Source organism: Schistocerca cancellata, chromosome 2 (assembly GCF_023864275.1).
Source record: "Schistocerca cancellata isolate TAMUIC-IGC-003103 chromosome 2, iqSchCanc2.1, whole genome shotgun sequence".
Lineage (NCBI taxonomy): Eukaryota > Metazoa > Arthropoda > Insecta > Orthoptera > Acrididae > Schistocerca > Schistocerca cancellata.
The window spans coordinates 726,318,501-726,374,888 of NC_064627.1; the positions used below are offsets into that span (position 1 = coordinate 726,318,501).

The window sequence follows — 56,388 nt, forward strand, 5'->3', positions numbered from 1 at the left end:
ATACGGCCGAGTCCTCGCGCCGAAAATTTTACGCGCTTTTCCGGATGACATAAGCCGCCGCTGGATAATTCACGCCAAGCGTACGGGAATATCCGAAGGGGACATTTTGCAACTGATGGAGTTTCTGAACGAGGAAGTCGACGGGGCGCTTACCACGCAGAAGATACGCGGTGAATTTTCCAGCACTTCTGGTAACCTTCCCACAGCGTCCACCCTTCACGTACACGCGAAATCTAAAAGATCGACTCCGAAGTATACCAGCGCAAAGGAACCATTCTGCGTCTTTTCCGAATCTTGCGGTCATTGGGCGCAATACTGTAAGAAGATCGTATGCGTTAATGATCGAATAGATAAATTGAAACAAGCAAACAGATGTTTTCTTTGTCTTCAACGTGGGCACAAAGTGTCAAATTGCAAAAAGAAAGAAAAGGCTCGGTGTGTTAACTGTAAAAGACTGCATCATAAGTCAATTTGTGAGGAACGAAAGGATATTAGGGGTCCTGCGGGTAAGACAAACGTTACTTCCGTGGAAAAGGTATCTGTCGCTCCCCACGGATATACGTACCTTCAGACAGCTCAAGTATGCGTCTCAGGACCTACAGGATTGAGCAGGACAACGCGATGTCTACTGTACGCAGGTAGTCAGTCCAGCTTCATAGCAAAATCGCTGATTGATGATCTCAAACTGCAAACGGTAGACCGACAAGAACTAACTGTTTGTTCCTTTGAATCAAACCCTACACGCCCACGCCACCGCAGGCTTGTACAGTTTAACATGAAGGGGCTTTGGCAGAATTCTTCAGTGCCACTTACTGCCTTCGAAAGTACTCAGGTTATTTCTCACCAGCCTTCGGTTCCACAACATATAAAGAGTTTACCAGATGCCCGTAAGATTACGCCAGCAAATCCGAAAACCGATTCAACAGAAGATCTTTCCCTGGAGATTCTTGTAGGAGGCTATTTTTATTGGAAGATAGTGAAGCACAATCCGCCCATACGCATCTCTGAAACCTTAGTGTTAGTTCCTTCTCTGTTTGGCTGGGTACTTAGTGGTAACAGGTCACAAGCCTGTGTGCATGCAACCGTGGTAAATTTTGCTCAGACTGACCGATCTCCTCTGCACTTGGACAATGACTTCAGACGCTTTTGGGACTTGGAAACTATAGGGATTACTGCCGATCAGGATCTACCTGTGAACAACAAGGATACGAGATTTCTTGAAGAGTTTAGAACATCTTTCTCTATAAAGGATCATCGAGCAGTGGTTACCCTTCCCAAAAGAAAACATACAGTGCTTTCGAGTAACAGACCGATCGCGGAAAAACGATTCAAGCACCTTAGGGAAAGATTTCAACGTCAAGAGACCTTTAAGCAAATGTATCTCGATCTTATGCTAGACTACATTACGAAGGGGCAAGTAGAGGTCGCTCCCACCCCACTCTCAGGAAAGGAGCTATTTTATCTCCCTCATCATGCAGTGAGGAAGGAGAAATACGGAACCACTAAGTGGAGAATAGTCTTTGACGCCTCATCTCACGAAAACAATGCACCTTCTCTGAATGAGGTATTAGAAGTTGGACCGAACCTATTACCAGAGATTCTGGAAATTTTACTGCGTTTCAGACTATATTCTACGGCTATCGTCGCGGATATCACACAAGCTTTCCTTCAATTAACCTTGAACGAGAAGGACAAAGACTTGACCAGATTCTTCTTGTTCAAAATTAGCCAGGATCAATCAGGAAATCTCCAAACGACGGACGAACTAATAGAATGCCGTTTTAACAGACTCCCATTCGGCCTGACCTGCAGCCCATTTTTACTTTCTGCGACACTAAGAGAACTTGCCGACAATTGTATGACAGCATTTCCCACCGTAGCGCCACTTATAAACAAGACAGCATACATGGACGACTTTGTGATCTCAGTAGAAGGTGATAATTTGGTGATAACTATATACTATGAACTTGTAACCCTAATGAAATTGATCAGTCTCCCCTTATCAAAATGGGCTACCAACTGTGAACATCTCCACACTATCTGGAGGGCAGAAGGGCGAGAACTCCACATCCAGACTCAAGTTTTAGGTGTAGGCTGGAACACTGCAGGTAACTACTTCTGTATCGATCCTAGCGAAAGGTCGTCAGAAGAGCCAGCCACCAAACGACTCCTTTTACAATGTACGGCTAAATTCTATGACCCACTCGGACTGTTTTCCCCTGTTTCTCTTGTTGGGAAATTGCTATTCCAGGACACATGGTGCCGAGAAATTGGCTGGGATGAACTTATGCCCTGGAACTTAGGGGCACGATGACGCACTTGGGTATCTAGCATACCTTCATTGTCTCATATACGTGTCCCTAGATGGATAGCTACAGTTAATGGAAGAGACTCTCAGCTGCACGTATTCTGTGACGCCTCGGAAAAGGCATATGGAGCAGCTTTGTACATTCGTACTGTCTTATATGATGACGTCATAACCCATTTAGTCTGTAGCAAGAACAGACTTGCTCCTATTAAGAAGGTGACATTGCCTCGACTCGAACCTTTAGCGGCAGTAGTTGGGACCAGACTATTGTGTTACTTTTGCCGCACAACAGACTTTAAAATTGCCCATGCGATATTGTGGACAGATTCTACAATAACACTAAGTTGGATTTGCTGTGATCCTAACAGATGGAATACTTTCGTTTGTAATCGTGCAACTGAGATACAATCACACACGACTCCCACGCAATGGAAACACTGCCCAGGACCAGACAATCCTGCTGACCACCTCTCACGTGGACTCCTCCGCTACCAAATGAATTCTCTGGATATTTGGTGGCATGGGCCGCCTTGGCTAACACGCCCTCCTGAATGCTGGCCAAACAACGATACCCCAACGATGTTACGACTTCCTCCCGAAGAAAAGAGGAAGAAAACCCAGAGCCAAGTCTTGTCGATGTCTACGCCAACCAGCCTTCTGGACTTATTTAAATTCAGCTCATACTGGAAGCTCATTCGTATCACAGCATGGAGTCTCCGCTTACTACACAACATTCGTCAGAAGAATAAATCTTCAGGAGAACTTACAGCCACCGAATTATCAGCTGCCAAAACATATTGGATTCGAGTGGGCCAGAGAGATTCCTTCCCCAGCGAATTACATGCACTTAAGAATAAGTTAACACTGCCAAAAGAGTCAAAAATCGCACGATACAATCCTTTCTTAGAAGATGGACTGATGCGTCTAAGAGGTCGACTGCAAGTGCACTAGCCTAAATAGGGGACAAAAACATCCTGTACTCCTTGACGGTTCCCACCACTTCACACAATTAGTTATTCGAGAGACACACATCCGTCTCCATCATTCTGATGTCCGTTCTGTACTATCCGAACTGCGAACCGAATTTTGGATCCTTAGAGCTCGTCAGGCCATCAAAAGAATCCTATACTCATGCCTCGCATGCAAGATCTTGAAGAATCCACGAGGGCAACAGATCGAAGCACCGCTGCCACCTGAACGAGTTTCACCTGCCAAACCATTTGTTGTAACCGGAATAGACTTCGCTGGCCCACTATTCATCAAAGTGAGGAAGGAAACGCACAAGTCATATTTCACTCTTTTCACATGTGCTACCACACGAGCTGTACACCTTGAACTCTGTACAGACTTGTCAACGGACAAGTTTCTTATGGCATTTCAGCGATTCGCCGGAAGACGCGAACTACCCCACACGAGATAGACAGATAACGCGAAAACATTCCACGCCAAGAATATGGAACTAGCTCAACTTTGGAAGGCATTAACCACCAAAAAAACTTATCAGTTCCTCGCCCACCACGGTATTACTTGGAAATTTATTGTCTCCCGGGCGGCTTGGTGAGGAGGATGATGGGAAAGAATGGTGGGCACTATAAAGCGTTGCCTACGGAAGGTATTGGGACTCGCAAAGCTCACTGAGGAACAACTGAACACCACCTTGATCAGAATTGAAGCCGCTGTGAACTCCAGGCCCATCACACCAGGAGATGATTGTGATGCACTCACACCTTCCCATTTTCTGACGGGAGAAAAACTTACGACCATTCCGACGGGACCAGAGCCTTCAGCGAACACGAATTTAACAGAGAAATTCCGACTGAGACAGCAACTCTGTGACAGTTTTTGGAACCGTTGGGTCAAAGAATACCTATTGGAGCTCAGGAACTACCATGAAGTTAAACGCCCATCGGGACGAGTCATCCCCTTTCGCCCTGGCGACATCGTGCTCATCCAAGAGGACCTTCGTCCGCAACATATGTGGAAGAAGACCAGGATAGAAAAGGTACTACCAGGAAGAGACGGCAGGGTAAGGACGATAATACTCCGGACACCAGAAGGTCACATCATTAGTCGTCCTGTGCAGCTGGCCGTACCTTTGGAGGTCGTCCAGGGTGGGGAGGATGTCACAGAGTGATGCACTTTGGGCAAGTGAGAGGCTATTTGTTTACTCTTAGGACAATATATCTTTGACTTGTTGTATTGTATGTTCTGTGACTGTGCAATAAAGTGTTGTTAGACTGCTAATCGCTGCTCTACTGTGATTCACGACGTAAGAGCTATTATCTGAATTTATTTAGGCACTCGTTTTCTCAGATCAGTTCAAGATAGTTTCTAACGCGTTCAAATCAGTCGTTCCCATTGTTTCGGTTTCTTTCCCGTCGATGCTCATGGCGTTGATCTCATCGTCTCTTTCGGTTCTTGGTCTTGTTTCACGTTCCTGTCACAGTGCGACTTCCTTCTCTTCTTTTCACATTGTACAGTCCGTCGTAAGTTATTTTCTAACTGTCGTAACTTTTCGGGCGTATATTGGCACGTAGGCCGGTTTTGCCTTCCGGAACTTTGTGGTACATTATTATTTTCCTCATCGATGATGCTTGTTGTACAGTGTTTGTCGATGTTCCTGCGGTAGTGACTATTGTTTCCACTTGCGTTTGAGACCTCCGGAGTTTCGGTAAGCATTTGGGCAGACTTGTTTTGTCTCTGCCAGAGTTCCAGTTATTTGCATAGTAATTACAGACGGAGGGATTTGCACTTTATGCGGTTCCGTCTCGGATGGACGTATTAGGTTGTACATAGTTCGTACAGAAAAACCACTTTCTGTGCTAAGTAAGCGGAAGCCGTCTTAGTTCTCGCTTGGAGGTTATCTGTTGCTAACATAGTTACCTTTAAAGGTTAGATCTACTGTTCCGGAGTGTACGCGTATTTTGCTGGAAATTGCAGTACAGTTGCATATGGAGGACTGTTTCCTAAGTTTCCTTGTTCCGTATGTGGGAGCACATTTAAGATATGCTGATTTTAAGTGGCCGACGGAGCCGCAATTGCCGCAGATGCGCGGTAGTCCATTACATACTGCTAATACTTTTAAATCTCTGATTACATACATATGAGGAAATATTACAATATAACGACATGACATATGACGAAATATTTTTATGTAAGTTAATTCCAGCCATCGTCGCCCGTTGCCTATGTTGAAGTACGTTTCTTTTTTCAGAGGTTATTTACAGAACCGTTCCATAACAGGCAAATGTCTTCTAAAATCGGTACAGTGTTGCTTCAGATAAAGCACCGAAACATCTTACTGCCGTAAGTCCCAGGCATGCATGACCGATAGCTAACTTACTGACCTATCTATCTGGATGCATAAAATTTGCGGTTGCTTGGGTCTCTCACTAAATCTGACACACGTTTCTTCAATGCATCTTTTAACACATGCAGGTTTTGCAACAAAAAATGTGTTGTAAATTTATCATTGCATTGTCGCACAAACCAATTTTATTGTGAAACCACGCATCCATTTCAGATACTTGGTCGTTCGAAACTATATTGGAACAGAAATTTCAAGATGGATATGCGAATATTGAATTACATTTTCGTATTAGATACTCTACTCACAAACAAGAGTTCCGCTGCGCAAACTCTATGGGTGCGCACGCAATGAGAGACCGTGAACACCCTTTCTCGGCCGCAACGTAACTGACGGAGCTATCCATGCACAACTGACGACGTCCTTCACCGTTCTGCTTCTGCCAGTACTTCCTGCCTTTCAAACTGCACGGAAGATATCCAGCATACCTTGTGGGACTTAATTTAATTTGTGGTATGGTCTTATGGGACCAAACTGATTTCGCACTACTTAGTCTAACTTAAAGTAACTAATGCTAAGGACAACACACTGTAGTGCACAACGATGAAAATTAATATTACGACGATGTCAAACCTTATTTTCATGATTTAAAGAAGTATTCATGATATTAAAAATGTAATTATAATTTTATTATTTTCATTTTTGTGCCCAATGTATCAAAGACTTTCTAGTGCACGGAATAAATTAGCATTGTTTGTACTACGAAACTATATATGATTGTTAAGGGTTAAGCATGTAATAATTCGATGTAAGACATTTTGTTGAGTCTGAATTTTGTTCTCGTACTGGTCGGTACAGAAGGAAAAGTTCCTTAATCGATGTGAAGGTATAAAGGCTGTAAAAAGGAGAGAGACAGAAGGTAAATATAAGTTATTCAAAACAAGTATCTCCGTAGTGTAACGTCTTGTCATTTCCTATAGCTAAAAATTGCAATGTCTAATCTGAGTCTGTCCTGAATAACAGCGAAGAACATTTATGTTATCATATATTTTCTTCGTTTGATCACTGTTGTGATTCGCATGTTTCTTTTTGTAACGCGACGTGTTATGAATATTTTCGTTATATGCGCAAAAGTGCACACAGCTTTCATCGAACCTGCGTCTTTCGAAAAGATAACTTTTAATCAATACAATTACGTGAATACTGTCTAAACCGCAACCGTGATCGCAAAAGTGTTTCCTGGACCAAATAATTCTTATAAAAAGTATATTCTCCAAAGCGAGCAGCATTGCACTATCACTGACTCGCAACAATCGAAGAGTAAAAAGCGGTGCTTAAATAAAATTGCCACCTTTTAATAATTGTTATTATCCCATCAAGTAAATAAATAGCAATTCAGTGGCTATCCAATCAATAAACAGAGGGGACTTAATTTAATTTGTGGTATGGTCTTATAGGACCAAACTGATTACGCACTACTTAATCTAACTTAAACTAATGCTAAGGACAATACACGCACACATGCCCGAGGGAGGACTCGAACCACCCACGGGGCAGCCTCTCGGACCGTGACAAGACGCCTCAGACCTCGCGGCTAACCCGCGAGGCCCTTGCGCGACTCACTCTCCTGGAAGAAAAGATGTTACAGAGACGTGGCTTAGTCACAGCCTAGGGGATTGTTTCCAGCACGAATTTTCATCCTTCAGAGGAGTGTAGGCTGATTGAAGTTTCCGTGGAGTTTGGAAGTAGGAGATAAGGTACTGGAGGAACTAAAGCAGTGAGTGAAGGTCCTGATTCGTGCTTGATAGCTCAGTCGGTAGGGTACTTGCCCGTGGAAGGCAAGCTCCTAGGTCCGACTCTTGTTGTTGTTGTTGTTGTGGTGGTCTTCAGTCCTGAGACGTTTGATGCAGCTCTCCATGCTACTCTATTCTGTGCAAGTTTCTTCATCTCCCAGTACCTACTGCAACCTACATCCTTCTGAATCTGCTTAGTGTATTCATCTCTTGGTCTCCCCCTACGATTTTTACCCTCCACGCTGCCCTCCAATACTAAATTGGTGATCCCTTGATGCCTCAGAACATGTCCTACCAGCCGATCCCTTCTTCTGGTCAAGTTGTGCCACAAACTTCTCTTCTCCCCAATCCTATTCAATACTTCCTCATTAGTTATGTGATCTACCCATCTAATCTTCAGCATTCTTCTGTAGCACCACATTTCGAAAGCTTCTATTCTCTTCTTGTCCAAACTATTTACCGTCCATGTTTCACTTCCATACATGGCTACACTCCATACAAATAGTTTCAGAAATGACTTCCTGACACTTAAATCTATACTCGATGTTAACAAATTTCTCTTCTTCAGAAACGCTTTCCTCGCCATTGCCAGTCTACATTTTATATCCTCTCTACTTCGACCATCATCAGTTATTTTGCTCCCCAAATAGCAAAACTCCTTTACTACTTTAAGTGTCTCATTTCCTAATCTAATACCCTCAACATCACCCGACTTAATTCGACTACATTCCATTACTCTCGTTTTGCTTTTGTTGATGTTCATCTTATATCCTCCCTTCAAGACACCACCCATTCCGTTCAACTGCTCTTCCAAGTCCTTTGCTGTCTCTGACAGAATTACAATGTCATCGGCGAACCTCAAAGTTTTTATTTCTTCTCCATGGATTTTAATACCTACTCCGAATTTTTCTTTTGTTTCCTTTACTGCTTGCTCAATATACAGATTGAATAACATCGGAGAGAGGCTACAACCCTGTCTTACTCCCTTCCCAACCACTGCTTCCCTTTCATGTCCCTCGACTCTTATAACTGCCATCTGGTTTCTGTACAAATTGTAAATAGCCTTTCGCTCCCTGTATTTTACCCCAGCCACCTTTAGAATTTCAAAGAGAGTATTCCAATCAACATTGTCAAAAGCTTTCTCTAAGTCTACAAATGCTAGAAACGTAGGTTTGCCTTTCCTTAATATTTCTTCTAAGATAAGTCGTAAGATCAGTATTGCCTCACGTGTTCCAGTATTTCTACGGAATCCAAACTGATCTTCCCCGTCCGACTCTTAGTCCGGCACATATATTGAAACTGCCGGGAAGTTTTCGCTGCATAGTTTCGCTTAATGTCGATTCAACAGGGCTCCGTTGCTCGCAGAACTTTTGTAGAAACGCCCGTGATCGTCATCAGCGATTTCGTCCTGATTTATTGTATATGCAAGGCTTTTCCACAAACTGACCTGACAGAAATGGGAACACCAGACGGTCAAAAATTTAGGAAAAAAAATAGTCGAACAAGGCGTGAGCCACGTGTGCTAGCGTAGATCCCAGTTAGCCGTTGGCGCAGCGAGAAGATTGCATAATGGTGCTGTGAGGGTGGTTGGCACCTGTCTCTTTGCAGCAACCATTTCTATTTCCCGTGAACTGAAGAACAAATTTCTTCTGACAACTGTTTTTCATGGGCAGGGCAAATCCAGAGTTATACAAGGAGATTTTTTTAGCATGAAGCAGAATTTCTCCCAAATACACAAGTGCAACTCTCTAATGTTGTCCAATTCTATAGTCTGCTAAAGAATTTGATCAAAAATCTTGAAAACTGTCCTCATCTCGTCAAGAGAGAAATAGAAATCACATCCCGAGAAGACTGCATAAAAACAGGAGAACTCGAGGCAGATTAGGATAGACAGACACAACGGTATTGTGCTGTTCCTACACTGGAAAGTGGTACAACATATTGTAGTGGTGACATGTAACTTTGTCTCTGAATGGATGGGAAGACGCGGTAGCCATTTTCACTTGGTGTGGAGTTTGACTTCAAAGAGAACGATTGTCGTTCAGGTTTCCAGTTGTGTTTTTATAGCTTTTGGTGAATCATAACGCGAGATAAGCTGTTAATTGATAATTGCTTTAACTGAGATGTAATTTTGAAGTCCGTGCCGTTCGTTATATGTTAATTATGTAATACTTTAACCCCATCACTTATTATGATTCAAAAGATTGTTAACTTGAAATGCGCTCCTGGAGGGGGGAAGGATGAAGCATAAGAGGATAATGTCCCATAATGGCCAGTAAATTTTTGGTATTAGTAGAATTCGAACTGTAAATTTCTTTTCTTCTCAGTTTTTCCACATGGTGTGAACTTACATTAGAAAGACTGAGAAGCAACAATGTGGGATTAAGTGAATGCAAATAGTAGTTTCAGCCAATTTTTCTTCTGAAATTGTAATTTAAAAGTATCTAAGGAGTTCAACGTACCCAAATCAATGTTGGAAAGATTATTTCGTAAAGATGAGAATAATCCCAACTACAGAGTTAAGAAATCAAATGGCAAATGTAAAGATATGTTTACTGCAGAACAAGAAGACTAGCAGGTAGCAGACCTGAAGTCAATGGAGAGCAGACTCTGTAGTCCAACAGTGAAACACGATGTAATCAAATTATTAGTCTATCAAATGGCAGACCTAAATGGCTTATGACATAGATTTGACAAAGAAACTTGTCTAGTCAGCAGGACTAGGTTTGATCACGAGTTGAAAAATGCACCTGGAGCTGGAACCATGGTATTCTATAAAGTAACGGTAACAGTAATTTGATACCGTATAAATCATTTTAAATGTTGTAACTTTTTCAAGATTACACTTTTATGATTTTCATATTGTCATTTATTTTTTAAAGATTCCATATTTTTTAGTCAAAACTATTTTAGGTTTTCGCTTTAATATGATATTGCTAATAATTTCAGTATGTAGGCAAACATTTCGCAAAGCTTATCTCATCCATTCTGTCCCGTGGGTGGGGCAGAAAGGGAAACATGCAAGCATTTCTTTGCACAATGTAAAGAAAAAATACATAACACGCAGTTTTAAATAATTTTCAAGAACAGTACGTTAAGTTATACTACGATGTGATGTTTTGCACATTTCAGTAATGTCTCATGGTGCTCCTCTATTTTAAAAATGGTTAAACATTCCGCCTCGAGTTCCCCTACATTCAAATGTATATCACCAGCTGTCCTCTTCATTATTTGGCCGTTCGTATGGTTTCCTGACAAACTGTGCAGAGAAAGAGAAGCTTTTACGAAAGTACACCAAATTCGTTTTGGTACAGAAAATTTTAAACAAACATGATAGTTTTAAAAATGGGGCGTCTGTAACGTGTGCAAGATGCCGAGGAAACTACTGCTTCCCCTGTTTTTACGATGAATATTACTCCAGCATGCGTAAATCATCAATAGTAAAATAACAAACATATCTAATTTTACACACAACAAAAAAAGTTTTGCATCACTTTTGTTCCGAAAGTTCCGGAACATGTACAGAAAATTGGAAGAGAGATCAACATAAACATCATTTCCTGTCTTTTTATTGCTCATGAAAACCACGCATATCATGTTGTACCACCATACAGCGACACCTTCAGATGTGGTGGTCCAGATTGCTGTACACACCGGTACCTCTATACCCAGTACCATGTCCTCTTGCATTGATGCACGCCTGTTTTCGTCGTGGCGTACAATCCACAAGTTCATCAAGACACTGTTAGTCCAGATTGTCCCACTCTTCAACGGCGATTCAACGTAGATCCCTCAGAGTGTTTGGTGGGTCACGTCGTCCATAAACAGGCCTTTTCAATTTATCCCAGACATGTTCGATAGGGTTCATGTCTGGAGAACATGCTGGCCAATCTAGTCGAGCGGTGTCGTTATCCTGAAGGAAGTCATTCACAAGATGTGCACGATGGTGGCGCGAACTGTCGTCCATGAAGATGAACGCCTCGGCAATACGCTGCCGATATGGTTGCACTATCGGTCGGAGGATGGCATTCACGTATCGTCAACCGTTACGACGCCTTCCATGACCACCAGCGGCGTACGTCGGCCCTACGTAACACCACCCCAAAACAGCAGGGAACCTCCACTTTGCTGCACTCTCTGGACAGTGTGTCTAAGGCGTTCAGCCTGACCGGGTTGCATCCAAACATGTCTCCGACGAATGTCTGGTTGAAGGCATATGCGACACTCATCGGTGAAGAAAAAGTGATGCCAATCCTGAGCGGTCCATTCGGCATGTTGTTGGGCACATCTATACCTCGCTGCATGGTGTCGTGGTTGCAAAGATGGGCCTCGTCATGGACACTGGAAGTGCAGCCTATGGCGCACAGTTTGAGTCGTCACATGACGTCCTGTGGTTACTTGAAAAGTTCAACATGGTGGCTTTGCTGTCAGGGTTCACCCGAGCCATAATCCGTAGATAGCTATCATCCACTGCAGTAGTAGCCCTTGGGTGGCCTGAGCGAGGCATGTCATCGGCAGTTCGTGTCTCTCTGTATCTCCTCCATGTCCGAAGAACATCGCTTTGGTTCACTCCGAGACGCCTGGACACTTCCCTTGTTGAGAGCCCCTCCTGGCACAAAGTAACATTGCGGATGCGATGAAACCGCGGTATTGACAGCCGTGTACCTCTTTCCTGATGGAATGACTGGAACTGATCCTCTTTCGGACCATCTCCGTCTAATAGGCGCTATTCATGCATGGTTGCTTACATCTTTGGGCGGGTTTAATCTCTGAACAGTCAAAGGAACGTCTATCTTCAGGAGGTCTGGGAACCGGGGTGATGCAAAACTATTTTGGTGTGTGTATGTACGAAATCCTCGACTCGCCTTACAGTCCCTACATGGAAATTTATTTGCAGTTACAAATTTTCCTGTTTTTTCTTTTATGAAAATATTAATGAACACAATAGGTCTATATCGAGCGTTAATTTGGTTTATTTGCGGTGCAAGTAATGTAAAACTTGAAAATGACAAAGAAGTTCCAGAATAAGGGCTCGACCCCCCAGTTCTTTCGAATTTCCGTTGTATACTCTTTATGGTGTAGCAACCACAGAGAGCAACCTTCACCTGTCTGGAAACTACGCTTTCATAAACGGGTCATGCGTCGCTCGGTTAGCGAGAGAAAAGCTACTTTCTTCTAAACACACAGCCGTCTGCAGCTGCCACTTCTCTCACTTTCATTTCTCGGAAAACACAACATATAACATAGATTTGGACGAAATCGGTAATGAAAAGTCCCTTTAACATGTAGAGACACAGTGTAAGGGAAACCTAATGGGTTTCTCCTGATTTAAACGGACAATAATTATCGTTTGCTAGAAAAAGGAATCAGTGTCAGTAAGAAATATATCCTTTTGGAAATGTAAAAGTGAACAGTGTACGTAACCACGGTAGATTCTGTGCAGTCTTCATTATGCACGTCAGCATCATCTCTAATAAAGAGGTGGGGTGTATCTTTCATGTTTCAAGTTTATGGTAGTGTCATTAAAAGCGGATATATTTGATGCAGCAGCAGCGTTAAGGGAGAATACTCCTGTAGCCATGACGAACTCAATAGTGAGACCTTTCATTTGGGTATAATGCCAGAGCTTCACCTGGTCGACGAGTTAGCAGGCGAGCCGAGAGTGAGTGATACTAGGCAGTTCGATCGTGGTCAGATCAGTGTGTCTGACACAGGGGTCATTGTCTCCGAAATCGTGTAGGCACATGTCATCCTATAGAGGTTGCATTCTGAGTTTCGTCGTGGAGGAAAACGGCCATACCTATTATCACCTGCTCTCGGTCACAGCGGTTGGATGACAGAGCCTACTATCCCTGCAGTTAGCTTATAACAACAGACGATTAATTAGCGGGCACGTCCTCTCGGGAGGAGGCGGGGAGGGAGACAGAGGGGTGGGGGTGTGGGGAACAAGGGAAGAGCTTTCACTGCTCCTCATACAGCCCGCTCGTCAACGGACACTGAGATTAATAGTAGCGTTCGAAAAATGCAGTTTCTCGCTAGATCATGGGATACGTCTTCTTCACCGACAACTGCCGTGGTACATGTGGCACACGTTGATGACAGAGATCAAAAATGGCTCTGAGCACTATGGGACTTAACTTCTGAGGTCATCAGTCCCCTAGAACTTAGAACTACTTAAACCTATCTAACCTAAGGACATCACACACATCCATGCCCGAGGCAGGATTCGAACCTGTGACAGTAGCGGTCCGCGGTTCCAGACTATAGCGCCTAGAACCGCTCGGCCACTCCGGCCTGCGACAGAGATCGACTTCGTTGAAAACCACTTGTCAACAGGATACCAATCAGGCAAGTAGTGGAAGTGTTCTCATGTGACAGATTTTTACAAGACATGTATTGAGTCTGCGACACAGCTGCTGTAGCTTACGAAGTAGGAATCTTGTGCGTCTCAGTACGACGATGCACCAACCCTTTCGCACAGTTGTATCAGGATGATTTACGAAACACTCCACGTACGTGTTGACATTTCTGTGGCACCTTAGAACACCTGATCTCTGTTCATTTGAACACATTTGCCGCAGAGCAAAATGAAGGAGCCGTCGGCCCGTATGTGACCAATATCCTTGAGTGGTGGGAGGCGGTTGAGTGATTATGCCTGCCTGAACCTACGAGATCAAGTAAATGCCATCGCCGTCGTCGATAGCGAATGCCCTCGCTTATAGGTAATTACATGTTAATTCGGCTGTTCACGAGATATTTGTCTTGACAACAGTATTTATTAATCCTATACTCTGTTATTCGTTTCGACCTTACGTCTTTCTCAAAGGCTCTACAAGAAGAATACATGAAAGGTATCAATGAGCATACATTGATAAATAAAACGTGTTTCGTACTAACGGAGGAAGCAAGTAATCAGTGAAAAACTTTGATAAAATACATGAAATGCAAATCGTAAAAACCGAAGACAGATAGAACTCACCAAACTAGCCATAAAACATTCTTAGGTGAAACGAAGCTTAGTCAGTACTAATATCAGTTTGTGAGTGCATCGAATTGTTCGTACGTCAGCTCTTGTTTATTGCAGTGGAACAAATGCAGCACGCGTGAAAATGAAATATAACAAAATCGCTAGAATGTAATTACGTGGCTGTCGTCGCAATCAGTCTTCGTCAAAACGTTTTTCATCTGAGTCGCACAAAGACGACTAACACATTTTTATGCACCCATTTCGTCAAAGAAGAGAAAATTGTTTTACCCGATTTTGTCACCTACTGTTGTCGCGTTTGACGTTTTAATCTTGTTATTAAAGAGAGAAAAACAGAAAAACTACGTGATTAATCGTGACGTACAAAGCTCTCACTGCTCTGAGATGTGATTATGAGTGGTAACAAAAATCCTGTCTGTCAACAGGCATTTAGGTGGAGCTGCAAATGACGGGGAGAGCGAGAAGTGACTTATCCCGCTGTAATCCTCACATGTGATGCTTATTGGCTGACGTTATTTTCACAGCGTATGTAGTATTTACAAATAGTAACAATACACTACCTCTGATGTGCTTTTTCATCGTCTGCCTTATTAATTTGTAGCAATACGAATATACTGCTAAATGTAAATAACTAAAACCTCTATTATACCTTCCTAAAATTGGTGATTCATTTCCTTCACTAGCTGTTAACTCGTCGGTGAAGTATGATGCATATATCATACTGTGTATTGACATGAGAAGCAGAGAATGACGGTGTACTTGGCAAACGCTGGATAATGGAATGTGTTCATACAAGAGACAGCGAAATGAAAACGAGACAGTTCCAAAAAAGTAAGTAAAGTGTTTATTATTTCAAATATAATCGCCATATCTCTTAACGTATCTCAGTGTGAGACAAGGCGGTCAGTGCTTCCATGTTAAAATGTTTGCCATTGCTTACGGAACCATGGTTGTACCCAGGAGAGCATCACCTCGTCCGAAGCAAATCGACAGCCGAAAATATCTTTTTAAGGACGCCAAAATACCGAAATCACATGGGGACACATAGGGGCTCTATGGAGAATGTTTAAGGGATTCCCAGCGAAGCTTCTGCAGCATGTAGGCGGGTCCACATATCCTTATAATACGCCTCTTACAATATGTCTCCATCTAACCACTTACTCTCTTCTTCTCGTCCAAACTACTCTGAAAATTAAGCACACAATCCCCTTGAACTTTGGTTGAGTGTATTTTGTTTAAACTTTTGGGAACTTTAATTCTCTCAAGGATTCGACCTTATTAATGAGCTAGCGAGATAGTGTTATGGTAAATTCCCTGCATTTTGATTCGAGAGGATCGCAACCAGTAACAACATAATGCCTTGTCTATTGTCTTAAATCCGTTGCGACTAAAGGTGGGGTTGTTCTTTTGGAAACGCTATGGTGAGATAATTGCCAATGCTCTTGCCACAATAGTAACACCAGTTTCCGTCACATTAGCTAAGTTAAGCACTGTCGGGCTTGGTTAGCCCTTGGATGGTCACCGTCTGAGTCTGCAGAGCGCCGTTGGCAAAGCGGGTGCAGTCAGCCTTTGTCAGGCCAGTTGAGGAGCTACTTGAATAAGAAGTAGCGCCATCAGTCATGAAAATTAATAACTGCGGGAAGAGTGGTGTGCTGACCACGTGCCCCTCCATAGTTGCATCCGGTGACGCCGAAAAACTGTGGATGACACGGCAGCCAGTCGGTACCGTTGGGTCTCCAAGGCCTGTGTCAGACGGTGATTTTCATTGTGAGTTATCTGCTCCAGCCTCGACCAGTTCATGATTTTGCTCTGTGAAAAATGACTTCTCCGATGACGTGAGTTACACAGGACATTAAAAAAAGTGTCGAGTACTTTGAGAGGTGGTAGTACTCATCGAAACAAGAAAAACAATAAACATATGTCCGGAAATGATTTTTTTCCGAAATTAGTCTCATAAAAATGGGACCGGATTGAAGACGGACCCTGTAGTGTCCGCACATCGTTGACAGGCGTGGCGAATAACAATTCCTTCTAGTGCCCCCTTAACTAAAGGTCTAGGGGACTGAGGTCTAAGGAACGAGCAGCCCAAGGCGTGTCTCAACCCCTCCCCCCACCCCCTTCCACGACCAGTCCAGCGGTCCTGAAATGTCTGCATCAGATGCGCATACACATTGTGAAGAAAGTGTGCTGGTGCGCCATCATGCACGCACCACAATTGTATTGGTTGTTGAAATGGCGCAGCCTCCAGCAAGATAGGCACTGCATTAATGAGAAACTTCAGTTAACGGCCCCATTTAACCTTTGTAGGAACACATATGGACCTATTAATCTATCGCCAAGTACACCTGTACCGTTGTTGATGCTATCTTCCTTAAATTGCGTGGGGGTTTATATTTTCCCGTATATGCTGGTTACGAAAATTCCCAACATCATGTTTCGTGAACTCTACCTCGTCGGTAACCAAATTCTTGGATGTAAGTAGATCTGCTGCACACTTCTGCAGCAGCCACTGACCGAACCGCTATCGGCCACGATGAACGTGTGGCCTTAGGGTCTGAACGCGCTGTAGATGATATGAGTACAGCAATTGCTCCTGAAGTAACCCCCCCCCCAGCCCCAGATAAGAGAATGAGACACGCCATCTGCTGCTGCTAATCGTCGCACACTAGTCCCAGGGGTTTCTTCCATCGAACATAGCACACGTTCCTCCACGAGAGACGTGTTGACTTTGCAGGTCCTGCTGTCAGTCTTCCCAGGTGCAAGGGTACTTTTGTATCTCAGACGCTGGAAAAGTCAGTCGAACAGCTTATCAGAGGCACTCTGCGCTGTGGATATTTTACAGCGTCGAGGGCACAAGCTCGCAGGCTACGTCAATTTGGTAAACCATAGCAGAATATTATAACCGCCATTTCACTTGTCGAGATACAGGCTTCCGTTGCAAAAATGAATGGTGGAAGAAACACGTAAGTGAAACCGCGTTTGGAAGAAGATTAAACACCATGATGCGTACTCAGGGTTGACAGTACTCTACAGTAAGTCATACAAACACGATGAAAACTAACGTAGCCTACAACACGATGCGAACCACACAACTGACTGCAGACCACCTATTGGTAGGTAGAGTACTGTGAGTAAGACACCATAACTTCCTGCCGACATATTTAATGAAAACCCATTGCGATGACTATGTTAATATCCACAACCAAGCGTCCCGCAGGCCTTCCTACAAACATGTGTTTATCTCGGAATGTATGCGTTTTCGGACGCATGTTTATTGGACTTATTTTTCTTATTTCGATGAGTACTACCACCTCTCAAAGTTCTCGACACTTTTTTTTGAACAGCCTGTATATGCGGGCAGAAACTTCAACGTTGTCTGTGCGAGTTTTAATTTACTGTCGTCTTTTCTCTTTCCAGTGTTTCCACATACGAGGCGCCTTCAATAAGTAGTGCAACAGTTTTATTTCCTGGCCAATTTCGATCGAAAAAATGCGGAATTTTTTGTGGGCTATCTAGGACTGTTCCCGCTTCAGCACCAACAGTTCATGAAGTACGGTAGATATCAGCGCTATGCGCGTCCTTCAAGTATGCGTCTGTAACGAGACGCGTTCCAAGCAGAGAGCACTCACTAAGTTTCTTTTGGCGGAAAACCAGAGTACCGCAGATATCCATAGGCACTTCCAGAATGTCTACGGAGACCTGGCATTGAACAAGACCACGGTGAGCGGTTGGGCGTCTGTCATAAACGCAACAAAGCCGCACAAACCTTTCAGATCTCCCGTGGACCAGCCGCCCGCACGCAGTCGTGACTCCTGCAGTAGTGGAACATGCGGCCACTTTTATTTGACGTGATCGGCAGATCAAAATCAAACACTTTGCTGCTCAACTGGGCGTCTCTGTTGGTAGTGCTCACACACTCGTCCACCAACTGGAATACTCAAAGGTGTGTGTCGACTGGGTACCTCGCTGCCTCATAGAAGACCAGTAAGTGCAACGAACAATCACCTGTGCGGAAATGCTTCAGCATTACGATGCTGATTGGAACAATGGTTTGTTGAACATCGCCACAGGCGAGGAAACATTTCGAACCGGAAACAAAATGGCAATCCATGGAGTGGAACTGCACCACCTCACCTCTCGTGTGGAGAGGAAGCTCAAAGGTGCATCCTCAGCTGCTAAAGTCATGACGATAGTCTTCTGGGACTTTCAGGGGATTATTCTGTTTGGTGCCCTCCATCATGGTGTAAGGATAAATTCAGAATTTCAGGGAAATGAAGAAATCACTTCAGCGTTTTCGTCGCCACAAAAATGTAAACGAACCTCTCGCTCGCAGTGACAATGCAAAGCCTCACACGAATGTGCGTACCAGAGAGGAGCTCACAAAACTTCATTGGCTTGTTCTTCCTCATCCAGCCCACAGCCTGGATCTCGCAGCTTCCGACTACCATCTGTTTGGGACTAACGAAGAATGCTCTGTGCGGGAATCTGTACTTGGCTGATGGGGACGTGGTCATTGATGCAGAAAGACGTTGGTTGCGACGTCATCTAATAGAGTGGTCCCAATAACGTGGCGTAAGGCTGTCGCACTGAACAGAAAGTATGTTGAAACTAGTTATTTGTAGCCAAAAGAGTCGGGAATAATATGGGGAATTGGAATCCTGAATAAAACCAATCAGCTTTCAGAAAAATGTGTTACATTTCTTACTGAACACCCATCGTAACTTAGTGTTACTTGGAATGGGAAACATCTACAAATTGTTGCTGAACTGTGCACGCTTTGAGATCCGTTTAGCACTCAGTGGCAAAAACGTTGAACGTAATTGTGTCTGCTCACTACTACTGCCACTCTACCCACGTCTCATTATGGCTAGAATGGAAGTCAGGATCTGTAGGTTAGTACAAACTGAAACTCCAGCTTAAATGAGTATTATGTACTGGCCGCAGTAAAACGATGTAGGTTTGGCAATAGACTACAAGAAAAGACAGCATGAGAATTCAGGTCATCATTTGAACAAATAAATAAATATTTTTATTTATTTTCGTAGGAGTCCTTTACAATGTGGCCATTTGAGTTCAAAAAATGAAAGATGTTTTATCGTCAAATTTTCGGGCGTAAGAAGCTAGGTCCGCAAGTTTTTTAAGTCACTATAATTTGTACGTCTACTCAGTGGTAAGTCTACTCACTGGTTTGTCAATAACACATAGTGTAAAGCACGTCTCAATTCCTAAGTTTTGCTGCGGTTTGAAGTTAACAACAATATTTCTTCTCTTCAAAATGGAATTCTTGGCCCCTAACACTAACACACATTTTTAAATATTCAATTTGCGACTTTAGTAGTCACTCGGCATCATCAGAATCTTGAAAGGGTTTTGAATTTGTTGATTATCAGATGTTACACGCCACATCCTTCATGGTTTAAGGTGGCGATGTTTGTTCGTTGAATTTCAGTCGATTGGAGCGACGAAAATATTGCCACTGTTTTGTAGAATGATGGTTAGCATGTTCTCACATCTTTCCCGTGGCATGCAACTATCGATGCTATAACCACTTGCAAAACTGTTTGCACGATGTAGGCCTTATGCCATCTTTCATACATTTTGCAGCATGTATCAACGGAAAATAATGATAGTTATTGTCTTTTTTTCTGTTTTCCGTCGCTCTGTAGTTGCTTCAAAATTCGTACTGAAATCCAGGTATACATAAGAAAAAACAACCTCAGGGACATCACACACGTACTCGCAGATAAAGAAAAACGTCACCCAGAAGAAGGCAAAAGCACTAATACTCAGAAGCCAACCCAAGGTCCACAAACGCCTTATTCCGTTGATGTCTCTTATTAATTTCATGAATGCACCATCATACCTTGTGACATTATGAAATGAAGCGCGTAGGAATCAGCGAGTGGATATCTGTGTAGAGGGACATTCTTAAAGCGCCCGACAAAGGTGAGTGGGTATGTTACAGTACTGTAAATAGTAAGGACGTATTTCTGGGTTAGTACTTGTTCTTCCTATTTTGTACAAGTGCTTTTTTCGTTGTGAAGAGACACTGATACCTAGAGTGATCCGACGATTCTTTAATGACTTGTCCTTATTACATTTAACTTTCTTTTTAGGAAAACGTAATTAATTTTCAAGTAACTTGTTTAAAAGTCTTTTCCTTTCATTACCCCCAGGGATAAGGTTAGTTTACTAACGTTAACGGAAGCCGGTGGTATAATAGGGAGACGGGATACTGAATATCTCGCGCGGCGCCTATGCGCTGCAGCTTTAATAGCATTTGTAAATTTATGCTTAGTTGAGGAGATCGTACCAACTGTGCGAAAACTCCTTACAGTTGCCAGGCGAATAGTCAAATGCCCACGGTCGATCGAGGCACTAAGAAGTCATTACATCTGATGTGGCTCAAAACAAAAGAAGTGTGCTAGCAGCAGGAGAATTTTAATTGAGCGACCGTATAATTTCGCTTGGTGATCAACCTGCTGGAGGAGTATCGGAACTTAACTTTCCCGATTCAAAATGCTTCAAATGGCTCTGAGCACTATGGGACTCAACTTCTGAGGTCATTAGTCCCCTAGAACTTAGAACTAGTTAAACCTAACTAACCTAAGGACATCACACACATCCATGCCCGAGGCAGGATTCGAACATGCGACCGTAGCGGTCTCGCGGTTCCATACTGCAGTGCCTAGAACCGCACGACCACTTCGGCCGGCTAACTTTCCCGGAAGAGAAACATTGATTATTCGGATGAACCTTGAGTTCACGTAATCTGACACTTAGTAAATGCTGGCATGGCGAAAGGTATTATGGTCGTTGCCACAGTCCGCAGCTCGTGGTCGTGCGATAGCGTTCTCGCTTCCCACGCCCGGGTTCCCGGGTTCGATTCCCGGCGGGGTCAGGGATTTTCTCTGCCTCGTGATGACTGGGTGTTGTGTGATGTCCTTAGGTTAGTTAGGTTGAAGTAGTTCTAAGTTCTAGGGGACTGATGACCATAGATGTTAAGTCCCATAGTGCTCAGAGCCATTTGAACCATTTTTTTTCGTTACCACAAATGCCAACTAGTTAAACATACTCCCGCTTGTTTATTCAGGTACAAGGAGCGGATTTATCATTAGCGCAAGACTTTTTTGCAGCCTGAGAAGCCTGTTGATATTTTCACAGCTATTTGAATACTACCAGTTTTGAGAAGTGGGTCCTGGAGAATTCGCTCCCCAATCTAACCAAAGTAATTATAACAATTGGTGACTGTAGTGGAGTGCAAGAAAACAAAGCAGACTCACTATATGTTGTCAAAATCTATACTATTTATCTGCTGCAAAATAACTGATGTGTCAGCACAGTATGAAATTCAGCTTTAACACAATGACACAAGCTCAGCACAATAGGCTGTGATGTTGTAGGACTGGACCATGTGACACATCAGGCAATCACCATCGACAGTTGCACTGAACATTTATTTGGCACATTTAAACAAGACAATAACAAATAAGACCATCAACGTATTTTTAAAATTACCATTTAGGCGAGAGAAAGTTACTTCAAAATTTTAACATTCATAAACCACGGCACTTATGGCCTGTTACACATTTAGTGAAATGAATTAAAATTTATTTACTCAAAAACTATGCTGAACCTCAAGAACAATTTTGGAAAATTTAACGAGGATTAGATTCAAACTATTTAAACACGCAATAACAACTGGCCTCATAGGAACTTCTAAGAATTTACGAAACTACTCATTTAAGATTAGACACGTGTCTCTGACACACTATCACTTCAGATAGAAACATAACAGTAATGTTATAGCAATTCGCAGGAAAATATATCCACGAAAATTTTATCCACGTATATCTATAGCAATTGGCCAGTTTAACTCCGTTGTGTGATATAAATACAATAACCAGCGGCACTTAGACAAGGACCAGCCAAACTGTTTTCAATGGTGGTTAACTCCGATAGTATCAATCTACAAACAAAAGGTATCAGCACTCCAGGCCCTAGTAAATACACTCCTGGAAATGGAAAAAAGAACACATTGACACCGGTGTGTCAGACCCACCATACTTGCTCCGGACACTGCGAGAGGGCTGTACAAGCAATGATCACACGCACGGCACAGCGGACACACCAGGAACCGCGGTGTTGGCCGTCGAATGGCGCTAGCTGCGCAGCATTTGTGCACCGCCGCCGTCAGTGTCAGCCAGTTTGCCGTGGCATACGGAGCTCCATCGCAGTCTTTAACACTGGTAGCATGCCGCGACAGCGTGGACGTGAACCGTATGTGCAGTTGACGGACTTTGAGCGAGGGCGTATAGTGGGCATGCGGGAGGCCGGGTGGACGTACCGCCGAATTGCTCAACACGTGGGGCGTGAGGTCTCCACAGTACATCGATGTTGTCGCCAGTGGTCGGCGGAAGGTGCACGTGCCCGTCGACCTGGGACCGGACCGCAGCGACTCACGGATGCACGCCAAGACCGTAGGATCCTACGCAGTGCCGTAGGGGACCGCACCGCCACTTCCCAGCAAATTAGGGACACTGTTGCTCCTGGGGTATCGGCGAGGACCATTCGCAACCGTCTCCATGAAGCTGGGCTACGGTCCCGCACACCGTTAGGCCGTCTTCCGCTCACGCCCCAACATCGTGCAGCCCGCCTCCAGTGGTGTCGCGACAGGCGTGAATGGAGGGACGAATGGAGACGTGTCGTCTTCAGCGATGAGAGTCGCTTCTTCCTTGGTGCCAATCATGGTCGTATGCGTGTTTGGCGCCGTGCAGGTGAGCGCCACAATCAGGACTGCATACGACCGAGGCACACAGGGCCAACACCCGGCATCATGGTGTGGGGAGCGATCTCCTACACTGGCCGTACACCACTGGTGATCGTCGAGGGGACACTGAATAGTGCACGGTACATCCAAACCGTCATCGAACCCATCGTTCTACCATTCCTAGACCGGCAAGGGAACTAGCTGTTCCAACAGGACAACGTACGTCCGCATGTATCCCGTGCCACCCAACGTGCTCTAGAAGGTGTAAGTCAACTACCCTGGCCAGCAAGATCTCCGGATCTGTCCCCCATTGAGCATGTTTGGGACTGGATGAAGCGTCGTCTCACGCGGTCTGCACGTCCAGCACGAACGCTGGTCCAACTGAGGCGCCAGGTGGAAATGGCATGGCAAGCCGTTCCACAGGACTACATCCAGCATCTCTACGATCGTCTCCATGGGAGAATAGCAGCCTGCATTGCTGCGAAAGGTGGATATACACTGTACTAGTGCCGACATTGTGCATGCTCTGTTGCCTGTGTCTATGTGCCTGTGGTTCTGTCAGTGTGATCATGTGATGTATCTGACCCCAGGAATGTGTCAATAAAGTTTCCCCTTCCTGGGACAATGAATTCACGGTGTTCTTATTTCAATTTCCAGGAGTGTATTAATCATCACATCGCATACAGCTCCCCTTTTAGATGTGCTCTTCCTGCTGCCGCGCACGGCACATGTAGTGTCTACCAGACTTGGCAAACGACATTACTGCTAGGCGTCCCAAAGCAAAATCCTCGCTACTTGCTAGAGCTTCCCCTTCGCTCCCTGATCGGCCTGGTAGGTGATGCCACCGTGTGCTCTGCACACACCACTGGGCAGATGACCCATACTGGCGACAGGAATATCGCTGATCGAGCCACACGGCTCAGTAACAATTTAGCAATAAGAAAAAATTCTAACTATTTGAGTTGAGTCAAATGTTCACAGGCTTGAAAAGGTGTATCGCCACTGTAGCGGCACCACCGTTTAACATAGGGAAGTTAGATTTGATACAATATTTCTGAGCGCACAAGTTAGTCAGGCGCGGGCCTGTTGACAGTAAGTTCCGCTTACCAGCGGTTGCGAAGTAGAATGGAGGTCACAGGGTCATAGAACCTTCTGAAAAGAGTAAACGCAGAGGTTTGCATGGCGCAAGTTACAGGCAGAAGGGCCCACTGACCCAACCTAGGTGTTATGGGTACATGAATCGGAATGGCACGTTAGCAAAACAGAGGCGCACAGCTGCATATAAATAGGTGCTGGTTTTCTAACGGGGGTGGATACAAGTGTGGCAGCTCTCCTGGACGGCGGGGCTTGTCACACCACGGGCTACAAGCAACAGCAGATGGGGCGCCAGCGTGCCAGTCCACGGTGGGTCGCTGGTTCGACCCTCAGAGGCGCTTGTTGTTGCCCACGATCTTAACCACAACGTTGAAGAAGCACGCAGCGAGCTGCCCTGGGGTTCCCAGCAGAGCGGCGCTGAGGCAACGGGGATGAAGGCCACTGAGTCGGCTACCGGCGCATCCTGACATCGTCAAAACATCGTGGCTGTACACGGCCAGCATTCCACAGTACGTTGCATGGATTGCTGAGGTAGCCTTCCGTGCCAAGCTGTTTTGCAGACAGTGAAGTGGCATCCTCGGCATCGCGGGACCCTGTGACACATGCAGGGGGAATGCCGCACTGTAGCTGGGAATAATAAAATACTTGAAGATCACAGCCGAGTTTTAATACGGCGCATCCTGACACTTTCCATCCACGTCCAACATTCCTCCACCGCACGCCAACCTCTACATTTGGCAGTGACAGCTATATTTGGTGTCAGAATGGCGGTCATCGTCTGTACAGTACAACATTCGAGCCCACCCCATCATTAGAGCCACAAAAATGTGGTGAGTGTTGACCAATTTTTCTTTTCGAGTTTGGACGTTTTCTTTCTTTGCGTTGGCAGAGTAAGTGTTAGTGTGTTTGGAGCAGTAAGATTTTTTTTTCGTCGCATTTAATTATTTCTGTATTGAGTTAAGTATGATGTTTTATTTATCTCGTCATGTTACATCATCGCATAAAACATAAGATGAGATACTGAGCTGTAGGAAGTCAGTTTATTTTTGCAGTTAAATATTTTGGTTCTGTGGGATTTTATAGGTTGAAATGGGACTAACTGGAAATGAAAGCAATACAATGGCATAGTGAGGGACGCAAGGTGTGTCGGAACAAGAAGCAGTACGGATTTTGATGGAAAAGGTAGCACAATTGACAGTGGACAATACACAGTTGAGAAGTGAATTAACGTCTAGGAGGGAACAGGTAACCGCATCTGATCTGTCGTTGTTGCGTAGGGTGCCGCAGCAGGAGATTGATGTAGCTGCTGCAAGTTTGATTATTCAGTTTTCTGGCAAGGAATCTGAGGATGTGCGTTCGTTTGCGGTGAACTTGGAAACTTCAGCTGTAATGAATGGTTGTTCTGATGAACAGTTGTTACATGTAGCCAAGATTAGAATAACGGTTGAGGCGAAAACGTACATAAGGTGTTCTCAGGCCTTAAGGAAGGAAGGACAGTTTAAGCAGTTGAAGGAGGGGCTTTTACAAGAAACAGAATAGCACTCGGTACTTCAGGGAGAGGTTGAGTACAATGACGAAGAGACAGGGGGAGACGGTAGAGAAATTTGCGGGCAGGATAAGAGAAATTAACGAGTATACTTACGAGTTAGGCCAGAGCGATGTGGCCCGCATCTCGTGGTCGTGCGGTAGCGTTCTCGCTTCCCACGCCCGGGTTCCCGGGTTCGATTCCCGGCGGGGTCAGGGATTTTCTCTGCCTCGTGATGGCTGGGTGTTGTGTGCTGTCCTTAGGTTAGTTAGGTTTAAGTAGTTCTAAGTTCTAGGGGACTTATGACCACAGCAGTTGAGTCCCATAGTGCTCAGAGCCATTTGAACCATTTTTTTGAGCCAGAGCGATGACGCGAATGGTGTTCTATTGCAGGAGGCCGAGCAAGGGGCACTTGATGTATTTTTGAGGGGGTTACCGGCGCACATGGCGAGGAAAGTGTGTGAAGGGACTCCGAAAGATTTGTATTGCGCCATTCAGCTAGCAATCCAATGTGAGGAAATAGATGTGACAATGGTGCTTTGTAGACAAATAGTGTTTATAGCGGGTATAAAATGTTATAATTGTGGCCGTACGGGACATGTGTAGAGGCAATGTACCCAGTCACCGAGGAATAGAGGAAGGGGTGGACATCAGCAGCTTGGAAGATGGAGAAGTGGAGTTAGTAGAGGTGGACAATCTTAAACGGTGGAGGTGGCCAAAGACCCATCTAAGGGAGATAGCATTTAATTTCAGTGCTACAAATACGTATGCAGAGGGGGAATGTTGAGTGGTAGGAAACATAGGAACTAAAAAGTTTAAGATTCTGTCTAAGTAGGAGCGGCGACTATGTAGAGAAGTATCTGGAAAGTGTACATAACTCATGCAAATAAAATGTTTCTGTTTTTCACTGTGGTTTCCATTTAGCGACCGATCGGAACCTACTTTCTGGACAACCCTCGTATAACAGACAACGTTCGGTTTAAGTAGCTTATATTACTGTATTCCTGTCTTTCCCTGAATATATTCGTCCTTTTTTCTTTCGTCGATCAAGTATTTCTTCTAATATCCAGTGTTTCTTTGCTGCTATCTTCCTTGAATCTATATTTGTCCAACTTCGGTGACTGCCCGTTTTGGATATGTCAGCTGAACTACCTATAATGATATTCGCTACCGCAATATCTACAGCCATACAGAACGTTCAGTCATCACATCATTCTTTAGTACTTCATTGTCACATTTCTTTCGGCGCTGATTCTTCTGTACTGTTCTCTTAAACTTCACTCTATTCTTCACCACTACTAAATTCTTGTATAGGCTTGTATACCAGAACTGTTGCTGTTGAGGCTGGTTTTCTGTCCATTCTGATGAAAATAATCCGCTCACTGAAATGTTGACAGTGACTCACTGTCCTCCAAACTTACTACTCATGTCGAATCCTGTTGCCGTTACACCACTTGCTGCTACTGTTTTTATTACCCCATACTCGTCTGACCAGAAGTCTCTTCTATCTTCCCACCATTTCACTTCACTGGTTCGATAAAAACGGAATCCTTACCGGATCGCTCTGTTGCCCGCCCTCTGTCTGTCTGTCAGTCTGTCTGTCCGACTCTACGAAACCCTCATGCTCAGGAACGGTTTGATGTATCAAGCTCAAATATATCTTACATATTAAAGTCTATGTTCCATTTTTGATGTAAATAGATCTAGCTTCTAACTCAGTGCAATCGATACGGCCATTTATGTAACATACACTACTGGCCATTAAAATTGCTACACCACGAAGGTGACATGCTACAGACGCGAAATTTAACCGACAGGAAGAAAATCCTGTGATATGCAAATGATTAGCGTTTCAGAGCATTCACAAAAGGTTGACGCCGGTGGCAACACCTACAACGTGCTGACATGAGGAAAGTTTCCAACCGATTTCTCGTACACAAACAGCAGTCGACCGGCGTTGCCTGGTAAAACGTTGTTGTGATGCCTCGTGTAAGGACGAGAAATGCGTACCATCACGTTTCCGACTTTGATAAACAACGCATTGTAGCCTATCACGATTGCGGTTTATCGTATCGCGACATTACTGCTCACGTTGGTCGAGATCCAATGACTGTTAGCAGAATATGGAATCGATGGGTTCAGGAGGGTAATACGGAACGTCATGCTGGATCCCAACAGCCTCGTATCATTAGCAATAGAGATGACAGGCATCTTATCCGCATGGCTGTAATGGATCGTGCAGCCACGTCTCGATCCCTGAGTCAGCAGATGGGGACGTTTACAAGACAACAACCATCTGCACGAACAGTTCGACGACGTTTGCAGCAGCATGGACTATCAGCTCGGAGACCATGGCTGCGGTTACCCTTGACGCTGCTTCACAGACAGGAGCGCCTGCGATGGTGTACTCAAGACGAACCTGGGAGCACGAATGGCAAAACGTCATTTTTTCGGATGAATCCAGGTTCTGTTTACAGCATCATGATGGTCGAATCCGTGTTTGGCGACATCGCGGTGAACACACATTGGAAGCGCGTATCGTCATCGCCATACTGGCGTATCACCCGGCGTGATGGTATAGGGTGCCATTGGTTACACGTCTCGGTCACCTCTTGTTCGCATTGACTGCACTCTGAACAGTGGGAGTTACATTTCAGATGTGTTACGACCCCTGGCTCTACCCTTCATTCGATCCCTGTGAAACCCTACTTTTCAGCAGGATAATGCACGACCGCATGTTGCAGGTCCTGTACGGGCCTTTCTGGATATGTTCGACTGCTGCCCTGGCGAGCACATTCTCCAGATCCCTCACCAATTGAAAACGTCTGGTCAGTGGTGGCCGAGCAACCGGCTCGTCACAATACGCCAGTCACTACTCTTGATGAACTCTTGAACTCTTGAAATTGCATGGGCAGCTGTACCTGTACACACCATCCAAGCTCTGTTTGGCTCGATGTCCAGGCGTATCGAGGCCGTTATTACGGCCACAGCTGATTGTTCTGGGAACTGATTACTCAGGATCTATGCACCCAAATTGCGTGAAACATGTCAGTTCTAGCATAATATATTTGTCCAGTGAATACCCGTTTATCATCTGCATTTCTTCCTCGTGTAGCAATTTTAATGGAAAGTAGCGTATTTTGTTATTCCCCAACTCAGTCATCAAAACGTGCTGGCCACTGTGGCCGAACACTTCTAGGCGCTTCAGTCTGGAACCGCGCGACCGCTACGGTCGTAGGTTCGAATCCTGCCTCGGGCGTGGATGTGTGTGACGTCCTTAGGTTAGTTAAGTGTAAGTAGTTCTAGGTGACTGATGACCTCATATGTTAAGTCTCATAGTGCTCAGAGCCATTTGAACCATCAAAACGTGCAGGTTAATTCGCGTTGACATAGAATCATGAAATTTTCCAAGAATCATAGTTTCACAATATAACCAAAAGGGAAAAATCCGAACTTGGCTAATTTGTAAGTAGATCATACTAAAAAAATTGTTTTCATTTGGTACCAGACTGTCTTTCTGTCCCACCGGGTGTTAAGACACCATTTTTCAGGGATGGCAGACATATCAAGTTGAAAGCTATGTCACATACTAAGGTTCACAGCCCTTGGCGGTATGACAAAAGTTAGCGTGTAAGTCAGTGCAGTGGAAAGACACGGCCATTTATGTCACATACGCTGATACTCGCAAACTCTCTCATTAAAGCCTTCGGGTATTTCCCTTGATGTCGTATCATCAAATTTGGCAACAGTTAAATTCAAACATTGGGACCGATATCTTGCCAGTACCATTGTCTACAAAAGGCACAAATCGTCGAGATCCTCGATTCTCAGGATGGATGAACTGTCCATTTACAAAATTAAGATTGTATGGAACCCTCAGTGGGCGAGTGCTACTCGCGCCTGATCAATTTTTATTTCAGTTAGAGGCCCCACGGTTTGTGGATACTCAACATTTTTATTTAATGCGGTGGTTTCCGGTGTCTTTTCCATCCTTATGCGGTTGATCATCGCTGATTCTTCCGACAGTTTCCCTCAATTAACCAGCACCAAAGAAACGATTACCTCCCAGCCGAATACATTCGGTCCACGCAGAGCTACTGGCGACTGCGGAAGAGCTGTTAGAGACGGCCCGCATCTCGTGGTCGTGCGGTAGCGTTCTCGCTTCCCACGCCCGGGTTCCCGGGTTCGATTCCCGGCGGGGTCAGGGATTTTCTCTGCCTCGTGATGGCTGGGTGTTGTGTGCTGTCCTTAGGTTAGTTAGGTTTAAGTAGTTCTAAGTTCTAGGGGACTTATGACCACAGCAGTTGAGTCCCATAGTGCTCAGAGCCATTTGAACCATTTTTTTGTTAGAGACGGGAGCAGCGCATAATGACTGTATAGTGTGTATGAGCTTCCAAAGGAACGATTACGTTGCTCACCACAGTACCAAAGCACACTACGAGAGGAGCTAAAACTAAATGATACAACGAATTCGTAAAGTAGTTAAGAATAAACTGAGAGTTGCTACGCCCTACTGAGAAACATTTATTCACATTACGGCTGTACAAAAGTGTTCAGTCTTTCATTCGGCTTAATTGGTATACTGAGATCTAGGGCAGTCCATACTTTCCATTGCCGTATTTTTGATATGTGGTAAGGGTAGAGAGCTGCCCCCTCAGACACCGTTTTCCGGGAACCACAACTGATTACATGGGCGCTATCTCGCAGATGAAAGGCAGTTCCAGGTCGCAGCGCACGTCCTTGTAGAAGCCCCTGCCGGACACAGCCAGGCAGTTTTCGGAGTTCCCACCGTCGTAGTTGTTTGGTTCGCCAGGATTCCACACTCGGTACTCCATGTCTCTTAGGTGCCTGCCTGTCAAAAGAAAACGGGTGACTGAGGCATGGAATGTGTTCGGTTACTACACAAACATAACTGTACTATAAGTACCCTGCGAAGGACGTAGAGCTCATCTGACATATCATGAATATTTTCTCTGTTAGTTGTCACACCCAGGCTACACACACGTACAAACGCACGCGCAAACACACACACGCAGACACACACACACAAACACACACACGCAGACACACACACACAAACACAAAAGCACGCAGGCACACACACACACACACACACACACACACACACACACACACAAGAAGGGAAGAAGAGAGAGAGAGAGAGAGAGCAAACACAAAAGCACGCAGGCACACACACACACACACACACACACACACACACACAAGAAGGGAAGAAGAGAGAGAGAGAGAGAGAGAGAGAGAGAGAGAGAGGCATCAGCAGACACAAAGCTTGTAACAGAGAAGGTTGAGAAAATTATTTAACATATTAGAATGAAAGTACGTGAAACATCAGAGAGGTCATAATAGTAAAAGTATGGAAAAATAGTTTTTAGTAGTTACAAGGAATTTAACAGTTCTGAGTAGCAAACAGTACACCTATTTACAATAGCTTTACCTGAAGTATGGGTAGCATCGGGACTCATTAGGGTTCCGTGCCTCAATCTGTAAAAGCGGGACCCGTACACGATCACTTTGTTACCCATCTGTGTGCCTGCTTGTCTGCCTGTCCTATTGTTAAGAGCCTTTTGTCTCAGGAACGGGTGGATGTATCAACTTCAAATTTGTCACATATTAAGATATATGGTATCGTGGCAGTGTAAAAATTGTAAGCTTCTAAGGCAATGCAATAAAAAATACAGCCATTTATGTCAGATACTTTGATACTCTAAAACTCACTCATGAAAACCTGTAGGGGAATTCCCGTTGACCTAGAATTATGAAATTTGGCAAGAAGTAGGATTTCGCAGTGCAAATAAAGGAAAAATTCCAAAAATTGTTAGCTTCCAATCATACAACACGAAAAAATATTTTTTGTCATTTTTCATCCTTCTGTCTGTTTGTCCGTTCGCCTATTATGGCCCGTTTCTCTCTTGAACAGACTGGCGTATCAAGTTCAAAGTTATGTCACTTACTGAAGTCTTTGATAGCTTAGTGGTGTAAAACGTTCAATTATCAAAGTCGGTTCAGTCAAAATATTCGGCCATTTATGTCACATATATCGAAACTCGCAAATCCACTCCACAAAATCTATACGATACGTCCCGTTGACCTGGAATCACAAAATTTAGCAAGAAGTAGTGTTTCACAGTATAGATAAAGGAAAAAAATCCGACAGTTTTGTTCTGTAATTGTATATTGTTTTGTCCTTTTTTATCTCTCTGTATGCTGGTCTGTCCGTCTGCTAAGACCCCTTTTTCTCGTAAACATTTTGGCGTATCAAATTCAAATTTATTTCGCTTACTAAGGTATATATTCCCTAGCCGGTGTATAATATTTACGATTCTAAGTCATCGCAACGAGAAGATTCGGCCACTTATATCACATATTTTGATACTCGCTAACTTACTCAACAAAACCTATTGGCGCTTCCCGTTGACGAAGACTCATTAAATTTGGCAGAAAGCAAGGGTTCACATTAAAACTAACGTAAAAAAACTGAAAATTATTAAATTTAAAATATATCACATAAGAAACAACTTTTTGCCATTAGAACGTACGCGTGCATTCATCAACCGTCAAAAGCATAACAGACGCACGTTACTGCATACAAACACGTTTTAGCAAGTAAGTAGAACATATTTTTTAATATATATAAAGTCATGTGAAAACTGAAACAACTGTATACACAGCTATTTAGCACATACATTTTCTTGTGCCTTGTGCCACTCACAACAGAGCACATCATTGGAACTAGCGGCACTGTGACTCCATTGATGTGCTCTGGTGTGAATTGCATAAGACATATGTATGTGGTGAATAACTGTGTAAAGTTTTTTTGAGCATGGCTGCTTGGTTCAGTGACCGTTTATAAATTAAAATTGAGACAAATGAGCCCTTGGTCACAATTTTTTAGTCTTATTAACCAGGTTTTAACACTTCTAAGAGTGCCTTCATCAGAATTTAGACATTTAAAGTGGTCAATGACATAATTACAAATTTATGGGCAAAAAAATTTTTATATATGAAAAGTGGAAATACTGACCAACAATACAAGACAGAGAAAGTCTTATTTGTAATTATGTTATAGACCACTTTAAATGTCTAAATTCTTGTGAAGGCACTCTTAGAAGTGTTGAAACCTGGTTAATAAGACAAAAAATTGTGACCAAAGGCTCATTTGTTTCACTTTTAACTGTGTAAAAAGTTGTTTTACTTTTAACATGCCGATGCATCACTTGGTTGCTTGATTTGTGGGGGGACCAAACAACGAAATCATCGGACCCATGCGTCATTTCTCTACGCATCAGTTCTCGAATCTGATACATACCTTCCAATTCATGAAAAAGTATACCTTTACTGCTACTTCAAGATCTGAAGATGGTAACACTGATTACCGAAACCGGTTAACGAGAATAACGGGTATTATTAGCGATCTCGGCAAAGAAGTTCAGCTTCTCTAATCCTAGTTGTTTACTTGAATCGACTGAAGTGGTATATCTATGGGCTACTGGCCGACTATCTGTGTACTTGTATATGGCCAGTTTGAGGGTGATCTGCAATGTATGCGAACTGAAGGAAACTCCCCAAGCCATGACCTCTCAAAAGGCATTTTATTGGGTAACCGATTTTGACAAAGCTATGCCATCATCATCTGAACTTAGGCTATAAATTTTTTACAACATGTTCTCCATCAGCGTTTCAAGTAGCTTCACATTGAGTATACACTTCCCACGACCATGAAGATCACTGTACATCGGCATGTCAAATGTAAAATTGTTGTGTGTCATCGTAACGTAACTATACTGCGCCGATTACAAGAGTTTATGCCCACCATCAATTGGCAACTTATACAGACATATACACTCACTCATAAAGAGTGAGTCAGGAGGAAATGTACAGTCTTTGAGACGTGATAGTATTAGTGATTCTGAACAACAAACTTGATATGGACATCTGCTCTACTGCGAATGGTTTCCGAGATAGGACACGTTTAATATCACTTTTGTACGTTTTTCTTTAATAACTCGATAACCACACACTCCAACGAAAACGTGTCTCAGTACACAATTAAACTTAATTAAATTTGCTACGAGGAAGGTCCTGTTTGTTTTTGTCTAGGACTAACAGTTTGCGCGGAGAGATCACGAGAATATTGAAAATCTCGTGCGACGGTCGTGCTCTGTAGCTTAGGTACTTTTTGTTGGCCAGTTTGAGATAATTTCCCGACTTGATAGACAAGAAGCGTACTGCATCAAAATGTGCGTCTCAACTTCATCTATATTACTGTGGTACATTGTAAACAATGACAATGAATGATACAGAAAATAAATAGAAATGTACATTAAAAGTGTTCTATCTCGGAAACCATTCGGAATACCAAGTGCTCCTTTGTTTCACTTTTATTATACTGCACCGATTACAAGTTAATCCCAATCATTGTGGAAGCTGATTCATAGGCTGTCATGCTTTCGTATGAATCAGTTGCACATGATTGGGATTCACGATATCCAGTTTTATGGAGCTATACGGTAAGCTTGTTGATTCGAAAAAAGCGTATGGTGCTTGAAGATGGCAAAACGAATTGCCGAAACTGGTTGCTTTCGAAATAAAGTACAAGATCTTAAAGTGTACGACTGTTGGCAAAGTTTATTGGATTGAAAAATATTACAACTTATTTCAAACTTTTCAGTAATGCCCCTAACTTTTTCATGGATTCTGAATGGGGACATCTCACTTTCTGTTTATTTGCACCCTGTAGCTTTCCCCATACATTTCATGACACGAGCAACTTCCTTTTCACCTATAATACGTTCGACGAGCCTGAGATGAGAAGCAATGTGGTAAATATTTGAGATGGTTCTCAATTCCTTCTGCGTTCAGAGTCGCAAATTTTGCCATACGAATTTCCTGATACGTGAATAGACAAAGGCCACAAACATTAAAACCATCATCTACACAGTCTTTCAAATCGTTTTTCAAAGTCTTTCGCAATTGCAAAATTTTATTTACGAATGGGAGTAACGTTCATTTCCCGTTTATAACTGTCAACTGCCTTCCTTCAAGCCATTTTAAGTAAGTGAGTGGCAGAAACATCTATTGGCTTTGTAATATGTGCTGAGCTCACTAGACGGCACACTCCACCATGAGAAACTTTCAAAGTGAGATGAAAGACATATACATAAAAAACTGGTAGGAGGACCTGTTTATATCTTAGCCATGGTATCAACAGGTCTGCAGTGAATTCATTCAGACCAAGATTTACCTGATCACCATTCGTTCAGTAGAAGGTTTATTGAGTTATTTGGGAGTCTGTAATATTTAAAAATGAGCAAAGGGTGATGGATCTGCCTGCAACATTGACCGTCATTATTTTCACACAGTCCCAATTTTATAGACATCTCTTTGCGAGAAAGATGCAACCTTAGAAGAAAGCAAAAATGAATTTTTACCTGCGTTAAATATTCGTTGTGAATTAGAAAAGAAAAAACTCTTTTCAAATTACTGTCTTTCAAAAATTTCTCTATTTCTTTAAACTTTAAAACAGTTATCCCGTCAGTAACATTGAATTTTGATGGAGCGATTGTCTCTGAAATGTCTCTGGAATGGAAACAATGGGTTTGTTTGTGAAAAAAAAACCTTTGTGCTAGAAGTAACGATTTACTTTTATTTATACACTGATGGTAAAAAGTCGTAACACCAAAAAATTATTAATGTAGTGTAATGAAAATTCGGTGTTACATTTTTTCAGGTAATATATTTTAATGGTTAATGTTACAAGATCAGAGGTTAATGTAAGCGCGAGATAGGCCATTGCAAATGTGAAATGCTGATACATTAATAACCGGTGTTCCCACCAGAAAGTTGAATGCAAGCATGCAAACGTGCATGCATTGTATTGTACAGACGACGGATGTCAGTTTGCGGCTGGAGCTCCATGCCTGTGGCACTTCGTCGGTTAGTACAGGGATGGTTATTGTTGTTTTTGAATGACGCTGCATTTGCCGTTCGATGATGTCCCATACGTGCTCGACTGGGGATGTATCTGGTGTCAAGTAGACCACGATAACATGTCGACCGGTTGTAGAGCGTGTTGGGTTACAACAGTTGTATCTGCACGAGCGTTATCCTATTGGAAAACATCCCCAGGAATGCTATTCATGAAGGGCAACACAACAGATCAAATACAATTTTGCTGTCAAGTGGGTGCGATAACCACAAGATTGCTTCTGCTGTCGTACAAAACCACATCCCAGATCATAATTCCAAGTGTAAGTCTACTGTGTTTTGCACACAGTGTGTTGGTTGCAGACCCTAAACTGGCCTGTTTTTGTAATCAATACACGAGCATCATTGGCACCGAGACAGAACTAGCTTTCTTCAGAAAACATAACAGACATCCACCCTGGCCTCCAATGTGCTCTCCTTTGACACCACTCAAGTCGCATACGGCGATGGTTTGGCGTCCGTGGAATGCACGTTACAGGGTGTCTATCTTTGGGCTATCTTCGAAGTAACCGATTTGTAACATAGCTTTGAGTCACTGTGATGCCAACTGCTGTTCAAATTGCTGCTGCAGATGCAGTGCGATGCACCAGATCCATACGCCCAACATGATGGTCTTCCCTCTCGGTAGTGCCAGTTGGCCGTCCTGAGCCCGGTCTTCTTGCGACCGTATGTTTTTGTGAAAACCGATGCCAGCAGACATGTAAAGTGGTAGGAATGTAACCACGTTGCTGCCAAGTCTTTTTGCAATATCGCAGAAGGAACATACAGCTCCTCGTAGTCCTATGACATGACCTCGTTCAAACTCAGTGAGGTGTTGATAAGGGCTTCTTTGTCGCCTCAAAGGCATTTCGGCTAACATCAACTCTGCACGTCCAATCTCGTAGGTAACTAACACTCACAACTGTTAAGGCGTGTACTTAAAGGGTACCCGATTTGCTTCCTCACAGTGGTGTGAATACAGCCACTTTGAAAAGACTGGCAGAAAATTTGAGATGTAAATACACTCCTACCAACTTTATGTCTCATAACTCATTCTTGGTGCTGCCACTTTTCTTCCGTCAGTGTATTTTATCACGGTCTGATGTCAACAACTGGTCTACAGAGTGCATTAGAGACTACACACACAACACAAAAGTCCGCAATAGCGACACACATGCACAAAACACAACACCATTTGAAAAAGTAGACCAAAATATCAGATTACTTCATTGACAAAATAAAGAGCATAATATGGAGTTTTGGTTCTCTCTGGATTCGGGCGGATAGTTGAAATGGTAAGGTCTTGCATAAGAGACGAAGGCGGAGCTCACCATCCGTAGCATCGTCGACAGGACAGACTGTAAGCGTTTGCAGCTCTGGTTACTTTGCAAAAGAACAGTGGTAGTTTTCAGCTACAGTACTGATTGTTGCTAGGTCTATCTTCCTGTGTCTGCCATGCACTCTTTTAAACTGACGCCCTTTCTGTAGTTTTCCGAGACCCTCTAACCTAAGAAACTGCCCCAAAAATCCTCCACACGGCCCCCGCTACACATGTAGCCGAATCCTGTGTGCAGTGGCCGCCCGACCGAAGTGAAACTCTAAAACCCACCATGTTATGGCGCAAGTCAAAGAATCTGCATCCTACACAGTCGCAGAACCGTCTGAGCCCATGATTCATATCCTCCACTCAGAACGATACATGATTACTGAAAGGAAAAAAAAAGGTTCCAATATGTGAGTTCCTAAGGGACCAAAATGCTGAGGTCATCAGTCCATATTCTTAAACGCTACTTAAACTAACTTACGCCAAGAACAACACACACACCCATGCCCGAGGGAGGACTCGAACCTCCGGCGGGAGGGGCCGCGCAGTCCGCGACATTGCACCTGAAACCGCGCGGCCTACTTAAAGGAATCCACTAAATTTTCGTTACAGAATAATCGCACAGATCTAAAGGCTGAAAATTCGAGAAAATACTCAGGCATTGCACTTACGAAAACGTTAGATTGGTGTGATCTCATAGATAGTGTTATGGGGAAAGCAAACAAAATATTGCCATTTATTTGCAGAACACTTCGAAAATGCAACAGGTCTACTAACGATACTGCTTACGCTACGGTTGTCGCCCTCTTCTGGAGTACTGCTGTGCGTTGTGCAAACTGCATAAGATAGGTTTGACGGAGCACATCGAGAAAGGTCAAAGAGCGGCTGCTCGTTTCATATTATAGCGAAATAAAGAGAGAGTGTCGAGGATACCATACGCGAATTGAGGCGACAATCACTAAAACAGAGGCTTTCATTGCGGCAGGATCTTCTCATGAAGTTTCAGTCACTATTTTTCCCCTCGAAGTGTGAAAATATATTTTTGGCGCCTACCTTCATAGGAAGAAATGATCATAATAATAAAATAACAGAAATCAGAGCTCGCATGGAAAGGTTTGTGCGTTAGTTTGTCCCATGCCCTGTTTGACAGTGGAACGGTAGAGGAAAAGCTTGATGGTGGTTCGATGAACCCAATGTGAGGCACTTAACTGTGTATTGCTGAGTAATCATTGACACTAGATGTATGTAGATTATAAATAAATACATACTGTACAAAAGTGTATCATACTCTGTAGAATACCTATAGCATTATCTCTGTTGACTACATCTAAAGAATATCATTGTAACTCTTTGTTTACGTAAGTTTGCTATTTCGATGTACATTGTGCACAGATAATTGTGTGTGGTGTTTAATATGTGTCAGTCTCTGCACGAATGGACCCAAGAAAGCTGTAATAAAAGCGCATCAAGATTTCACGGTAACTAAATATAAAGATCGACAATCAGCTACAATCTGCGAGTTTTTATTCATTACAGTAAAGACAACAGAATGATGAGGATCATAACACTTCAAAAAAATCCGGAAAATGGCATTGTACACAGAGAAAAACACAACTGAAAACGTTAATTATTTCCTGAAACGCTTCCTGTAAAGTATTAATACTCAAGTGCCGCCGTGAAAAAAGTATACCGCGCATGGGAAAATGGCGCTATCGAAAACCAGCGCTTGGGAAATTGTGGAGCACCACGGCCCATAGACGACAGGGATGTCTAGGGGCGAATAGACACCCAACTCTTGAGCAACTGACCGCCCACACGAACCAAGGGGCTATGTCTGTTGTTCATCGCCGACGAAGGCTCGAATTTGCACGTTAACACTGCCACTGAACGTCCACTAAGTGGCGACAGGTGGCCTTTTCAGATGAATCACGTTTTATGCTCCATCGGACACATGGCCGCTGGCGAGTACTGCGTGGCGTGTTTTCGTGGCATTTCCTGGTTATCTCGGTATTCCAGAAGGCACCATGGATCAACACAAGTATGCACCCATTCTTGGGGACCATATCCACAACTAAAAGCAGTTTACTTTTCCTCGGCACAATATTTATCAGCAGCAGAATTACAGCGTATCATGCGTCACAGTATGCCGTGCTCCCCTGGCATCAAACTCCACGGATTTAAACCTAATCGAGAAGCTGTGGGACCACATCGATCGCGCTGTACGTGCCATGAATCCTCAGCCGAGAAACTTAGCGCAGTTGTGCACGTCACTTGAGTGGGCATGGTTCCACATTCCTGCCAGCACCTCATGGAATCTCTTCCTACACATATCGCAGAGGCCCCCTCTACAAAACGTGGTTAATCAGACTTCTCACAGGTTGCAACATTAATGTGACTGGGCAGTGTATAAAAGACACGCAAATCCCATTGAAACATTCAGATGACACGTTGAGTTACCCACAGAGAATGTTACCAGGTTCTACAGGATTCTCAGACTTTGCATATAAACTACATGATCAAAAGTATCTGGACCCTTGATAGTGGACTTCAATCTGAGGTGTGTCTATCATTCGCCTTTATGGCGGGTTCGTCTCTGCTGGAGACAGTTTTAATGTTGTGTCTGAACGTCTCGGAAGGAGTGGCAGGCCATTACTCGTCAAAAGCCAAAACAAGAGTAGGTAGTCATGTTCGATGCCGGAGGCTGCAACGTCGTCGACCTTCCTACACATCCGACAGGCGTTCCATTGTTTCAGGTTGGGTCTCTGGCCAGAGCAGTCCAATTCAATAGTGTTATTGTCCTCACATACGCATTCTCATTCTGACAAAAAACCATAGTCACCGATTTGTTCCTATACTGTGCACAATACAGTAAAATGTCTTTATATCTTTCCACATTTAACGCTTTCTTAAGCGCTGTAAACATCCACATACCGCCGCCTCCTCTGTAGTTCTGTAATGTCACTATACACGATGGCGGGTAAAGTTCTCCAGGTATTTGTCAATTCCAAACCTTCCGTCGGAGTGCCAAAAGGTACAGCGTGTTTCATCGCTCCAAATCAATTCTTTCCAGTCTTCATTTTCCAGTGGTGTCACTTCAAGCGTCTCGTACCACTGTCTACAGGAATGGGTGGCTTAAGGAGATGCTCGACCGCTGTACCACATTCCCTTTAACTCCCTGCGCACTGCTGCTGGCACTTTGAAACTCGCTAGTGATTTCACGTGACTTTTTACAGCCACCCACTTTAATTGCTCTGTGGTCCTTACCAGTCACTACATGAGGTCTTCTTGTATTGGTTTAGCTTAGGTTGTTCGTTCGCGTTTCCGCTGTACAGTTGCATCACCAACGGTCGACTTGAGCAGCTTCAGAGGGGCTGAAATGCCGCTGATGAGACTGTTACTCAGGTGTAATCTACTGACTAGTTCACGTTCGAAGTCAATGAGCTGTCTCGAGCTACCTGTTACTGTTTCTCTACTGCCAAGTTAGTACTCCCGCCTCCTTTTATACTGGTTGTTGCGCCTCTCGTGATATCTAGTAGTCAGTTCCGCTTTACATCACATGGTGTACCCTCATACACACGCGGCGTGCTCAAGTTCCCAAGGCTTCTAGAAATTTACAGACCGCCCTGACCATTTACCAACTCCTTGCTTCTAACTGGCCCCGTTAGACTCTGAGAGATTCCACAGTTAATTACCTACTGATAACTTTGGTTAATGGTCCGTCCCACGTTGTCCACTCCGCAGTTGCGTGCCAAAACATACCGGGTGATCAAAAAGTAAGTATAAATTTGAAATTTTAATAAACCACGGAATAATGTGGATAGAGAGGTAAAAATTGACGCACATGCTTGGAATGACATGGGGTTTTATTAGAACAAAAAAAAGTTCATAAAATGTCCGACACAGGGCGCTGGACAGCAAAACGTCAGTGACTGCGCATGACAATTGTGTGTAAAAGGAGCTGTAATGAGAGAGACAATCAGATGCGCCAGCAGTCGCAGCATTTTGACGTTACCTGAAAAGGCTCTTTTAGTGAAGCTGTATTATCACAATGGGGAATGTGCTAGTTCAGCGTTACGATCCTATCGCCATAGGAAGGGGATTCGAACGGGTAAAGGTCCGTTGACAAATGCAGCTATGGCGAGAATGATTTCGAAGTTCGAAGCCACGGGTTGTTTAGACGATAGACCCCGTAGTGGCCGACCGAGCACAAGGCGTTATGCTGCTGAGACAGTTCAGGAAGAAATGGAGACTGTAGCGGGTTCGTCTATGCACGGGGAAGTCAGCGCTCGTGCAGTCGCACGTCGCACCGTCATTCCATAAACTATTGTTTGCATTCGGGAGGACGACGGTTCAATCCCGCGTCCGGCCATCCTGATTTAGGTTTTCCGTGATTTCCCTAAATCGCCCCAGGCAAATGCCGGAATGGTTCCTTTCAAAGGGCACGCCGACTTCCTTCCCCGTCCTTCCCTAATCCGATGAGACCGATAACCTCGCTGTCTGGTCTCCTTCCCCGAAACAACCAACCAACCAACCAACCAATATTGTTTGGTTGGCACTGAGGCGTACCCTCCGATGCTATCCGTACAAAATCCATCGGCATCATGAACTGTTACCTGGCGATTTAGTGAAGCGGAGGGCATTTGCGGTGTGGGCGTTTCAAAAGATGGCGGAAGATGACGACTGGTTGAGTAACGTGTTGTGGACCGACGAAGCTCATTTCACGCTCCGAGGGTCTGTCAGCGCCCACAACTGCAGAATTTGGGCTACCGAAAATCCTAGAACTGTTGTGGAAACTCCATTGCACGATGAGAAAGTCACGGTATGGGTTGGATTTACCACGTCTACCGCTATCGGGCCTTTTTTCTTCGCGGAAATGCATGATTCTGGTTTTGTAACTGCTACCGTGACAGGTGAGAGGTACGCCAATATGTTACAGAATCGCATCATCCCCAGCCTGGCTGTTACACACACCTGCTGGAACGTACGATGTTTATGCAGGATGGCGCTCCACCCCATATTGCTAGACGCGTGAAAGATCTCTTGCGCGCGTCGTTTGGTGATGATCGTGTCCTCAGCCGCCACTTCCGTCATGCTTGTCGTCCCAGGTCCCCAGACCTCAGTCCGTGCGATTATTGGGTTTGGGGTTACCTGAAGTCGCAAGTGTATCGTGATCGACCGACATCTCTAGGGATGCTGAAAGACAACATCCGACGCCAATGCCTCACCACAACTCCGGACATGCTTTACAGTGCTGTTCACAACATTGTTCCTCGACTACAGCTGTTGTTGAGGAATGATTCTGGACATATTGAGCATTTCCTGTAAAGAATGTCATCTTTGCTTTGTCTTATTTTGTTATGCTAATTATTGCTATTCGGATCAGGTGAAGCGCCATCTGTTGGACATTTTTTGAACTTTTGTCTTTGTTTGGTTCTCATAAAACCCCATGTCATTCCAAGCATGTGTGTCAATTTGTACCTCTCTATCTACATTATTCCGTGATTTATTCAGTTTTCAAATTTATACTGAGTTTTTGATCACCTGGTAGATTCGGAGGCACCTTGCTTAGTTTGATTCTAACGGCGGGACTGCTATAGATAGCTAAGAATCTCAACTACTATTGCTATTCTGATACAGGAAAAAGGAAAGAGGGAAAATCGTGTTTTTAATTCCATAAAATAGGAGTTATTTCTCGAAACTGATCGAGCTACTTCGCTTTTATTGTGTGTGGGAGCTTAATTTGCAGTGCGTTTTGGAACATGTTGTCAAGTTAACAGCCGATACTTTTCAGTACAGAAGATTGAGGCTACCACTGTACTCTGATCCACGAAAGATGGCGATTCGCGCATGTCACGAGGCACGGACGTGTATTGCATTGTTGCCGATTCCAAGCGAGAGTTGCGTACGCGCAAGTCGGTGCTTTGAACTAGAAGAGAGCGTGTTTCCAGCAAATTATGTCTCTCGTTATCTTACATATGAAATAGAAATTCACTAAGCAACTCGCTACGAACACGTTTAATATTAGCCTTAGCTACGGCATTCACTGCAGAGCGCTCACAGCAATACAGAGTGCTCATTGGCTGTCGGAGAATGCGTGACGTAGGGCACGGAACAAGCCTAAACTCGACCGCCATCATTCGTGAGTCCAATTGTAATGATTCTTCCTCTCGCCTCGTTGTTACAGTTAAGATCTAATGTTAAACTTGAATGGCTTCATGGAATACATGAATTTCCATTACTTTAGCCACCAACCACGTTAGTACTGTAAAATGTCCGCAGCTCGTGGTCTAGCGGATAGCAATGCTGTCTCTGGATCACGGGGTCACAGGTTAGATTCCTGGCCGGGTCGTGGATTTTCTCCATCGGGGTCTGGGTATTTGTGTTCTCCGCATCATTCCATCATCATTCGTGAAAGTGACGAGTGTAGACTGTGTAAAGATTTGGATATTTGTACGGGCGCTGATAACCGCGCATTTGAGCGCCCTACAAACCAAACATCACCAGTATTCTGGCATGACAATAATCAGTGATATGCTTAGTCCAAAAGTCCAAAAGTTCTGTAAAATCTTGCATTGTGGGCTATGCAATGATCTGTGGTCACAAGTTTTGTTTTTTCTTTTTAACTATAGAACAGATTCCTTCCATTTAAGTTGAGTCTATAGGGTATTGTTATTGAATATCTGACTGATGCATAAGAGTACAGTAAAACGTTGTTTTGAGCTAAATGAAGTCCTAGTTATTTTTCATTCCATAGCCATCTTCCGCAGCTGCTGTTAAAAACAATTGTTACTGGTGTCTCTGTCTTACGCTTACAGCAATTAAATAAACGCGTTTCACTTTTATTTGCAAAAAAACACCTTCTGTGGTCATTCTGAAACTATGGATACGTATCATCATCATCATCATCATCATCATTTAAGACTGATTATGCCTTTCAGCGTTCAGTCTGGAGCATAGCCCCCCTGATACAGTTCCTCCATGATCCCCTATTCAGTGCTAACATTGGTGCCTCTTCTGAAGTTAAACCTATTACTTCAAAATCATTCTTAACCGAATCCAGGTACCTTCTCCTCGGTCTGCCCCGACTCCTCCTACCCTCTACTGCTGAATCCATGAGTCTCTTGGGTAACCTAGCTTCTCCCATGCGTGTAACATGACCCCACCATCTAAGCCTGTTCGCCCTGACTGCTACATCTATAGAGTTCATTCCCAGTTTTTCTTTGATTTCCTCATTGTGGACACCTTCCTGCCATTGTTCCCATCTACTAGTACCTGCAATCACCCTAGCTACTTTCATATCCGTAACCTCAACCTTGTTGATAAGGTAACCTGAATCCACCCAGCTTTCGCTCCCATACAACAAAGTTGGTCGAAAGATTGAACGGTGCACAGACAACTTTGTCTTGGTACTGACTTCCTTCTTGCAGAAGAGAGTAGATCGTAGCTGAGCGCTCACTGCATTAGCTTTGCTACACCTCGCTTCCAGTTCTTTCACTATGTTGCCATCCTGTGAGAATATGCATCCTAAGTACTTGAAACCGTCCACCTGTTCTAACTTTGTTCCTCCTATTTGGCACTCAATCCGTTTATATTTCTTTCCCACTGACATTACTTTCGTTTTGGAGATGCTAATCTTCATACCATAGTCCTTACATTTCTGATCTAGCTCTGAAATATTACTTTGCAAACTTTCAATCGAATCTGCCATCACAACCAAGTCATCCGCATATGCAAGACTGCTTATTTTGTGTTCACATATCTTAATCTCACCCAGCCAGTCTATTGTTTTCAACATATGATCCATAAATAATATGAACGACAGTGGAGACAGGTTGCAGCCTTGTCTTACCCCTGAAACTACTCTGAACCATGAACTCAATTTACCGTCAACTCTAACTGCTGCCTAACTATCCATGTAAAGACCTTTAATTGCTTGCAAAAGTTTGCCTCCTATTCCATAATCTTGTAGAACAGACAATAACTTCCTCCTAGGAACCCGGTCATATGCCTTTTCTAGATCTATAAAGCATAGATACAATTCCCTGTTCCACTCATAACACTTCTCCATTATTTGCCGTAAGCTAAAGATCTGGTCCTGACAGCCTCTAAGAGGCCTAAACCCACACTGATTTTCATCCAATTGGTCCTCGACTAATACTCGCACTTTCCTTTCAACAATACCTGAGAAGATTTTACCCACAACGCTGAATAAAGAGATACCTCTGTAGTTGTTACAATCTTTTCTGTTTCCATGTTTAAAGATTGGTGTGATTACTGCTTTTGTCCAGTCTGATGGAACCTGTCCCGACTCCCAGGCCATTTCAATTATCCTGTGTAGCCATTTAAGACCTGACATTCCACTGTATTTGATGAGTTCCGACTTAATTTCATCCACCCCAGCCGCTTTATTGCACTGCAATCTATTGACAATTTTTTCCACTTCCTCAAATGTGATCCTATTTCCATCATCATTCCTATCCCATTCTACCTCGAAATCTGAAACATTACTGATCGCATTTTCACCTACATTGAGCAACTCTTCAAAATATTCCCTCCATCTGCCCAAGGCATCCACAGGATTCACCAGCAGTTTTCCTGATCTGTCCAAAATACTTGTCATTTCCTTCTTACCTCCCTTTCGAAGACTGCTAATTACACTCCAGAATGGTTTTCCAGCAGCTTGACCCATAGTCTCCAACCTGTTTCCAAAGTCTTCCCACGATTTCTTCTTGGATGCTGCAATTATCTGTTTGGCTTTGTTTCTTTCTTCAACATAACTTTCTCTGTCTACCTGGGTTCTGGTATGTAGCCATTTTTGATACGCCTTCTTTTTCCTTTTTACAGGCTGCCTTGACTGTATCATTCCACCAAGCTGTTTGCTTCATCCTACTTTTACACACTACTGTTCCAAGACATTCTTTAGCCACTTCTAGTACTGTGTCCCTGTACCTTGTCCATTCCTTTTCCAATGACTGTAATTGACTACATTCAACCAACTGGTACCCTTCTGAGATCGCTGTTATGTACTTGTGCCTGATTTCCTTATCCTGAAGTTTCTCCACTCTTATCCTCCTACATATGGACCTGACCTCCTGCACTTTCGGCCTCACAATCCCAATTTCACTGCAGATTAAATAATGATCAGTGTCATCAAAGAATCCCCTGAATACACGTGTGTCCCTCACAGCCCTCCTGAATTCCTGATCTGTTATTATATAGTCAATGACAGATCTGGTTCCCCTGCCTTCCCAAGTATACTGGTGAATGTTCTTATGTTTAAAAAAGGAGTTTGTGATTACTAAGCCCATACTGGCACAGAAATCCAAGAGTTGTTTCCCGTTCCTGTTGGCCTCCATATCCTCTCCAAATTTACCCATAACCTTTTCATACCCTTCTGTTCGATTTCCAATCCTGGCGTTAAAATCCTTGTCCTTTACTCTAACAACTACATCACTGAGTGCCTCATAAAAACTATCCATCTTATCTTGATCTGTCCCTTCACAATGCGAATATACTGACACAATCCTAATTTTCTTGCTAGACACTGTCAAATCTATCCACATCAGTCGTTCGTTTACATACCTTATTGCAACTACGCTGGGTTCCATTTCTTTCTTGATGTAAATCCCTACACCCCATTGTGCTATTCCTGCTTTGACTCCTGACAGGTAGACCTTGTATTCTCCCACTTCCTCTTCTTTCTCACCCCTTACCCGAATGCCACTAACAGCTAAAACGTCCAGCCCCATCTTACTTGGAGCCTCTGCCAGCTCTACCTTCTTCCCAGAGTAGCCCCCATTGATATTAATAGCTCCCCATCTCATTACCATTTGTTTGCCAAGTCGTATCTTAGGAGTCCCTGGTTTGTCAATTAGAGGTGGGACTCCGTCACCTCCAAAGGTCCGAGGCATTTTGCTCTGATTGTTGCCAGCATCATATTTAAAGTACCAGGGAAGCAGGTTGCTAGCCTTACTTGCCCCGCGTCCCATTGGGTTTTACCCCTAACGGCTGAGGGACTAACCGGTGGATTTGGTAGTCTTTGCCGTTTGAGCACAAAGGTGACCACGACTCAGAATATGCCCGAGATGCCCAGCCTTATTCCAAAGTAACTGGTATCCCGACTGTCGGGACCACTTACTTGGCCACTCATACGTTGCCCGTGGTTCATGAACTAGGACATGACTACAGGAACCCACTCCATGAACCACATGGAGACGTATGTTTGCAAATTTTTTTGGTTTAGGTTAAAGACCGTATTTTTTTATAGAGAGCACGTGCAATTTTCTGTCAGTGTTTCTGCCTCTTGTTCACATATTCTATAAATCAGTGGTTCATTACACATATATACGAAGTTTCTTCCGAAGTCAACCTCCGGTAACAAAGAAGAAAGATACAGTGGTTTGAAGAATATGTGTAAGTAAACTGCACGCCAGGTTTATAAATGAAATACTGTTTTTAATTCAAAACAACTGAATATGTTCAAATATGTTCCATATTTGCAGTATGACCACAGGAGATGCTTTGTAAATATAACTGAAAAGCGTGTGTGTAAAATTCTCTTTAAGTAAGTGCAGTAATCTAAAGGTGGAGAACCCAATAATAATTTAAGAACTTTTTATTTATTATGTAATTCTTGAATCTCAGAGAATATAGTTCCAGCACTAGAAATAATAACAAACTTTACTGGTTTTCTGTGCTGCATTTTGGAGTGTAGACGTCAAGGATCAATCAGAACAGGTTATATGTGGGGTGTAACGGATATAAGTGCAGATATTTCTATTGATGACTAAGGAACGTGTACTGAACAACTTTACATCAGTATTTACGTCATTTACAGATTAATAATTATAACCAATAAAAGTATTTTCTTTAGGTTAGTAAGTACCTCTAAGTACAAGATCAAACCATGAACACTTATTTTCCCTTGGGCAGCATATCGGGTGTTGAAGTGTGGATGCGTGGACGCAAAACGGTTTGTCTATACCGACAGGTATTGCCCACTTAGTAGTGGATTATGACTGTGTAGAAAACATTGTGCATGAAACCTCAGTTCCTAAAAGTTTGTATTTGAAGACTGTTCGACATAGAGAACACAGTGCTAAGCGTACATATTAAGGTACTACATACAACAATATCTACGCTTACACCTCCGGTATAGCTCCGATACAGCTGCAATACTACGCTACTTTGGATGAGATGTTTCGAGTAGCCGATGGAATCACTCAAGAAGTACATAATATACGAACCTGTTTCAGTAACGAAGTCACCTTCAACAGCCTCATCCGTGAAGCCAGTTAGGTAGAACTCATATTTCGGCTCGAGGAGGCCCAGTAGAGCCTCACCACGGCGCCACGTGTCAATGACAGCGAGCGTAGCGTTCTCGGTACGGCACACCTTGGCTGCCTCTGCGTACACTCTTTTCTCCGTGTGCACCTTGTAGAAGCGGCTTGCGTCGTCCAGCCAGACATAAGTAGGTGGTACGCCCACCGAAAGCCTGCGCTCGCAGAAGAATGGCGCTGGATTCTCGCAATTCACGTCATTCGATAAACCGACAATATTGAAGTCGACACAGTCCTCCTGATCTCCATAATTGTCGGGCTGATTAGGCTGCCATGGAAGATACGACACCGGTCGACCTGGAGTAGTAAAGGAGTGTCATTAAGAAACAGCTTTAGATTAGCCATCGTAAACATAGATGGCAGTAGAAGTCGTGCGGCAGCTATTACAAAAGAACCAGACAAATGATCTTGGGCGCAGTGGAGCAGCTGACGTATGCTAAAGTAGATCTGCACTTTACTTGTGTTTTCTTAAGATTGTTTAGAGTGGAAATAAAACCACTATGATAAAAATGCTAGACATTTATCAGCGGTCTCACTGAATTTGAAAAGCGGCTGTAGAAGAACTACAAATCCTGACAGTTGTAGCGGCCTGGATTAGTGATCGCTAAGGTGGGTGGACAGGCTGGCTGTGATAAGATTTCTGCAGTTCGCCACCTTGGGCGTGGCTGCAGCAGTTTGGCCGCAGCTGACAGGCGCTGGGCCGGTTATAGGTGCCGAAGGCGGCAGCCTTCAGACTAATCACAGGCAGCGAGCGGCCTGCTGCTAATGAACCGGATTGCGGCTGTACAAGACTGCTGACTCACCTCGACACATGGACTGGCGTGAACTTCCTTTCGTCGCTAGCACTTGGCGATTACAGTTAACAGGTATCTGTTCCCACGTAGTATGAAATAGATTTTTAAATACGTCGCGCACATCACCAATGCAACACATCTAAAAAGGCCATAGGCCGAAATTGGCCAGTAATGTCACTATACATTACTCGCCAATTTCGGCCTGTGGCAATGTATATACATATATATGGTGTTACAAAAAGGTACGGCCAAACTTTCAGGAAACATTCCTCATACACAAAGAAAGAAAATAAGTTTTGTGGACATGTGTCCGGAAACGCTTACTTTCCATGTTAGAGCTCATTTTATTACTTCTCTTCAAATCACATTAATCATGGAATGAAAACACACAGCAACAGAACGCGCCACCGTGACTTCAAACACTTTCTTACAGGAAATGTTCAAAATGTCCTCCGTTAGCGAGGATACATGCATCCATCCCCCCCACCCCCCCCCACCCCCCCCCCACCCCCCCGTCGCATGGAATCCCTGATGCGCTGATGCAGCCCTGGAGAATGGCGTATTGTATCACAGCCGTCCACAATACGAGCACGAAGAGTCTCTACATTTGGTACCGGGGTTGCGTAGACAAGAGCTTTCAAATGCCCCCATAAATGAAAGTCAAGAGGGTTGAGGTCAGGAGAGCGTGGAGGCCATGGAATTGGTCCACCTCTACCAATCCATCGGTCACCGAATCTGTTGTTGAGAAGCGTACGAACACTTCGACTGAAATGTGCAGGAGCTCCATCGTGCATGAACTACATGTTGTGTCGTACTTGTAAAGGCACATGTTCTAGCAGCACAGGTAGAGTATCCCATATGAAATCATGATAACGTGCTCCATTGAGCGTAGGTGGAAGAACATGGGGTCCAATCAAGACATCACCAACAATGCCTGCCCAAACGGTTACAGAAAATCTGTGTTGATGATTTGATTGCACAACTGCGTGCGGATTCCCGTCAGCCCACACATGTTGATTGTGAAAATTTACAATTTGATCACGTTGGAATGAAACTAAAATGAGCTCTAACATGGAAATTAAGCGTTTCCGGACACATGTCCACGTAACATCGTTTTTATATAATATATATATATATATATATATATATATATATATATATATATATATATATATATATATAAAATATATATATATAAAACGATGTTACGTTATACATTACGTATACGTTATACGTTACATTATATATATATATATATATATATATATATATATAATGTACGGCGTGCCATCATCAGTAATTTCCCCACCACTGTTTTCTGGTAGATGGTATCATTTAATTACAAAATGGAAGAGAAACTGAGCGGCTTTAGTGTTCTTGAGGCGTAAGATTATGTATAGTTGTCAAGTTTGTGGATCTACAAGAACAGACCAAATCTTGACCTGTGTTAGTCCTTGGATGTGTGTCACACCAAACACATTTAATATATTTTGTCATGTCTAATATTTATTATTCCTTAATAAAATGATGTGTGTGCAAAGTTCAACACAGATAGAGCAAACGCTCGAATGTCGATCATTTCCTGGACGAAAAGTTCTTGGTTTTCCAAAATGGTGGCATTAACGACACACCACGACGTTCTCATGGGCGTCATGTTTATTACACCTGCACAGTATCTAGTGCTGTACAAATAACACGGACGGTTCGAAAATTGTAGTATGTGCCATGTTATTGTGATGTCATACAACGCAGGTCATCCTCGGAGCACCGAAAGAGAAGTCAACGTTAAAAATGGTTCAAATGGCTCTGAGCACTGTGGGACTTAACTTCTGAGGTCAACAGTTCCCTAGAACTTAGAACTAGTTAAACCTAACTAACCTAAGGACATCACACACATCCATGCCCGAGGCAGGATTCGAACATGCGACCGTAGCGGTCGCGTGGGTCCAGACTGAAGCGCCTAGAACCGCTCGGCCACTCCAGCCGGCAAGTCCAATTTAAAAGCCAGCGCAGCGTCGGCGAGAGAACTGTAGCAGAGCATAGTATGATGTGGAACGTCAGTTTCTTTGAGAGTGGTCTGTTTTAAACACACGCTGACATCAACAGCCGTGTCCATGTGGCCGTTTACTGGCGCCTCCTGTCGCCCGTTACTGGAGTTCTCAGAATCGATGGCCATACGTTATGAACCTCACTATCTTCCAGCAAAGTGTTGAGATGGTACATTTACTATCATATTGATAGTAGTTGGGTTGCTGCCCCTTTGACTGGGCTAAGGAACAACAGGGTTATGTGTGATTAGCACGTGTGGGAGTTTGTGCTCCATTCTCTGTATGGCCGTGCCTCGCATGCTGTTCTCTCGGCGTGTAAATGTAACGTGGAATTCCATACCGAACTTAGTTGCTAACCTTCGTCCCCAGTGACAAGTTTCGCATGGATCCTTATTTTCTACATTCCTTTATTATCCTTTTTCAATAGGCGCTGGTTGAGCACATCAGTTTTCTGTTCTCAAAATCAAACGTATGTGCTTAACTTAGTTTGTGCTCGGCCGCTGCTGATTTCTTTGTGTGTCCGAAGCCCTCACACTTATGACGCGGCTCGTAAACTTTCGGGATATAGCCCCGGATTTGTCCGCTGCAACAGTGGCCAAGTCCAAAGGAGTTGCCTATATTTGACTGGTACGCATAGGTTCAGTATATCCTTGGCCGAGAAAAAATACTTCTGCCTTCACTAGTGATCAGAAGATGGGTTTCACGTTGCATTTTCCAAGTATCTTCATGATACTGACTGAGCGTAGTATCACTTAGAATGCTGTTTATTAGACCCAGAATCCGGAAGACCCTACCACATACAGCAAGATGGAGATAGTGCCTCCCCTAAGCACATAAATATAGAAGCATTCGCAAAATCTCAACACTAGACCACATGTTGGTGAGTATCAAACTCATCGAAACGTCACGGTGAAAACTAAATCTGGGTGGTCGTACGAAGGTTTTAACAGCACTCCTCGCGATTATAAGTCCAGTGTCGCAACCACTGCACGATCTCGTCTGTTCTCAGTTATGTGGGAATTATTATTTCAGTAGTATAAGTAAAAGCTGACTCTAAGAATATTTGATAGGTTTCTCATTAGCAACGAAATATGTTACATATACGAGTGAAAAAGTATACGGCAATCTAATGGGATCTTCAAGCATCCTATAGACATTTCTCCAGGTATTCCATGGAATATAGCACATTTTATGCATCGTTTTATGTTACCTGAATTTGAAGAGATCTTATTGCAAGAAAATGTATCTCCTCTCATTCAAAGTAAAACAAAGGCAAACTTAAAACCACTCAAGGAAAGATAAGCGTACACAAAGGTAAACAATGACTGTGACCTACAGGATTTGAAACAGCATGCCTAATTATTGAACTGGAACATTGCAGAAGCCAAAACACTGTAGGCGACTTTACCATGTATATCCAGGAATACACCCTCGCTGACTTGATCTGTGACTCCAATGTTGGCGTACCATATCCCCTGCACGGTGGAGAAGATGTGCCTCAGCCCATTGAAGGCATACTGGTCTGGCGGTACTGCCAGCTGTGCCCCCTCGTCCTCGCAGGCCTTCTTGGCCGCCGGCCACGTCATGAATATGCGGGACAGCCTGATGAGTGCGTAGCCTGGAACGTAGCGGTAGCCCCGCGGAGTGTCCAGCACCTCAGCTGGAACATCACAGTTCAATGTCGATGCATTTCACCCTAGGTCCGAAACGCATCATTGTGGTGTAAGACACCGGTAAATGATAGTCGTACTGCACAGCTCACATCATTAACGAGTATTGGTACTGAAGATGCCACGATATTATAGGAGAAGAAGGCGTACCCGCCTTACAGTTTATAAAGCAGTAGACAATATTGCTATTAACATCAGTGTTGTGTGGTAGAGTTCTGAAATTTACTACTAGCGACAGTGATACCTTGCAGCATGGTAACGGCTGGGTAACCGTAGCACTCGTCCGTGGACCTTAAGTTGACTGTTCCAGGGCTAGAAAGTTTTAACAGCCTGGACGTCATCGCTTATCGGACATTTCACATCGCAGATGTCTACAATAGAGATATCGGTAAATCATATTACCTGCCGTCCATGGCTTTCGTTCTGAGGACCAAGAATCATCGTAAAATAAATGAATCTGAAGTTCTCATAGTTCGCTTTCGTGTCCTCACCGCCCAGCAGCGAAGTATTACAGTAAGTATCCCAGGATGTATCCAGTATCAACCATGTGTTTATGAATGCAAGTGAATTCACTGCAGAGATAAAAGAGGGCTCTGCTACTTATATGCAACTATCTGTAGGTAAATGTTCCTGTTCTGGAACCCATTGAGAAACTAAAGAAAGTCACTTTACACCATTGAGAACTAATGATGCTAGAGGTCACTCAACTGAATGAATTACTGTCATTTATGTTTTCTCAAAATTACTTCACAAGCAACACTTCATTTTGCAAACAATAAAATGGATTAGTTTTGTGATGTTGTCTTGCTAGTGAACTGGCCAATATCTTTACGGATCAACCAGAAAATTATTAACTAAACAATGAGTCAGAAATTGAAGGGAAATGTATTATATATGCATATGATACACATTTGACGGAAATCGAGAAGAGGTTTAAGTATTGCGCCGCATGTTAAATAAACAACATCCCTACGTGACATTTACTATTGAAAATGATGAAGAAGGGTGGATATCCATATCAGGTTGTAATTATTATTTGCATATTTTCAGGGAGCCAACAACAACAGACGTAATCAAATATTATAAATCTTGTCATTCAGAGAAATACTAATTTGTGTCCTTCCAGTCAGTGATTCACAGACTACTTGGACCATCGAAGTCATCTGAAGACATCACAATGAACCGAAAATCCTGAGACATATTGTTCATAATAATCGGTATGGCCCTAAGTCAGAAAACATGTGAGCACTAAGATAATTAAAGTCATAGAAAATACTTGTAAGCACGAAAACACTCTCTGTTTTATTACTGTCATAGAAAATACTTGTAAGCACGAAAACACTCTCTGTTTTATTACTGTAAAGAAGAGATCCAAATATACTACCATCCGATGCCAGCACAGAACATCAAATAGATTGAACCACCTTCTTTTAAAACAAGTAATGTTTCAATTGAATTCAAATCTTACAGTCCTCTGGATAAGAATTTACAGTATACTATTTAAAAATAAAACAATATATGACCTACAAGATGTATACGAGATTACGTTTGCCAATTTTTCAACACTTCTGCATACAAGGAATGGACATAAATGTGGAAACATCAGTAACACAATACATTACCATGCCTAATACGGTGTAGGAAAATAGTTGACATTCAAAAGAGGTTCCATTTTGTCTGCAAATGGATAAATGCAGATCCTGCATCATTTTCAAGGGAATATTAGGATGGTCGGACAAATGAAAACCGAACAGCCGCCGCAACGGGACCACAGAATGGGTCCATTCAAAAGTAGTCATACACTCCTTATGACATTTAGCCCACTGGGAGACGAGACGATCAATTCTGGTTTCGTAGGAAGCGGGATGCTGCTGACGGATCACAACCACACACAGTTACACTTCCGTGTCCGGCTCAAACCAGCATCTACAAATATCTTTCTTCAAGTCGGCTAAGATGCGAAAATCACTCGCTGAAACATCCGTACTCTACGGGAGATGTTGCAGTGTTCCCTAACCAATTCGCAGAAGCGTAGCCTTCAACCGATCTGCTATGTTGGAGTGGATGTTATCGTGCAACAGGATGATCCGTCCGGCAGCATTCCGACAGCAGGAGAGCAAACGGCAAAGCAAAAAATGGAAACATCCCATATGTCCCCTGCCAAAGAAATCCAAAGCTGTTCACAGAAGTAACGGAAAAGTCATGATAACTTCTTTCTTTGACTGTAGGAGCCTTCTGCTCGTCCAGTTCCTCGAACTTGGAACATCAATAAATGCGCAGCGCTATGAATTTGCAGAAACTGCGACGCGCCACAAACTCAAAACGCCCGCCCCCACAATGCCAATCGGTTAGGCTTCAGCGATTTCACTAGAAAACACTGCAACGTCCTGTGTGCAGTCCTTATCCTTCACCTCCATATCTTTGGCGACCTGAAGAAAGACATGCGAGGACATCGGTTTCAGACGGATGCGGAAATGCAAGAGTAGGTGCGGTTGTGGATTCGTCAGCGGGCGACCGCGTTCTACGAAACAGCCAGTGATCGTCTCTTCTTCCAGTGGGATAAATGTCTTTACACGTGGGGTAATTACTCCTGAATGGTGGTCCTGTTGTGGCGGGTATGTAGTTTTCATTTTCCTGCCCCGTTTATACTTTTCTTCCTGCAAAATAACGGCAAGTTTAGTTAACGGTGATATAACTGGATAGCGATCACACATCCTTCTCTCCGAAGGTTCAATAATACTGAGATCTGGTGATGGTAGCGGTCCGGGGAAATGTGAAATTCATCTTCATGCTCAGAAATCCAATTCTGGACGATGCGAGCTGTGTGGACGGGGGCCCTGTCGTCTGGGAACACAGTATCACCATTGGGGAACAAAGATTGTAGCATGGTATGGGTCTGATCAAGCAAAATGCGACATTAGAAAGCAACGATGCCGGGGCCCGGGAACAACTCTGTTAGAAGGTGGAAATCTTGTGAAACAAAACCTATACAGCCGAATGTCATTTCTCTGTTGCTCCATCGTCCAGGCCTTATGGCCTCGGCACTAAGTTTTCCTGTTACGGGTGTTTGACTCACTGATGAGTGGTTCTGGAATTCCAGCTCGCTCTGCAGTTCCCTGTGTTGGATCTCCCTTCGCGTTGTTTTGGCGCTGACAGAATTTTGGAGGGTGACATTCAGTTCTGCAATCACTTTTACAGCTGTCGTCCTACTTTTCGTCACAAACCTCTTTAATTATCTTAGTGGACGGTGATTATCCGCTTTTTCTATATGTGGTATTAATCTTCGATGCTGCACCTCTTGAAACACTGAACGTTACGGTTACCTTGGTTATGGAAGCACCCACCATTCGAGCAACAGTAGTTTCATCACGTTAGAATTCAGTTATCTGAGACGTAATACACTCACAACTTCACACAACACCGCTCTGACAACGAATGACACTAGC

General features: G+C 43.7%; 1 protein-coding gene across 1 annotated transcript; it reads right to left on the minus strand.

Annotated features, from left to right (window-relative positions):
* Window positions 1-30,355: 30,355 nt before the first annotated feature.
* Window positions 30,356-52,862, minus strand: LOC126148073 (hemolymph lipopolysaccharide-binding protein-like). Its single transcript, XM_049915732.1, has 3 exons — window positions 52,681-52,862; window positions 48,338-48,727; window positions 30,356-30,635 (listed from the first exon to the last, which is right to left on the minus strand). Exons 1-3 carry the CDS (start codon window positions 52,856-52,858, stop codon window positions 30,469-30,471), a joined length of 735 nt encoding a protein of 244 aa, XP_049771689.1. The 5' UTR covers window positions 52,859-52,862; the 3' UTR covers window positions 30,356-30,468.
* Window positions 52,863-56,388: the final 3,526 nt, after the last annotated feature.

Excerpts from the sequence above, each read along its gene's own strand:
- LOC126148073 (XM_049915732.1), bottom strand. The coding sequence starts at position 52,858 with ATGACGTGGCCGGCGGCCAAGAAGGCCTGCGAGGACGAGGGGGCACAG. Across the intron at positions 48,728-52,680 it reads TGTATTCCTGGATATACATG|GTCGACCGGTGTCGTATCTT; the intron begins GTAAAGTCGCCT and ends TTACTACTCCAG. Across the intron at positions 30,636-48,337 it reads TGACTTCGTTACTGAAACAG|GCAGGCACCTAAGAGACATG; the intron begins GTTCGTATATTA and ends TTCTTTTGACAG.